Below are 72,089 nucleotides of genomic sequence, written 5' to 3'. Positions count from 1 at the left end.
AGTTTTTCTAGGATTCAACTAACTGAATGCATTTGCCTTGGAATTTACACTGCTGTGAGGGCACTTAAGTCATGGTGGGGGTGAGGAGAGCTCCTGTATCCTGTTAGGCTGCAGGCTAGATACCAAGCTACTGTTAAACTCTTGTTAATCTCCTGTTATGAGCTAAATTCCCTGCCAGGTGTTTTGTGGGCCTTATTAAACTTTTCCTTCACAACTGCAGCTTAGTGAATATTATTCTCCAAATTTTAAAGATAAGAAAGTTAAGGGTCAAAAGGTTAAAATCCCCTGCCCACATTTAACAACTATTAAATAACAGAGTTAAGATAACACTAGCTCCATCTGGTTTCTGTATTCTCTATATCTATGTAAAGTATTATATGCATAAGTTATTTTATTGGTATCTATATGAATATTGATATATAGAAAATCTCAACATGCATGGATATATCTAAGTACACACACACACACACACACACACACACACACACACACACACACACATATTTATATATAGTATTATGATGAACATTTTGACTGTTTTTAAGAAGAGTGGCCATTGTAACTCTGATATTAACTGTCTGTACAATCTTTTTATATCTTTGGCTTTTAGTTTCTTCGTGTTTTCAAAATTGGAACAACTTGTCACCAAATAATGTTTAAAACTATTTGGGATTCTTGGCTTAGAGTAGCTGTCAAGTTACCAAACAAGGCAAGGGCAAGGAAAAACACACTGCAGGAGAGAGAAATGTTTCCAAAAGTTGAGCAAAGGGGTCCAGGAAGTTGTGCCTGGCTCCCCAGGCATTGCAGAACTTTTGATAGCAAGGAAAGGGCACGTGTGATTCATCTGTTTTGCTCTGCACATTAAACATAAACAGTGTCTGGTGACAAAGCTTATTCTCTGTCCTTCCTCCTTTACCAAACTTTACAGGGCACTGACAACTTTGAAAATGGTAAATAAAAATTGGAAGATCTGCTAGAAAATAAATAGCCTAGTTGTTAATTAAGCACAGGAATATTTATAAATATGTTACTTTCTCTGATGCTTTCTAGAGCATTGGTGACAACGGAACATGTAAAGCCCCAAGGCACTGTTTTCCAGAAGCAAGCAGTTCTGACAGCTCTCTATGACCCTTCCCTTGACTCAGATGAAACCCCATTTCAGTGGATTGGGAAAGGGTTGTGCGTAGTTTACTCTAATGCACTCTCCTGTAGGATTCTGTCGCCAGCCGGCACTTTCTCTCTTTGCTCCCTGCCCCCAGTCTCTGGGTAGACAGCCTGTGACTAGAAGGCCACACAGTCTGAGCCAAAAGTATTTTCAATAGAAATGCCAGGAAAACGCTGTTTCTCATGGCATCCAAAAAAGCAAACAGAACAAAAGCCAACTTTATGGGAATCTCAAGTCTAGCCCTCAAAAAGAAAAAAAAATGCTGGTAAATAGCTAAGTACACTAAGAAGAACATTCCTTTTTTCTATGTGTAAGGCTTTTTAGATGATGTCTCGTGTCACATTTCATATTTTTAAGGAAAACACCTCTAGTAGAGCTTATCAGAAACTGCACTGTCTTGAGGAAGTAGTAGGTTGTTTTTGTCATTTTGTTCAAAGTGCAGTTGCTAGTTGTCTACTTATGAATGAAGCGCTGTGGGAGACTGAGCAGCCCATCCCTTGCCTTCCTATCAGTAGAGTTTCCACGTGGTATTGTCATGGCTGTGTTCAGCTGAGATTCTTCCACTTGGGTGGGAGAGACCGTTTTTCATTCATTCTTTCCTGTAACCCAAGACAGATTCCACAGTATATAACACCTCAGATTCCAGAGACTTAGCTATCATGTAGGTGAGTTCAATGTTTGTGCTTCTAAGCAGAGGACTATTAATAGGTATGAAGTATGGAGCCGTGCTATGTAGCTGATGGAGATTTTCACATTGGAGAGATGGTTTCTGATGTGGGAATGGGGGCCTTGGAAGACGTTCCTGAGAGTGATGCTTACCTGGGTATTCAAAGACACAGGTTGATTATGAATATGGGTCTCAGATGTACTCAACAAGAGATGAACTCCTGTTTTACTTCTCTCTTCTCTTTGCTTCCTGACTATAGATACTGTGTGACTTCAGTGATAGACCTTACCCTCAGAGTACAAGCTCGAGTAAATCTTTCCTTCCTTAAGTTGTTTTTGTCAGATATATTTGTCAAAGTAGTGAGAAAAAGTAAATGTTAGACTGAACACACAAGTATGCATGTATGTATATATATATATATATATATATATATATATATATATATATGTACATATTTTAAGGAATTAAGGAATTGATTTGTGTGGTTATCTGGACTAACAATCCAATTAGCTATAGATTAATCTGATAGGTGGAATTTCACATAAGAGTTGCTTTTGCTCATAGGGTATCAAGTCTCTTCTTGGTATCCTGCTGTCCTTCCTCTGAGTGCCCCTCCAGGGGACATGGTCAAATGTGAGGCACCAGAGTACGTGAGAAAGTCATATCCCATTCTCCACTCAACTTGATACCCTATGAGCATATACAGGGGGAGTTAATCCCCCTCAGGAACAGTCATAGCAGAGGGGAATAAGGGGAAAATGGGAGGGAGGGAAGAATGGGAGGATACAAGGGATGGGATAACCATTGAGATGTAACAAGAATAAATTAATTAAAAAAGTTTAAAAAAAAAAGAGTTGCTTTTGCAGCTCTTGAATCTAAAACACTTAGGGCGAGTCAGGAGGCTGGAAACTCAGGCTAAATTTCTCTGTGCAAATTTAAGGCAGAATTCATTTTGAGAGACAACATTAGTTTTTACATTTAAGCCTACAACTGACTGCTGCCCCCATGTTATGGAGGTTAATCTACTTAACTCGAATGATTGTAAGTGATAATCACATCTGAAAAAAGCAATACTAGCAACACCTAGGTTAGTGCTTGACCAAATGGGATAGTCTAGGCATGTCAATGTATAAAAGTAGCTACAACAGAAGCTATTAGATTAATAGAATCAGTTGTCCTAGATGACTGACACTTGACCCTGGAACTTCTGGAAAGGAGAGATAGCCAAATGTCAGCAAGGACCTTGGGATCTGCTCTGACAATTATAGGACTGAAATTGTCAGAGAGATTGCATTCCACAGAGCCCACCTAGCCAGCATTGACTTGCAAGACTGTAAACATAGGTATGGAGACTTCAGAAGTGTGATGTTAGCTGCAGAGAACTGGGTGGCAGAAAGCATCCCAAAGAAACCAGACTTTTATAATAATGACACAATTGATATTGACATTTTATTATATTTATTTATATTTAAAAAGAAAATCTACTGTTCTTCATAGTGCACTGAAAGGTTTACAAGAGACATGTGGTATTCAACTAAACCTTGCTAAAGATCCTAGCAAAAAAATGGTACTTATGAATTTGAATAAAAATATTAAATTTGTAGCTAGATTCCCCATTGGAGACCTTTCCATACACATACACACACACACACACACACACACACACACACACACACACACACAGAGAGAGAGAGAGAGAGAGAGAGAGAGAGAGAGAGAGAGAGAGAGAGAGAGAGGGAAGACACAGTGAATATATGACTATGGGCATAAAGGCAAGTGTGTATGTGTTCATATATGTGTATATCTACCTAAGTATCATCTATCTATCTATCTATCTATCTATCTATCTATCTATCTATCTATCATCTGTCCATTTATTACCTATTAATAAATATATCTTATCTAGGTATACTCATATAGAGAAAGGGAGAACAATATTATCAGAATTAGGTCATATGATCAGGATAGGAGGCCAAGAACTCATACCATCAGTCATTTTTATCACAGGGCACTGCAGTGAGGAAGGGACAGAGTGAAAGTAAAAACAGCAGGTGGCAACTCTGGAAGATCCGAAGATCTTGACTTCTGCTTTAATAAGATGGACATCGAATAGCCCTTTCTCTCTTTCCATTCTTTTTTCCAAACCTATCCACATACCTCTCCCCACTCTTTTTCAAATCCATAGACTCTTTTTTTTTTCAAATTTTTACATTGAGTTTGAAATCTGTCTTTAAAAAGTTATCCTACCAGACTTAAACTATCCAATAAATACACACACAATTAAAACATATGTAGAAGGGTCCCAATAGCAAGTCCCACATCTGTCCCAATCCGCCGCTGAGTGAAGACTCTGAGAGGACATCCATATTGGGCCAGTATGCAATTATGAGTATATACCTTGTTTACCTTTCCAGGTCTGGGTTAACTCACTCAGGATGATCCTTTCTAGTTCCATCCATTTGCCTGAAAATTTCAAGATTCCTTGTTTTTAATAGCTGAGTAGTGTTCTATAGTGTAAATGTACCACAGTTTCTTTATCCATTCTTTGGCTGAAGGACATCTAGGTTGTTTCTAGATTCTGCCTATTACAAATAAGGCTGCGATGAATGTAGTTGCGCACATGTCCTTGTCGTATGGTGGAATATCTTTCAGGCATATTCCAAAGAGTGGAATACCTGGGTCTTGAGGTAGGAGTGGTATGGGACAATGGAGAGGCAGAAGGACACAGAGGGTCCAGGAAGCCTACCAGAAGCCATCAAGGTTGGCAGATTTGGACCCAGGGGGCTTGTAGAAACTACTGTACCAACCAAGGACAATGCATGCAATAAACCTAGACTCCCCTATTCAGATCTAGCCAATGGACAGAGCATTCTCCATAGTTATGTGGAGAGTGGGGACTGACTCTGACATGAACTCTGGTGCCCCATATTTGACCACTTCCCCTTCGTGGGAAGACCTAGTGGCACTCAGAGGAAGGGGAAGTAGGCTATCCAGATGAGACCTGATAGGCTGTGATTATATGGTGAAGGAGGAGGTCCCCTTCTGTCATAGGTCTAGAGGAGGGGAATAGAGTGAAAGGGGGGGGGGACGGGGAGGTACAAGTGAGGGGATAATAATCTGGATGTAATCTGAATAAATTATTTGAAAATATGAAGAAGGAAAAAAGGAAAGATCGGGAAAGAGTAATTAATACAAACGACAGAAGCAATGCTGGATTTAACAGTGCACACGAAAGGAGCAGATAATGAAAACTAAAAGTTTTAGACTTTATTAATAATTAAAGCCAGTTGTATACACTACTTGAACTGACTGGCTAAGTGAAGTTGAGGTAGGTGAATAAAATGAAAACTTTGAAGTTAAAAAGTAAATCCTGAAGGATATGTGAAAGAACTGGGCAAAACAGATATAAAATATGTTCATTGCTAGAAACTACTATTTAATAAAATATCAACAGTTAAGCTTCTGTTCATGACCTAACGTGTATCCCAATTATAAGTGAAACAATTTAACATGAAATGTAATGAAAGATTAATTGAAAAACTTTAACATGTTGTTAATCCACTGCTGACCAAGGAAAACAAATAATTTATTTCAGCTTATTGATTAAACAAGTAGATGAAGGTGTCATAGAAGACTTTTCAGTGCTTATCATAAAACTGGTCCTGTGTATAAAAAAAGTGCATGAACATTTCCCAGCAAACTGAGATATAAGAAAGTAAAAAAATTCCATTGTTCAAGGAGCAATGCACAGATTATGAACTACATCATAAAGAAAAAAATGTAGTAAACTTTGTAGATTAGTGACAGTCAGAACACCCTCTTTTATTACACAGGTAACTTGGGCTATCTTACACAATGCCAATATGATAGTATGGTACTTTAAACTCTATGGAAACAGTTTGGCAATATGTTGAAAGGACTTTAAATGGTTTGAGTTCTTTAGAGTGTTATTTCACTTCTAGGAACCCACTATAAAGAAGTATTCTGATATATGGGCATATATTTTTGCCAAAGTTGTTATCAACATGTTCAACAATTGAGAAGTTATTAAGATATAATATCTATATATGATAACATGTTAGCCTGAAATTAAAAATATTTACAAAATATTTTACTGATATGAGAAAATGATGTAACATAGTCTGAAAAAAATTGGACTAGAGTGATAGCTAGATAGGATGATAAAAGAGAGGAAGGAATGGAAAGTGCATGGGAATGAGAGGGTTGGCAGATGGCATATGAGGTGATGAAGGAGAGAAAGATTTTGAATAAAATCCAGAGAAAATATTTATCATTATACTTTTGATTTCAGTTAATTTTTATGATTATCTGTATTTTATCAACGCTTTTGAAATATTTTTATTTAAAATAAGGAAAATAAAAGTGTTTTCCAAAAACATTTCCCTATAAATATGAAGTATTGGTTTTAAGTTTTTTGTTTGTTTTTACCATTGCTAGTTACACCTTCTCAAATACTTTCAATTTAGGTTAATTGTCCTGTGAAGGGGGAAATAATCACGTTCTCTGCATCAACCTCATGTTAGAGTTTTACTGAGTGGAAGTGTAAATGTAGAATGAACATGTTGGTAACAGTGGTAATTGTCCAAGAGACCTGCCACAGAGAGAGAGAGAGAGAGAGAGAGAGAGAGAGAGAGAGAGAGAGAGAGAGAGAGAGAGAGAGAGAGAGAGAGAGGAGAGAGAGATTGCAGTCATGTTTTTGTCTGGGCCCTTTCTCACAGATGAAATTTTGAGACGAATATGAAATCTTGCAAAAAGATTCTGAAAGTCAGCCATGTATTCCCTGGTGTTCTTAGCCTAGAGAAGACTATACGTAAAGTTCTCTCATCTGTAATTGACTGTGCATCCTGTATTGCCCTATTAGGTTCATTCACATCACTTTTGTAGGAGTTGTTAACAGTGCTTCCTTGCCACCTGAATGGGTTCAGCTCAGGTGCCAAGTCTCAGGGTACTCTCTTGCTGTGGTGTGCAGAGTTTATGTTATTTGATAACTCCACACACAGACTAACTTGATTCCTGTCTCTGCTCCTTCCATCATCACGGGTGATGGAGAAACAGCAAGACGATGGACACAAGCAGAAGGGAGTAATTTTCTGCCTTGTCACCCTTCATTGATCCCGGAGACAAGGTATATGACTGAGTTTGAGGCTGAATTAATGAACAAGTCGTGTGTGCTCCCTGCTGAAAATTGGTGAAATGTTGGAGATGTGGCTTGTCCAGTGAAATGGTTACTGTCCAAGCAAAAGAACTCAACTTCCACTCACCCAAATCCATGGCATTATTGTGCATATGTATAATCTCAGAAATGGAGAGGCAGAGACAGGCAGAGCCCTAGAGCATACTGACTTACTCTAGGCAAATTGGTGAGGTACAGGCCAGTGAGAAATCCTGTCTCAAAACAGAACAAAATTAAACTGAGGCAAACAAAACCCGAGATGGACAATGTCCTGGGGAACTGAAGATGACATCTTATGTTGACTTGTAGCTTCCACATACGTAAGCATGCATCAGCATGCGAATATCCCCACATTCACCACACACACACACACACACACACACACACACACACACACACATACACAAAACACACATGAACACACGTGTACATACAGAGACATATGAACACACATATACAATATGAATTTAATGCAGTATCATCAAAGGGCCAGATAGAAGCTATATTAACAAAAATATATACAGATAGGTTGTATCAAGACCTCAGGAGAGTTGAAAGGATGGAAAGAAGTCAGACTATAAGAAGTTCGTCAAACTGACTGATTGAAGCAGCTGACACTCAAAAGAGAAATGAGGTGATCAATTCCAGAGTTCACAGTGAATATGTGGGTTTGGGACCCAGTCAAGCTACTGAGAATGCAGGGCTGGGACAGTGGTGGTAGGAGACATGCAGTTTACATGACAGGCTTCAGAGGCAGCACACAATTCTCCAAGGAATTCTAATGATGGTAAAAGAAATCAGAGAAGAAAGAAAAAAAAAAAAAGAAAAAAACAGAAAAGAAACCAGGATTTGAATCTGGTCTGCTGGGGAAGCAGGAAGCAGAAATAAAAGCCACCTGGGCCTAAAGAAAGTCTTTATTCCTTGTGGGAAATGAGCTTTTCAGATAGGAGTGTGAGGCAGCGACTCTGCTTGAGACTTAAGGACAAAGCTAGTAACTGGAATTCACTGTCATGGCAACCCATTTGATAAGGAATGTGAGGTTTCAGTGTGCTTAATATGTCTGCAAAACACCAGGGCCCATGGGTACTTCTGAAAGGCTGATCCTAACAAGGGGATGTGGCTGGACAAAAACAAAAGTGGCGAGGTCTAAAGAAAACTGACAACGAAGAAAGAGAAGCCTAGGGAGCGCCAAGATACAGGAACACATCCAACAGAGACCTCCTGCACCTAAAACTAAATGCTCACATGTTCTGATTCCACACAATCAAATTATTCTAATCATGTATTCCATTGCCTACTCAAACAGAACATTCCTTTCCTCGAGTACAAAGGAGAAATCCCAGAGTATTTCCCAGTATTGTCATAATCATTTTTAAGCACAAAATTAGGAGATAGAATAAAATAAACAGTATTTTTCGGAGCAGATGTGTTATACTCCTTTGCCTGGGAACAGCTGATACACGCAAGGATCTAGTCTAAATCCCAGTTCAAAAATAATATTTTCATTGGATCAAAGACTCTGATGATTTACACCTAACATTGCCCTTAACTCTGACGGCAAGCCAAAGTTTAGTAACAAACAGAAAAATCTGGTGTAATTTTCTAGTTCTGAGCAGCATTGTAAAGTCACAGGGAAACAGCGATAAAGGCCAGGAGAGCTTTCCCATCTTGTCATCAGATGTGTGAGTGTTCAAACATGCTAGCTCTGAACTTTCAAATCTGCTCTCAAACTTTCCCATGTTTGTGGCTGATCCTTGTACGATAAGCAGTGGGATTAAAGCGATGAGTCATCTACTTTCCTTGGTAAATGCGTTTGCTGTCATGTCCATAAGCTGAACACAGCTGCATTCTGATTATATCAGAGAGCTAATAGTTTTTCCCATGAGTTCTCCCATTTTGCTTATTTCTTTGACATTCTATGTAACCTTTTAAGATACTTAATTTTGTTTTCTGTGATTTCTATGGAATAATTTTTCCTTGTTTTTCTCTTGGAAATGCTTTTTCTGATGTTAGCAGCTGCACGTTGAGAGGTTCTACAACCAATACAACATATTTTTACATCCAACTCAAATATGTAAACTAACTTACTGATGGATTTTCTTTTTTGGTAGGAGAACACATATTTCTTACTTAGACATGATTACACTTAAGAAGCAAACATTAATTTTAATTACATAAACAAATAGCAAGAAATTAACACACTTACATCCAAAACATAAAGCCAAGCTCAATCTAAATTGTTTTTGGTCTGGTCACTATGTTAGCTATATTAAATCTCATTTTTATGATGGGAATATTTAAGAATTAAATATTTTTGTCATATTTCTGATTTAACATTAAATTAATGAAATATAAAATTATTCTTACTCGTTTTACATTCCTTACTAAGTAATAAGTATCTTAGGAAGTACTTAGAAAATTATTTCTTAGTTGGAAACATATTTCTAATGTGGTGGAATACAGGAATGTATGCCCTTACTTCAGGGACACTCAGAATACAGTATCAGGATAGAGTATGACAAAGCAGTTAAGTCACCTGAGAACGGATAGAGAGGATAGAGGGAGGAACAGAGAAAGAGAGAGAGAGAAGGAAAAACAGAGGAGGAAGGGAGAGACAGAGCCAGACACAGGCACAGAGATAGAGAGAGCTATAGGCAGAGAGAGGACTATAAGGAAGAGTTGGAGGAAGAGGAGAAAGAGTATATAAAGAGGAAATTTAAAGAAACAGAAAAAGTTTAAAATAACATTTTATCATTTCTTTGAGAATCTCATAGAATGCACTTTGATCATATTTACCTCCCAATCTTCCCACATCCATTCCCACCCCCTTACAATTTAGCTGCACATTTGCTATCTTTCTTTATAACCCCACTGAGACCAATTTGTGTTGCCCAACTACTCTTGGCCGTCCCTGTGTGTGGTTGATAGACATTAAGGAAAACTGACTTTCCCTCTCCTGGTGCCATGAAATGGCAATAGCTTCTTACCTATGGCACTCCTGCCTCTGTCCTCTACTCTGTGCTGGACTTTGACTGGATTGTTTTTGTGCAGCCTTGTATGTTTTATGAAAATCAGTATGTGCTCTTTTTTGCAACTGTCCTGTTATAGCCCCACCCCTCTGTCTGTTTCTCTGTCCCTCCCTCCCTTTATCCTCTCCATCTGTTCTCAATTGATTTAATTTCTTCTTCATGTTTCCTTGAAGTCACTCATCACCTCTAATTTTCGTCACCTTTTCACCACCTCTTCCTCAAGCACTCATGAGTCTTAAGGGGAAAGGTCTGATATAGATATCCCATTTACCATGGAACCTTCCACGGTCTCTTGTTCTCTACATGTTGGCCACTTCTGAGTTCTGTGTTAAAGTGCTGCCTATTGTAAGAAGAAGATTCTCTGATGACGACTGAAATATGCAACTATCTATGTATTTAATAATAATCCACTAGGACACGTTGTAACACTATGTCTATTTATTAGATTAGTAATAGCAACTTGTCTCCCAGGGTGTATAACCTGTCTCGCCACCAGTTCTTGGTTTTATTGACACAGATATGTATGGATTCTACCTCATGGAACAGGCCTTAAAACTGAGCAGAAGGTGGTTGTTTACTTTCATACTATTCATGATACTGTTGCACCAGTGAGCTTGTCAGACAGGTCATTGTTGCCGCTTACCGGGTTCTAAACATGAGATCCATGTTTACATTTCTCCTGTGGTAACATACATGGTACCCTTTATAAGCTGATTCGCTTTTTCTAAACCTTGTATACAAAAATAAAAATATTTACCTTAAAGAGTGACACTAAGTATGGTCTAAGAACAGTTTTGATTTTTAATATACAGGATCTCAATTTCAGTCTAATAATAAACTGACAATAAAAATCTCCAATAAGAAGAACAGGAATATAGCATGCTTTCGTGTATTTTTCTTTACTTTGAATCAGCAATAAATAAACATTGCAATCATAATAATACTCCAAATCATTCTGATTATCAAATTAGATTGTTTCTATTTTATATGGAATCTAGAATAGACCTTTGTTTTGGGTGTGGATATATGACTAAGTACTGTTGTTTTCTATCCCTTTTTACTTTTAAAAAACCTTTTTCAGGATTCTATATGTGTTTTAAGTAATTTTTTTCTCTGTCAATTCTAATTAGTTCAAGGAAAATGTACTGTTCCTAATGAGATAGTTGTATGGGATTGTATAAAGTGGGAATCATGATTTGACATGCTGCTACTACCAAGGGTAATGGGGTAGTTCTATCTACTGTGATTAAAAGTAGATATGCTTATTTGAAATGAGTTCTTAGATTGAGGAGGCTGTTACAGGACATTAACAATCACTCAGTGACAAAGGTACAATTAGAGGTGAGCTCAGGGGTGTTATCTGCTTAGTAGCTCTGGGTAAACAATGCTCAACTCAAAATCAGCATCCTGATTCATCACTACACTCCTCCATCATGTCATAAAAATTCACGTGGATATCCTTTTGGGTCTTATGTTTAAACAGAGATGTTGAATTACTTTATTATCTCTGTCATTTTGATTACAATTAACCCTCCTCTTTTTCTACTTTCATAAATGACTCTGTTACATCTTGGATTAATAAACTCACTACCCCCAATACTGAAAAATATTGTGTTCCTTCTAAATGTCTCTTCATTTCATATAATAGTTCCTTCTCTAATTACGCTAGGCCACGATTTTGTAACTTTTGGATTACTACAGTGGAATCCACTTTAAACTCTATGTTTCAAATTGTTCTTACTGGCAGTTTGTCTGGATGTCAGACTGTACTTCCTAAAACAGTTTTCTGCTGGCTTAGTGAAATACACAGCAAAATTACTCTTTAAAAAGTAACTCATCAGTATTTTCTATGCTCTTTCTTACTTAAATCTTTCGTTGAGGTTTCCACAATCTTTTTAGTCCCTTTTATACCCTTACCTTGTGACTTCCATATCACTGTTCATGCCACTTCCTGTCTATGTCCATTCTCTCCGATCCTGAATAAAAGTGTATTTACGTCTTGAGATTAACTCTTAATCAATGCTAACTTCCTTCTGCCTCAGTGAAAAAAATGATTTAATATTTATCTTCCCAGCCATCTGAGTTTTCTTAACATTTTAGCCTATCCTATTTTAGTACTCAAGCATATGTTTCTACAAACTATTAATTTTTATTTAATCTTTGTTAACATTGTTCCTCTTCAATGTGATAATATATCTGTGCTACACAACATAATATATGTAAATACTTTAAGAAGTCCTATTGACTTGCAAAGACTTTTTCTTTTTGCGATGTGAACCATCACAAGACTTTCCCAAACATAATTCTAGACATGTGACTACAACATTTGTGTTGTTTTAAATCGTTTAGAATTCTGCTCCAAAAATACAGCACTCAAGCGGGAAATGACTTCTGATATCTTATATAGCACATGAGTCAAGGGAGGCATAAAGTAATTTTCCACTGCAGGGAACACCAAAGAGAGAATCCACATCTGAGATTTAGTTTAGTCAATGACAGAGAGAAGGAGGGCAGTGAAAGAAAATATCCATCTTTATACCCTGTGTTTTTGTTTCCGGTTACCTGGGTGAGACAGAGCTGTATGCTACATGCATACCCTGGCCAAAGTAACACATCGAAATATTCATTTTATGCTTTGTGCTCTGAGGAATTTCCTTGTGGTTTGTGAACAGAATCAAAATGATAAACTATGTCTGAAAAGATGGCCTTGTCACCATTTTACTGGTTAACATGTGGCTCTAAGCAGAGATCTCCTACTTAAATAGAAAGAAAAATAGGTGAAATGTGGGTTGCTCTGAAAATTACTGCCTAATGGAAACCATCTTTGCTAATGGGATTGCTAAAACCAAGGTAAACCTTTGGTCCCCAGCAATGGCCTTTTTATAATGCCACCTAAATAAAAACCAGAGTATTCTTTTCTTTTGTTAAATCACGTCTATGTTTTAATTACAATTAAGGTTTGGTGATATCATCATCATCAATGATCTGAATTGAAATATTGTGGTAAACACCTTAAAGTTTGTAGATATAAGCTGTCATTAAGAAAATATATCATTATGTAGACAGATTTGTATTGTATTATAAATGACATACTTCTACAAAACTGTGCATTGAACCTAAATTTGTGACTCTGCTATGTGCATGTATGAGTTTGTTAAGATATACATGAGTCAAAAACAGGTAGAGACAGATTTAGGATTTAGTAAAATTAACAGTCTGCTGGGAGTAAGTATACTTAGACCAATTTAGAGTATAAAGTCCGATTACTTCAGCAAGGCTATTCTAATACTCTTGGCATTTTTTGTATCTGCTTCAAGAAGGAAGAATTTCTGTGATCTCTGCTGTAAGGCTGGGGGCTTCCCCATCTACTCATTTTTTTATTTAAAATTTTTATTTAATTAATTTATTCAGATCACAAGTAAATTGTTATCCCATCACTTGTATCTTCCCGCTCCTCCCTCCCTCCTGCTTTCACCCTATTCCCCATATTTGACCACCTCCCCTTGGTTGGGAGGCCTGATGGCTGTCAAAGAAAGAATAAGTGGGCTACCAGATGAGACTGGATAGCCTATATTCCCATCTACTCTTAACCATCAATCAAGTCTAAAAATGTCTCTAAAAGGGAAAGTGTTTCAGCCTTTGGCATCCACATAACCTATCTAGTCTTTCCTGTTATTTTCTGTTTTTGTTTTCTGATTCTGTAAGCTTTGACTCCCATCTGCTTGAAAATGAACACAGTCTCACTGTGATTCTCTACAGCAGTGACGTTTGTGCTTCAGAGTCAGTTTCGATCAGCTTTATCCCCAATCTCCATGGAAAGATGCGTCAACCCCTATTCAACCTCTATACTAAAGTTTTATTTTATTTAATGTATTTACTATATAAAAGAGTTGTATATCAAATGTATTAATTACTTTATATTTATGAAATAAATGCCCACAGCTTTGCTAATTTGAAGTAAAATGAGCCTCCATCATTGTTATTTTTCTATCATTTGTCACAAACCCTTAGATTCCAGGGTCATGATGAATCCACCTTTGTCTTGCCTGTTGGCCTAAGCATCCTTCGGCACTGTTTTCTTTCCTTTTGATGATCCACCGTAAGTATTGCTTATAGAGAAACTATGATACTATTACATTTTTACTCCAGTTCATCTCTGAAACATACTTATTTCCACCTTTAGTTTTGAGACAGATTACATTCTGTTTGGCTGATCCTCGCTGTGCTCCCTAGTCTCGCTTTGAAGTCAGGACAGTCCGTCTGCCTCATCCCCTGGAGTCCTGGAGGTACAGGCATGAGCCACCATGACTAGTGCCACCTTATTTTTAAAGGAAGGCTTTTATGAAATACAGAGTTTTGAGTTGGCGGGGCTTTCCCCATTTTAATGATGACGATTCATTGTCTTCATATTTCCATATTTCTAAGTATAATTACACATTGTGATTCTTACTTGTCTCCCTGATGGCTTACAGATAATGTTTTTCTGTTTAAAATTTTTGGTCAGCTCATGGTATAATGATGATGCCTGGGAGGGTCAGTCTTAACCATCGTCACTTTGACTACACTTTGAGAAATGGTGAGGGGTTTCAACAAAATGTGCTTCCATGTGTATAATGAGGTAATTTCAGAGACAACTGGCATGAGGGGCCTAAGCTGAGGTAGAAAGATTCATCTTAAACATGAGCTTTATATACTAAATTTGGGCCGGGATGTAATAAAGATGGAGAAACGGGGAGTGCTAGCCAGTGTGTACAATCTACATTCTTTCTGAGTGAACCTCCTGCTGCTGCCATCACCATGAACTTCAGACTCCAGCTTCTGCAGCCTGCCCATATGAACTTACTGAGCTATGCTCCAGGGTGACTCAGACCTTCAGCCATGAGCACTGCTGCATCATTGATTCCTCTTGTTCTGAGGTTCCAGCTTGATACACTGAGCAGCTCCCGTGTGCTCTAGATCTCCAGCCCGTAAAGAGTCCCCCATGGACTGAGAAGCCTCCGTTCATTTAGGATATTCTAATAAAATCCCTTTTATAATGATAAGATACATATGCATAGATGACTGATCAAATGTTGACAAATTATTTATTCATTCTTCTATCTTACATAACCTTCATCAATGCAATGACAGATACTGTCAGAGACCTGAGCAAAAAAAAAAAAAAAAGGCAATATATCATATTTCAATTTCTTAGTAGAGAGTGATTTGCCACATCAAATTATTACAGACATGAAGAAAGAGGAAATAAAAATTTTCCTTATTTTTCTAAATCAAATGCAATTTTATCAACAGTTTAAATACTTTTGTTACTCAGAATCTGGAGGAGAGATTCTCTGAGTGGACTACGCTATGGACGTAGACCATTTAATGTTTAGTGTGATGATTTTCTTTATACTCTCTACACAGCACAGCTGGTTTCAAAATGAGTTTATATTGGGTAATATATATTATGATTAGTATTGACTGTCAACCTGAAAAAAAATCTAAAATTGCATCAGAAATGAACCTTTGGGCATGCTTGTGGGAAATTTTCTTGACTGAGTTAATGGACATAGAAAGATGGTCATAATTGTGAGCGTTGTCTGGACTGTGTGTGTGGAGAGGGAGCTGAACACCAGGGTGTGTGCACTTGGTGCCTACTTCTGATTGTGGATGTAATGGGACCAAAGGTTCCAAACCCTCATACCTTCACTGCCCTGCCATGCTGGACTGTAATCCATAATTATGAGCTAAAATCAACTCTTTCTTCCATAGGTTTTTTTTTTGTCAAGATATTTTATTACAGCAAGAGAAGAAAGTAAGTTATCGTATTTCTAGTGAACATATCATTTCTATCAATTTTAATCCAATAACCTCTACAGTAGCTCTGTGTATGCTGACACTGAACAGCAGTAATCTGTTTTTTATCTAGCAAAACCTTAATTGTGCAGTCTAAGGAAGAACAAACTTTGGTGAGTCATTTACTTTGTACGTTTTCCACCCTTTTGAGGCATATGCATGCTACCTCTGTGTGTGGTGTCCTTGTAACTTGTCACCAAGCCTTCTTTATTTCTTTAATTTCTGTCTGTCTGTCTATTAGCTATCTATCAGCCTATTTATCACCTATCTGTCTGTCTATCTGTCTATTATATAACTATCCATCTATTTGATTTTTCAAGACAGGGTTTCTTTGTGTTGCCCTGGTTATCCTGGAGCTCACTCTGTAGAGCAAGCTGTCCTCTACATCGGAGATATGCCTGTCTCTGCCTCCCATGTGCTGGAATTACAGGCATGTACCAACCCCATCTGGCTCATTCGAATTGTATGTAAATTAACACTGTTTCCATTTTTTTATAATTAATGCTAACATCCTATCCATAACAAAATAATTTTTGTTAATTAATTCCATTTTTTTCTCCCCTTTTTTGCATTCCTCTATTCTTTCTGAAGCTGCTCTCTTTTAAATGAGTGGTTTGACTATGATTCTTAGATTTCAACTTTTCCTCCTCCTATGTGGTGTTCATGATTGCCTCTTAATCATTAATGTGCCATCCACAGGTACAAAAGGAACCAAATATAACTCTCCCAGGATCAGTTGCCATTAATTTTTTTAGTTGTCAACCTTTGTTGAGCATGCAGTCAGTGGACTCTACCACAAAGAGAAATTGATACTAAATTTGATAAAGATGTTTGTTTATCTTAGTTTTAGAAGGAAATTAATATGAAGAAACACAAATCTAACCAACAGTGCTAACATATAATTGTTTAAGGTGAGCCTCTTCCCTCCCTCTGAAAATACAGTAAGTTTTTGCTCTTGGCAACATCAAGACTCAATACCACCGGCCAACAATTACTGCTCTGTAATGTGGCCTGCTCACCCTCACTGCCATCTAGATTTACTGTGCCAGTTACCTTTATCTGTTCAACCTCACACAGTATTATAATACAATTTGAATATAAACATTCCCAATAAAATGTTTCTCTTTGAGATAAAGGAAGATAACAAAGTATATTTGACTAGGGCAACAATTCACGCCTAGGGTAGCAGGCTATAAATCTCTCACCAGCAGCCTTCTACAGCTTTTACATCCTTCATTTCTTGAGCACTCTGGGAACTAGATTTTGTCCCACTGATTAACTGATGCTGTTTTCAGAATATCGTAAAAGGAATTGTTATTAGGGTATGATTGGGTATGATTGTCCCTTTTCAAAAGATCCATGTTAAATTCAGCAACTTTCCCTGTCAGATTTTCTGTTTCATCTCATCTAGAAAAACAACCTTGTAACTTAGGTGTTGACTGAAATAGCTCTTGTTTTTCTTTCCTTGATTCAGGTTATATTATTCATGATTTCTCATCTTGATCTTTGTAACATTCCCTCAAGACATGTTTTGAGGTTTTATTCTCCTGTCAATAAATTGTTTCTATTATCAGTAGTTATCTTTGAAATCATGACTGCTGAGCCCTTACCTCATTACATCTTACCTCACTCCTATGTGGTAGAAAATAAAAGTCAGGTTTCTTGGGACAACACTGTCCTTCTGTAATTTGGGCCTGAGCTTACCTTCCAGCTTCAACTATCTTCCTCCCTCTGTATGCATTAGCTTTAAATATCATTTTGCTTTCTGTGCAATGCATTATCAGATTCCACAAGTGTTTTTCATCATTTCTGTTATGAATCCATATCTGTTCTCTGTTTAAAAATACATTTATCTCACCATTCATATAAAATGCTTCCTTCCTATCATGCTGATCTTATTGTAGTTGCTCTAAATCACCTCTCATAAGCTTGTTCATACTTTTCCTGTTTCAATCACTAGGGTATGCAATAGCAATGACTACAGTGTTTGTGTGTCCTTAGTTTTACCACAGTTTCTTGATGCAAATAACTGTGAATAATAGTGATATCCAAGATTCATAAGAAAATTTATGAATGAATGCTGCTGAATTATAACTATAACTATTGCTATAACTATTTCTATGATAAATTTCAAAGATAAATGTTAAAAATAACTATTAAACATTTTGTCTAGTAGGATATTAAATAATGTCTTACTTAACAAGAATAAATTAATAAAAAAATCACTATGGAAAAAGAAAGAAAGAAAGAAAAAAACAGGCACAGCAATGGTATTAACTCTACCCAGAGTCAATAAAGAACAGGTCAGCAGATAATGTCCACTTTATTAATGATAAAGGCATGACTTTGGATTTTTTAGTAGAGGTTTCTTCTTTGCCCTTGGTTAAACAAATCATTTTAGCAAAATAAAATAAGGAATAGAAAATTTTATGCCCTGAAAATTCAACTCCCAATAATAGTAAAATGTCTTTTTTTTCTTTTTTTGTATTTTTTTATTTAATTAATTTATTCAGATTACAACTCAATTGGTATCCTATCACTTGTATACTCCCGTTTCTCCCTCTCTCCCCTTTTCACCTTATTCCCCTCCCCTAGGTCTAAGACTGAGGGGGACTTCCTCCCCCACTATATGGTCATAGGCTATCAAGTCTCATCTTGGTAGCCTGCTTACTCTTTCTTTGAGTGCCACCAGGCCTCCCCACCAAGGAGAAGTGGTCAAGTATGGGGCACCAGAGTTCATGTAACAATCAGTCCCCGCTCTCCACATAACTGTGGAGAATGTCCTGTCCATTGGGTAGATCAGAGTAAGGGTTCAATGTTTACTATTGTATTGTCCTTGGTTAGTGCAATAGTTTGAGCAGACCACCCCCCTGGGCCTTGATCCACCTGTCATGATGTTCTTCTTGTAGGTTTCTAGGACCCTCTGGGTCCTTCTATTCCCCCATCTCCTATATTTCTCTTACCTAGTGTCCTCACATCTGTCCCAGTATCCTGGTAAGGGAAGATGCACCTACCATGGGTGGGGCCATTTCCTGGCTGGGATGCAATGCTATATAAATGGAGAAGGAAACTAAGCAGCAGTGGGCATCACTTTCTGCTTCCTAGTTGTGGATATGACATAGCCAGCTGCTTCAAGTTCCTGCCACTTTGACTTCCCTGCACGATGGACTGTATTCTAGAGTTCTGAGCTAGAATACACCCACTCTACATCAAGTCGCTTTTGTCAAGTGTATTTTACCAAAGACTCACATGATATATACTCACTCATAATTGGGCACTAGCCCAAAAGGCATGTCACACGAAAGTAAAATGTCTTAATTGGTGGAATGTGGAGATTTTCCCCATCAGAATGGGAAAATTTTATTATGCAATCCTTAATATATATATAGGCATATATATATATGCATACACACACACACACACACACACACACACACACACACACACACACACACACAATGCCCTTTTCTGTTTTTCACTTTCTTTGTAATGGAAGTAGGTAAATTCCTTTTCCAGAAAACCACAGGTAAAACACTATATACAAGCACAAAGAAGTCACTTATTTTCCAACCAATATCCTTTGGATGTGGTTCCAGATGGCAAAGCCTGTATGCAACAATGTGTAGCTCTAATCTTGTTAGAGATCACTTCTCCAGTAAGGCCCAGCCTTAGTAGGGCAGCTAATCTGGGGGATGTTTGAAGATTATCTTGTCATTGAACACTGCAGATGGAAAGGCTGGAGGATCTGGGGCCTGGGAACTGCTTGTCGTTCTAAAGCACAGAAACTCGGGGCATTTGCCTGAGAACCTCTGCCAGGGTGAAGTTGTGGTTCCCATGGAGATGGGGTCATTGTTGTTATTCTTCCAGTCTCCAAGACAAAATACATAGTGCAAACAGTCATGTAGGCAGTGCCAAAAACCACCTGGAAAAGACCCACAGTTGTCCCAGAGCCAGGTCAAAGTGTGAATAATTGAAACTGCTGACCACTACAAAACCATGACAATTTTGATCTTTACCTTCAGCTGGATCACAGTTAATTGAAAGAACCAAAGTGAAGGCATTTAGAGGAAGAATTCAACTTGCTACAGAGACATTTATTTTCTTCTGCCTTACTATGACCGTGATGTTATTCTAACTGACCTATTTAGAAACATTTAAGAGCAATATAACAAGCAGTCGGTGAGGACTGGCAATTTCCTTAAGCTAGTTCATGCGTCACTCTGCTCTTGTTTGTCCAGCTGCCAGGATAAATTATGATCTGTTGAAGTGGATCTTGCTTGGTGCTCTTTGATGTTGTCTGGAACATTTGGGCAGTCACATGTATCTTTCTGAGCAAGTGCATCATTTGTTGCACTAATGCAGCTCAGATGATGTGTGGACATTCTGGAAGCACAAAGGAACTGACTCTTGGTGGGAAAATGGAGCAAGGGAAAGACCAAAGGACATTTGGGACTGTCCTGTTCTAAATGTTACTCAGTGTGCTGGGACAGTGTGACGTCACCTCCTCAATGATGTGTCTAGCATCTGGGACTTCACAGATGTTACAACTGAATCTCTTTGTTGTCAATTACTTCAAGTTGCTCTACATATTATTGCCTACACTCTCCTATGAGTTCCAACCCTCACCTTCGCACATCAGAACCTTTTTCAGGTTTGGCACATTTACCATGGAAACAGGTCTGCTCCCCATGTCTACATTAAGAATTGTGTTTATGGAAGCTATAGGAGACTATGTTCCTAATTACAGATAGTCATTTCCTTTTGGTGCCTCACTCTCCATTTCATCACATGTAATTTATACTTTTCAAAACTTCAATTCTATTGCTAATCTTTATGATCATTTCCATAACTGTACAGATTTTTAAATTATAAAATTGTTAAGGATACAATTTTTGTTTTGTAAAAAAAAACCCTGAATATTCTTCATTTCTCCCTACTCCCTTTCTCTGTATATAGTCACTAAATGTTTTCAGTAGCTTACCTCTTCTAATTATCACAATAACCATGTAATGTATATTTCTACTCCTCATTTAAAGAGGAAGAAAGGAGTTGGCTTAATGAAAGCAGATAATTTGCTGATGTAGCTGGATTTGGGATGCCTAGGAGTCAGACTCAATTCATCCTGTGGCTGTATGTTTCCAGGTTACTTACCCTAGTTTCTTCCCAAGACAGAGGGGAATATTATATTAGACACAAGCCTGGTACTGGAGCAAACTGAAGACATCTCATAGCCAAGAACAAAGAAGTAGGAGTTAAAGCAGGTCTTGCAGATCATTTGTCATCATCTTCTGGAAAGGCAAACTTTTTGCTGTAAGTGTTTTCAGTTTTTGAGGACCCACTTATTATTCCTCAGATCCTTGCCATTTGGCCTGAAGATATGGCCTATGGCCAAACACACAACTCTAAAGGAGTTAAAAGATTATACTCTGACATCATATTGCAGCAGGGGCACGTACAAATCAAGTTTTTTTTTTTAAAAAAAAACAGTGCCTAATAAACAACTGAAACTTACAAGAAAAGAGGGTAATATTGGATGACTTTTCCACTACAGTGTTGAGAAATTGTTCTCTTTATTTTGACCAGACATAGATATTTCCCATCTTGGTTTGAGTAGGCCAATTTGATCTCAAATGTTCATGTGACACAGTGATTTGTAGTAAGGCTTGAAGCTGAAGAAGCTCAGTGGTTACTGTTTCCTTCTCTGAGTGAGGGCTGGAGTTTGACGCCCAGCACTATATTATTTAAAGTTTAAGGGTTTTTAATAATCCCTCTATGATAATATATAACTATTCCTTCTTATTAAGAAACATTCTTTTTAACTATTAGTGTCTGGGTGCCTCCTCAACAAAAACTGAGTGTATTTCAGAGATTCTGGCCATGACTGTTGGTTACTCGGTGGGTAGGGGCATCTCTGTGACAATCTGGAGACTTAAGTCAGAATAGGCCTCTGGGAGGGTATTGAGGGGAACTATGGCTGAGACTTAGAGTACCAGGGACCAAGGAGACTAAGCAGGACTCATTCTAACTAGACAGGAATCCTAGCAGAGGGAGGAAAGCATCAACTCATCAATAAAAATTTTAGTTCAAAACTTACCATCTATAAGACACACAGGGAAATAGATAAAACAGACAGAACAGAGGTGGAGGGAGTGTCCAACCAATGGTTGGCCCAATTCAAGACCCACCCCATGGGAGAGAGACAATCCCTGACTATTAATAATACTCTGCTATACTAGCAGACAGGAGCATATCAGAGTTGTCCTCTGAGAGGCTCCACCCGGCAGCAGTTTGAAACAGATGCCGAGACTCACAGCCAAACATTGGGCAAAGCATAGGAAGTCTACTGGAAAAGTGTGATGGTGGGAGGAAGGCTAAAAGGACCTAGAGGTGACAAGAGCTCCATAAGAAGACCAACAGAGCCAACTAACTTGAGCTCAGAGATGCCTGTGGTGTCTGAAGCATCAACCAAGGACCATGCATGGACTGAACCTACATAGATCCTCTACATAGATGGAGCGATGACCAGTTTAGGGTTTATGTGGGTCCACTAGTAAGGAAAGCAGGGAGAGGGAGAGGTAAGGGAGAGTGGGACTGGGAGGAGAAGAGGCGGGGCAATAACCTGGATGAAAAGTGAATAAATAAATTTATGAATAAAAAAGAAAAAGAAAACCTCCGAAGTCACATGGTTTGATATATACTTACTTGAGTCTCCAAATCTTCACAGGTGCCCATGATGACTTGATCTCAGTTTAGTGTGAGAAAGATAGATGCATAAGCAGCTTTTTGGGGATAGGAAATTTGGTAGGCTCGGGCTGTGCTATATTCAAAAGTGAATAGGAAACCAACAATGACACAGATACGGAGAGAAAGTTTTTGAAGAGATACAGAGAGAGTGGACAGCTTTGCCTTGTCCCTGATTTCAGTGGAACTGATTTAAGTTTCTGTCTGTTTAGTTTGATGTTGGCTATAGGCTTTCTGTACAAACTGATCCACCAACCAAGGACACTGCAAGCAGAGAACCTAGACACCATGTTAATCTATGGCCAATGAACAGCTCATTTTTCATGTGGGCATAGGGAGGGAGGGCAGGGACTGCTTCTGATTCAGACTCTAGTGCCCACTATTTGATCACTGCCCCTTGGCAGAGAGGTCCTGTGGGAACGGAACAAGGCAGAAGAACAAGGTAGGGTGGGAGCAGGTAGGTAAGAGTGAGGGGATTACAATCAGGATGTAATGTGAATAATTTATAATGTAATTAAAAATGAAGAGAAAAAAAGAAAGTATTTTGTAAAGCATAGAACAAAGTCATTTTGGACTTATTCTGTTTGAAGTCATTTATTCAAAGACAGTGTGAGATATAAGCTTGTGTATGGATTGAGAGATTCATACTGAAGGAAAAGGCAGAGACTTAAGGCACAGACTAAGCACAAGCTATTAGGAAACAGTATTTCAAAACTGTGGCAACCATAGGACATGGTTGTGGGAACCTGAATGGGAAATGCCCCCCATATGTTCTGGTATTTGAACACCAGGCCCCTGGTTGGGGACGCTATTTTGGAAAGTTGTGAAATGTTCAGCTGGTGGAAGCTTGTTTTTAAAAAAGTATGTGCTACGGATGGGCTTTGGGTATTTATAATCATGTTCCATTTCCTGTTCTTGCTTTCTTTGTGCATTTGCAGATGTGATCTCTCATCTTTTGGTTCCTGACACGATGCCTGCTGCTTGCTCCCATGCTTCCCAGCCTCGATGAATTTGATTCCTGTAAAACCATTACTCCAAAAAAACTTTCCTCTCTACATTGGCCATAGTGTATTATCATAGTAACAGAAGCATAACTAATATAATGTATAAACTTTAAATTATTGAAAACTAAAAAAAAAAATGGTAGAGAAAAAAATCCTGAAAATCTTGAAAGAGGAAGATATATTTGTGGAGATGATCACATCTCCAAGCGTGTCTTCAAGGTGTGCAAGGAGTCAACATTCAAATTTGAAGATGGGCTTTTAAAAGAAAAACAGGTAATACGTCCCAGAATAAGAAGGGAAAAATACTAAGTCTCACTGCCTGCCCTCTCTCTGTTCAAATCCATATGTACATATATACATGTATATGCACATATTGACACACACACATACATTTATGTTCACACACATACTGACACAGAAACACACATAGAGACACAGTTAAATAAAAACAGTTTTGAGATAAGGTAAAGTTTAATCCTTCAATTATTCAGCCCAAGTCGATTATTATACCAAACAGTATGTCCCCTTACTGAGAGATGCACAAGACTTTCCTGACCTTATCACTCAGTACATAAAACAAGCATAAAATTAGTGGCTACAACCATACAAAGCATCGCTTTCTTTTAAGCCAGTTGTTCTCATTCTCCCCAAGCCAATTACATCAGTAACATTTAGGAAAATAATAAAATCAGATCCCAGGTTCCATGCAAATTCAGATAACCCAACCAAACAACCAAACAACCAAACAACCAAACATTCAAAAACAAAACAAAAACTCTCCGGACCAGTAATGTGTTAATGATTCCACTTGGTGGATGATTCTGCAAGAGTTTAAGCTTGACACCTCTGCTTAAATGGAATTATGGGAGAAGCTAAGCTCCAGTGAAAAGTGAGTGAATCTTAGGGGGAAATTATCTCAGCATTTAAGATGTAACTAAACAAAATCATCTTAGGTTGTCAGTTTTATTAGCAAAAAAAAAAAGAGAGATGCATACTTTAGATATCATAAATGCTTCTTAACATTGGTCCCTTGTAGGACTGTTGACTTGAGTAACTGCATTAACAACGGGTAAAGGCGCCTCAATGTACTAGAAAGGGGAGATTAAATAGTGAGCAAAGTCTTGGTGGTTTTTCAAAATGCAGTTAACCTATATCATTGAAACACCAGGCTCACATTATGTCTTTTAAATTAGATCAGTCATATAGAGCTCACTATATTATACTGATGTATTTGTTATGATCTTTAAATGCAAATGAGGTGGGCAGTCACAGCTAGGTAAAGACCACCTCGCTCCTTGTCACATTTGCTCTTAATGGGTCTTCCCTGCTGTTCTTTCTTTTCCTTCCCGATTCTTTTCCCTTGTCAAGAACGGTTTCTGTATAGAATCTCTTCCCTATCATCGTCACTTGAATATCTAGGACACTTTCCAGGATTTTACTAGCACTTCTATTTTAAAGGTCTATATTTACTTATAGTCTTTCAAGAATATGTTTGGAGGTCGGGTATTCTTTGCTGTAATCATAGCCTAGTAGACCTTATGGGATGGCATCTTTGTTTACTTCCAACTATACATACTTTTCTCTAACCACGCATATAGAGCTGGTAGCCACCACTTCAAACTAGTGATTACACAGTTGGGTTTTGACCCTCCTCCCATATTTACTTCAAATTCTTCCTTCCATCTGCTCAGACTTAAATTTCATGCTGATTCCTTCCTTGCTTAGCCTGAGAAGATGTACTAACTTATTCATATTAACTAATTTTCTGGTGTTGATGGATTGTTGGACTGAACTTAACCAACAGTGTATTCTATGTTCTCCCCACATTTGTACAGATGAGAAAAAAAATTCTGACCATTACTCAATTCGCAGAACAATGTTTCTAACTCTCCAATGTGACACTTCCAATTAGAAATCATTTCAGACTCAACACATACAAATTAAGTGCCTTACTTTGATGACATTTAATGCTCATTATCAGCCTTCATGTTAAATTCTTGGCTACACCTAGTCCTGTACGACAGAAGTTTTAGCTTTAATTTTGTTCCTGCTATTTTCCATGTGCTTATATGGAGAGTTCTTGTTTTGAAACCCTAATTAGTTTTGTTTTTTATTAGGTTTGATTTTATTTCCTGAGAATATAATTTCTAATTATTTTAAATATTTGTTGATTTCCTATTATTTTAAAATTACAGATGATTATAGTACTTAATAATAACATATTTAATTGTGTTCACTTTTTATTTTCTATTCCTACAATTGACATATGAACAATTAAAAAGACAACTCTAGGCCTGTGAGATGGCTGAGTAGATAAAGGTCTTTACTCCCAAGATGGATACCTTGAGTTTGATTCCTAGGACCTACACAACACAAGGAGAGAATCAATGTCCTCAGATGTCCTCTGAACCATCAAACATGCACACATACATATACACACACCCTAAGTGAAGACATAAACAAAAGTTTAAAAGAAGATAAAACAATATTTTTAAATGCTGTTGTCATCTTTAGTACTCAAGAAAGGACTGAAAACCAAGCATTCATATATAGTAATTATTAAGTAAATAATGATATTTACCTGGGTAAATAAACCTCACTTTGCTTCAACTTGGTAGGATACTATGAAATTGGGATGTTAGACTTTGTTTCTTGACAAATAGAGCAATGAAGTCCACCTTGAAGTTTTCTACATTTGCAAACCTGAATGCATGCAATCATTTTCTTAAATCTCAAATTTTAAAAACAATACTGTAGGAATATAAAAGGTTATAATATTATATATTGAGATTAACAAATTCTCATTATAGAAAGCCTCAATATGCCACTGGAACTATTATTTCTGTCATTGTTTGTTACTGTTAAGAATACCCAGTAATATGTAAAAATTAAGAGTACTAGTTGTAAAAAGCAGTAGTTTAAAAAATCATGGGCAGTCAAGCCACAAATAATACAGATTCATGAAACACAAAGCATATTATGGTATTGTGCCTAAGGCTCAGTGTTAAAGAAAAGATGGCTCCATTAGCCATGGCTTTAGGGTTCTGTTGGTTAAAGTGGTAAAGGATTTGTATTTACAAGGTTTCTAAGAGAAAAAATTATACAAACTCTGTAGGAGAAATGTAGTTTTTTATACTTCTTCTAGGAAATAAACTTTTCAATCTTGAGACCGCTGTGGAAAGCAGCAAATGATGTCGTTGACCACATCATTAACAATATTTCCAGGATAATTGAGATAGCACCTTTCCCTTTTTGCTTATGGCCTTATGCTCATGTCACAGAAGTAACACATAAGTCACTGACAGCAATGATGGAACAGGCTGAGAGGGTGAAGTCCAGAGGTGAGGCTCTCTGTCATCTGGAGAGACACTTTACATGCCTTAATCACAATCTGATACAAACCTCTATCACATATTTGAAACTGTTCACATCACATTCATGGTTCTTACCAAACCTTACCATTTCTAAGGTTTTGCCTTACGTCTTTTTTTTTTAAGACAAAGGTTTTATTTTGGACATATGCATAGTAAACATAAATTTGGTAAAAAACAGATCTTTTTGTGAATTATTGCCAAAGGCTGAGAGGGTAGCTTAGTGGAGGAGCACTCACCGAGCACTCATGATGGATCCCCAGCCCTGAAAACAAAACTAAACAGTCACTGTCAGCTTACCCACATGAATGTGACAGACACCATTTTTTAATTTTTTTTTATTAATTTATTCTTGTTACATCTCAATGGTTATCCCATCCCTTGTATCCTCCCATTCTTCCCTCCCTCCCATTTTCTCCTTACATCTTGATGGGTAGTCAAAGAAGATTTTGGGAAGAACATAAGTGATACCTTTACCAAAAGAAAGAATAGCATATCTTCACAGGCTAACTTAATCTCTTTCGATTAAACACTCAGTTATCTAGGGTTTCTCTTCCATCTACTTACCTAAGAGAGCTTCATTAGTTAGATTAATGATGGTTTTTCTTGGAACAATAATATAGAAAGGATTTGTGAAGGACTGATTTGGGTGGAAATAATCATCATATTAGCTTATTATTTTCAAGATATTAACTCATTATATGTAATTTTATTTGGTAGACTTGTTTCTTACATGCCAACTACAACAATAGCTTAAAATCAAATATATAGATTGAAATATTTTACCAGTATTTGAATGTTTGTCCATCACTCTACCACAACCATGACATTGCATATCTCTAGTTTCAATATTTGTGGATGCTACCTGGTGGGTTTTGTGATACATACTGCACACCTGAAAGCACCCACACCATGCATGTATCTCTAAGTTTTCACTGGGCAGCTAGTCAGGCTTTCTCACAAAGTTTGTCCAGATATTACTCACAGTGAAATGACTTGAGAGAATTGATGACTCTGGCCAGAGTGCAGATGGCTTTTGGAGAGCCCGAGTTTATTCTGGCTGGGTGCCCAGGTCCTAGATTAGAAAAAAGACTATGTTGACATAATGTTTGTTTACTTATCAAATTTAACAAACATGATTTGGATACCTACTATAGACAAAGTCTGAAATATTCCCACAAGTAAGGATGTAAAAAAATCTGTCAACCTGAACACTATATAGATAGTTGCTCTATTAAGGTCTTTGTGAGAATAAATCCACCTTGTCATGGTCATGCTATTATTCTTTTCTGGAATTGCTTTTATCTTACATTAAGTAGAGTTGAACCTGTCAGAGACAGAATGTTCACTGTCTCTCCTAGGCTATCATGTTTCTAAACATACCTGACATCAGAGTCATTTCTTCTTACATTTTTAAACCAAAGATCATGACCTAACTCCAACGTTTTATTTTTAAAGTATTTATACTTTAACATGTGCTTTGTTAACTGACTATAACTAGTGTAACTCGAAATCTGAATTTACTTGATTTCTTACTATGAGTGTGATTGGGCATATTCCCATAGACGGATGACAATAAATTAAGTCAAACACTATTTCAGGTCTACAGCACACCTACTATATCTACTACTGCTAGTGAAAAACAACAAGGATGGTTAACTGGTTACTTGATTGCTCCTTGTTTGTAGTATTACAAATGTATTAGCTGTTTGAAGAGTCTCTGTGCTTATCTTTCTTCAAAACTGGCACAGTCCATACATCTAGAAAGCTAGTAGTTCTTTAGGACTCTGATTCAATCCTTAGATTTTTTTGGTCTGACTTAAATGAATTTACTTTAATTTTCAGATATTGAGAGTATGTGTCTAGTGGATGTAACACGTGTGTACTCAGTCTAGTGATTGATTAGAAAACTGAAGATTTAAAGGAGAGTTGTTCATTTGGTCCATTGAACTAGAAAATAAAAGTATTTCCAAGAGCATTAGGGCTAGGAAGAGAGACAAGGGTAATTTAAAATATATGAAGTTTATTCTAGAGGTTAGGCTACTGAATTATTAAGGTTAAAGTGTTCGGTCAGGAGACTGGAGAGATGGCTCATTTGCTTACAAGCATTTGGTTCTTTTTTTTTTAAATTAATTTATTCATATTACATCTTGATTGTTAGCCCTTCCCCTGTTTCCTCCCACTCCTCCCTCCCTCCCACTTCCCCCCTTCTCCCCTCCCCTATGTCTGTGATTGAGGGAGACTTCTTCCCCCTATGTATGCTCTAAGATTATCGAGTCTCTTCTTGGTAACTTGCTATCCTTCTTCTGAGTGCCACCAGGCCTCCCCATCCAGGGGACATGGTCAAAAAAGGGGCACCAGAGTTCACGTGAGAATCAGATCTCACTCTCCACTCAACAGTGGAGAATATCGTGTTCGTCGGCTAGGTCTTGGTAGGGGTTCGAAGTTTACTGCCTATTTCTCCTTGGCTGGTGCCTTAGTTTGAGGAGGACCCCAGGACCCAGATCTGCCTGTCATAAAGTTCTTCTTGTAGATTTCCAGGACCCTGTGGGTCCTATTATTTCCCCATTCTTCCATGCTACTCTCGCCTAAAGACTCAATAGGATGTCCTCTCCTCTGACCCACTTTCTTGGTAAGTAAGGTTTTTCATGGGACGTATCCCTTGGACTAGTGTTTTGATATAAGTGAGTATATACCGTTTGTCTCTTTTTGCTTCTGGGTGAACTCACTCATTATGATAATTTCTAGGTCAATCCATTTGTCCACAAATTTCGGGAATAAAAGCATTTGGTTCTTTTGCAGTGGACCTGAGTTCAGTTCCTAGCACCCACACCAGGGGGCTTTTAAACAACTGTAACTTCGTACCAGGTCATCTGATGCCCTTGTTTGGCTTCTACAGATACCTTTACACATGTGTTCATAGACACATGCACACAAACACAGTGCACACACAAATAAGTAAATAAATAAATAAACAAACAAATATTTGAAGGACATTTCAGAGACTTGTAGCATAAGCAAACACCTTGAAAGGCGTTGAGGGAGAGCAAATGTGCCAAAGTCTCATCTCTATCTCAGGGTCTAGCGTCTAATTTCTGTTTAGTGGACACATTTAATCTTGTACTATTTAAAGATTAATCTTTATCCGATTATTTTTTAATATGTTGGAAATGCATGTCATTTAAAGTTAATAGCTCTGTCAAGTTAAAACTAAAAGTTCAGAAACTCAAATCTATTTACTCCCACATACACTACCCCCTCTTCCCAGGAAACTTTCCTTTTAGCAGTTAACACTATATTTCCAGGTGAGATAACTATTTCTTGAGTAACAAACAAAATGATTTTTTTCACTCAAAATTGTAGTAGCAATCTTTTAAAAGAGACTCATTAATCCCCAGTGGCTGATTAGCCTTGGCTAGTCTTCTCTCACCTTGCATAACAGTGGCATGTGGTCAATAGTTGATGTGGAGATGTTACATTGAGGCTATAGAACACACTCCCTCTTCTCTCTTGCCTTCTTCTGCCTCATTACTCTTGAGGAAGACAGCATCAATGCTATTAAGACTGAGCAAGCAGCTCTATGGAGTGGTGCATACATCTATAGTCCTTTTGGTGAAGAAAAAAAACCACATATTGGCTATTTTATAGACAGTCAAACATATGTAGACTATCATATTATCTGCAAGTAGGGATAATTTGACTTCCTCCTTTCCGATTTGAATACCCTTGATCTCCTTTTGTTGTCTTATTGCTCTGGCTAGAACTTCGAGTACTATATTGAAGAGATATGGAGAGAGTGGGCAGCCTTGCCTTGTTCCTGATTTTAGAGGAATTTCCTTGAGTATCTCACCATTTACTTTGATTTTGGCTATTGGCTTCCTATATACAGCCTTTATTATGTTGAGGAAAGTGCCTTGTATTCCCGATCTCTCTAAAACTTTAAACATGAATGGGTGATGGATTTTATCAAATGCTTTCTCTGCATCTAAAGAGATGATCATGTGGTTTTTTTATCTTCAGTTTGTTTATATGGTGGATTACATTGATGGATTTCCATATATTAAGCCATCCCTGCATGCCTGGAATGAAGCCTACTTGGTAATGATGAATGATATCTTTGATGTGTTCTTGTATTCATTTTGCAAGTATTTTATTTAGTATTTTTGCATCGATGTTCATCAGAGAAATTGGTCTGAAATTCTGTTTCTTTGTTGAGTCTTTGTGAGGTTTAGGTATCAATGAGACTATGGCCTCATAGAATGAATTTGGTCATGTTCCATCCCTTTCTATCTTTTGGAGTAGCTTGAAGAGTATCGGTATTAGCTCGCCCTTGAAGGTCTGGTAGAATTCTGCACTGAAACCATCTGGCCCTGGGCTTTTTTTGATTGGGAGACTATCAATGATTGCTTCAATTTCTGTAGGGGAAATGGGACTATTTAGCTTGTTTATCTGTTCTTCACTCAACTTTGGCAAGTGAAATTGATCAAGAAAATCATCCATTTCCTCTAGATTTTCAAATTTTGTGGCATATATGCCTTCAAAGTAGGATCATATGATTCTTTGTATTTCTTCAGTGTCTGTTGTTATGTCTCCCTTTTCATTTCTCATTTTGTTGATTTCAATACTGTCTCTCTGCCTTTTAGTTAGTTTGGCTAAAGGTCTGTCTATCTTGTTGATTTTCTCAAAGAACCAGCTCTTGGTTTTGCTGATTCTTTGGACTGTTTTCTTGGTTTCTAATTTGTTAATTTCATCACTGGGTTTGATTATTTCCAGACGTCTACTCCTTTTGGGTGTTTCTGCTTCTTTTTTTCCTAGGGCTTCCAGTTGTGTCATTAAGGTGCTTATGTGCAATGCTTCCAATTTCTTTTTAAAGGCACTTAGTGCTATGAATTTTCCTCTTAGCACTGCTTTCAATGTATCCCACAAATTTGGGTATGTTGTTCCTTCCTATAATAATAAATATATTATTTAATAACAGTAATAAAGTAAATTGTATATAGATATAGATAGATGGATAGTAGGACCACATAAAGTGATTTTGCTTTTATTGTCTTACAATAGTTTCTAATACAATACTAGCATCTTATAAATGTCATAGAATATGTTAATTGGGCTTTCGTTCCTTGAAAACACTACACTAAAGTCCTTGAATTTCTTCCAATCTAGAGTGAGTGCTCTCTGTGCTACTAAACAACTCCTTCAAGTGTCCATGGCACAGCTCTTCTTTCCCTCTCCGTCACACAATTTTATTCTGTGCTCACATTCAATGTTTGATAAAAAAAAACCTGACATTTATTATTTCATATTATGAATTACTTAGCTTAGACTCAATCAAGCTATGTCTTGAGACTAAAAAGGTTGACTTAGAACCATGTCTCCATGATTTTTTACTGTAAAAATGTTCACGCTCAAGAACATTTAAAACTATTAGTTTCTTTTGCTTTACTAATATCTTAGGGTAGAAAAATAAAAGATATAATACAGACACACATTTATATATGTTTCATAACAGTCAGTAATATATATGATATGCATACTTTTATATATATTTCATTGGCTGAACTACTTTTAAGACATAACATTTTTGTTCTTATTAAATTAAATGTTTATTATATGAATTATAATATATCCTAACTATATAATATGTGTATTGCTTATTATATCTTGCATATTATGGTAAATAATATTGAAACAGAGGACTTAAAATTTGTTAATATGTTCTAAGTATATTTTATATGTGTTTGAATGCAATAAATTTAACACTACAAATAGAAATTGTCTAATGCATTAGATAATCAAAATATTTTGCCATTTGTGCAAAGATTTTGCTTTTCAGCAATTTATTATTCTCTACATACACCATTGATTTATTTGTGAAGATTAATAGATACTTAATGAAAATTATTACTAAGTGACAAGTACACGCTGATGAATATAGATGGTATGAAATTTATAATAAATAATAAAGTAATGTATTAACTAAAGTTAGTTGGGTAATACAATGGCAGGGATCATTTTGTTGACAAAACTTATGTCAGGTACATAGTTATAGATAACAATTACATTATCTGAGTCAAGAAGGCTACCACATACTTAATGCAGAGGCAAACATGGGTCTATTAACTCAGCAAAGTTAACAGAAAAGGGAGAGTGGTTATGTGTCATTGTGGTATAAAATATGGTGAGGTAGAGAAGTATAAAACTATGTCCATAGAAAATTAGGCTTAAAATGTTTTGATTTCCATCCTTGGGGTCTTTGTATTGTAGGTAAAATACTTACATTTTACTCTGCTGATGGATAATGTCAGACCCAATAGTAAGTTACATGTAAATGATTGAACTATTTAGGGTTTGCTTGTTTCAAGACAGGGTTTCTCTGTTACACCGAGCCTGCCTGGCTTGGACTCATTGTATACCAGGCTGGCTTCACAGAGATCTGCCTACCTCAGCTTCCTGATTGCTGGCATGAAAGGCATGTGCTACCACAAAAAAACAATTAATATTCTCTAGAGAGATGAAATACATAAGATATATGGGAGGACGTATCAAGCAACTTACTTATTGAGTTAGAGCCTGAGAAGTCTCTCCAGATCGTCTGCAAGGTGGAGAAAAATAATAGCCCACTTGGCTGAAAACCTGCACAACGCTGAAGCAGATGGTGTAACGCTCAGTCCACAGCTGAAGGTGCAAGGGCACGGAGAAGGAGAAAGTGAATTAGGGCTAAGTACCAGAACACGAAGTCTGGAGAAAGAGTACTGGGACTCTGTATCACAGAAGAATAAGCTGTGAGTGATAGCAGATTGAACGGTGAGCACTTACACTGACGATGGAAGTTCCCCACTCAGCCACCATCTCACATACAAAGATCACAGGAGCATACCATTATAGTCAAAACGCAGGCCTTGTTCCTTCTAATTGTATACGGTCGGCTTGGGATTCCTTTTTAGTTGAAAGGGGTGGGGCTAGTACTGCTAAAACATTGAAAATCATTCATTCATTCATTGAGAATCAATAAATACATTTTTGTTAGCTGGTTATTTCTTAATTCAGTCGATTTGCAGCCCAAATTAACCATCACAGGAGAAAGAGTAAAATGAAGATAAGCAGAGTCAGAAATATCAGCTATAAACTAACTGTACCGATTCAAGAAAAAAGATACTGATTTACATAAGCATGGCATGTAAGAATGTGTTAGTGAGTTGGGCTTATACAGCCATTGCAAAGGCTCTCATCACTACTGATTTCCAATACATTATAGGTAGGCATTTCCTGATTCATCTGATATTTCTTATATAATAGAAGTTGACTTTTGATCAAGCAGATACGCCATCCAGGGCCACCGATTTCAGTGTTAGAGTCTCAACCATTTTCTCACAGGTCCAAGGTGCTTCGGACTATGTATTTCTTTTCAGTGTGTAACTTCATTCCACGTCTGCCTCTGTTGGCAGTCTTCCAAAGGTTTCAAAACACATCACTGGTCCTTTTCAAGAAGAGCTCTGTAAAGAAGCACCTCATTGTTAGTGGTTCATTAAATAGTTCTCTTCCTGACAACTTGGACGGAGGCCTCTTAAGTTTGCAAGTTGTTTTAAAATTAAAATCACTTCCAAAGTATTTCAAATACTTCTGGCAAAATGTCTGCTTGGAAGTGGCACTCTCATCTCTCCTCCCACAGGTCTTTTCTCTTACAATTCTTGTAGACTTGTGGGTTTCCTTAGTAGTCAAAAATTCCACAGTAAAATCCATGTGTGTTGAAAGACATCTGAAATCATTGACATGCCTCAGGGTCTCAGAATGAAGCAATTATCAGCTTTGCTTTGTGTAATTGGGCTCTAAATGGTGATCTTCTATTTAGGTTCACTAAAGAAAAAAACACCCTCTCTTTTCTTCTCCATCATCCTCCAGTTTCTTCTCGGAGGAAATCCATTTATGGTTTGGACACATTTCACAGGGTTCATATTTTCATCTTTCTGGAACTTTCCCAAGCCGAAATCCATGAGGTGAACAATGCTTCTTTGTGTACATGGTAAGGAAGGTAATCTTGAGAGCAATGGTTGAGTTTTATGAGCGTTTAGGAAAGACTCAGCTGTCTTGGAGAAAGAAAGGCTCATATTTGTGTTGCGGGCACTGAAATCCTTTTATCCCCCTATAGCTGGGCTGCTAAATTGAAATATGTAGAAAGCCCTAGAAAAAATTTAGCTAGCATCAGTTTCTCAAAAAGACTGGGGAACAAAGATTAGGGAATCTTTGCTATCACCTACTGGGGATCCAGTCAGGTACCATCAGGACTCTCAGAAAGGTCCTGAGTCTCATTGGATGGCTCCAGATAAAACCTCAAAGTTGTGAGCAAACCAGCCACACGCATTCCTTTCTGTTTGTCCTCTGTTTCCTGTTCCTAGCAGTCACTGACCTTCTGCACTTGATGCACTGTGGACTTTTTAATTTTACTGTGTGTGTGTGAATTCCTTGTTTGAACTTGTCAAACTTGGGTCCTCCTAAGGTGGCATCACTTTAGTTAAGCGTTCTATCCTCACCAAAACCTGACTGCAGATACCTACCCTTGTTACCTCGTCACAACGCACTCAGAGGCATTTCTGACTCAGGTCGTTAACTGACTGCCCTCTGCAGAAACCTACTTAAGTCTGCCTAACCAAAGAGTGCATATGTTTTCCCTATCATTTAAAAATTCACCCACAAAGAGTTAAAGGCATGCACTGGGCCACACAGATTGTAAGTGATCTAACTGGGAACAAATCCTAGGGGACTTGGCTCCTAGTCCAGTATGCCACATGCTCATTGGTTTGAAGGCTGTGAATTTACACGGTGCTCACCCTGCAGAAACAAGTAGATGACGATCCCACTAGCAGGCTGAACAAATCCGTTATGTTTTCCAGAATACCTATCCTGACTGCTTGTATAAATGGTCCAGATTTTGTTAATGAGAAAACGACCCAGAACATTACAGGGAATCTTTTGTTTGCAGATTATCTTCTCAACAAATCTCTTTTGGTGGTGGCGGCGGCTGCTGGTGCTGTGGGATTCTTCATGGTCTCTTATGTAGTGTCTAGTATTCTGACAGGGAAGTTCAGCAGTTCTTTGCTTAAAATTTCAGATATAGGCTGTGAAACATGAAGCAGATGTTATCTTGGCTGCTGTCACTTGCTGGCTGTGAGTTTCAGTTCACATTTTATACAAGGCAGGTAGTATACAGGTAATTTGCTGACTGGAAAGCTTTGGAGAAAGAAAAAAAAAGGAGGGAAGAAGGAATGGGAGGAGAATCAATATATGAATTATAGGAGTAAAACCACTTGGAGGCAGAGAACACAGCCACTGGATCATCTATTATCCTAACATCATATGCTATAGTTTGGCTACTACTGACTTGCCTGGCATCCTCCTGAATCATATTTGTGGCCACCCAGATTAACTATGCGAGTTGCTCTCTTGAGTTAATATCAGCCTGCCTTTTTCAGCTCCTATGTCATTTGCTGCCATTTACAAAGAAAATGTACTGCCTTGTTATTCAGCCAGCTGTGTTTTCAAAAACCCACAGCTTTTTTTTTCATTTTTTCCCCCTTCTTCTTTCTTTGTTTGTCTTTTTTGTATGGGAACCACGAGCTAGAAAAGATTAAGAAAGAAAATTGAACTACTCAGAGAAAAGGTAGAAACTCAGAGAAAGGGGGAGGGGCGTGTGTCTTATGGTTTGTGCTTTGTAAGCTGTGGGTGTGACTCAATTTCCTCACCACCCACATAAAAAGGTTGCCACCCAATCACTGTTTTTTTTTTCTCTCCCAAACCCCTCCCCTTAGATTTTGGCTGAGAGACCCTAGGAGAGCCTGCCCTTTCTGGACTTTGCAAACTGACATATAAAAGCTGCTAGCTGCTTCTGTAGCCAGCAGCGGTCAAAACTTGCAGGCTTTTGCTCTCTGAGAGCTTGTAATAAGACACTCTGCTCTTACAAGAGTTCAGGCTACAACATAACAAAGAACCTTACCTTGTTGGAGGAACAGTATATTCATTTTGGCATTGTGCAGAGGTAAGCTCCTTGGCTCTGCTGGATTCTATTGCATGCATTATTTCAAAGCAGTTCACGGTTCCCCCTCCCCCCTGCAGTGAGACAGGATTACTGCACTACTTTTTGTTTTCTGTCACTTGGTACACAGAATGTCTGAGACATATTATCAGCACAATATCTGTGGCTACCTGTATTTGTCCTCTTCATCCTCAGGGTCAACTTTGGATTGCTAAAGATTCCTGCCTGAAAACAGACATGCAGGAGTGTGTCTGGCAGCTCAGGCATTTGGGGCAAAGGGGCAAAAGTGCAAAGAAGCAAAGGGTTCCTATTCATTTTAAGATGAAAGGTCACATTTTTTTTTGTCTAGCTCTAGAAAGTTTCTCTTAGAGGGTCTGATTCACAGCACAGCAGAATGAATAGAAAATACACTAAGTTCCCTTTCAGGCAACATTTGTTTAGATTTTGGGAGAATGTCAGGCCAAGCAATGCTCCAAAATGATGCTGCTCTAAATGTATCCTCTATGGCTCTTTTTTTTTATTCGTTTGTTTCTTTGTGGTTCGGTTGCTTTTGTAAATGCCCTGACACTATAGGGTTTTTTTTCCCTTTTTCTTTAAAGCAAAGCAAACCTGGTAGATTTCTCCACCCCTCAAAATGATAGCAATCTCTGCATCCAGCCTCGTGATCCTATTGTCCCTTCTCTGTGAAGCACGCACCGTCATCTTACTCAATTCCGCTGACTCATCTACGCCAACCAATAACTTCACTGATATTGAAGCCGCCCTCGGCACACCACTAGAGTCTGCGGATATACCCAAACCCAGACGGAAGCGCTACATTTCGCAGAATGACATGATCGCCATCCTTGATTACCATAATCAAGTTCGGGGCAAAGTGTTCCCACCAGCAGCAAACATGGAATATATGGTAAGAGGAATTCTTTCTTTCTTGAACTCTGAGTGAGAAAGCTTTAATTTGCATGTTAGAAGGATCTAAATGGACCACAGTGTCTGTTTGCCAAGGGATACAATGTGCATGTATGAACAGCTTAACAAAGGGTTTAATGTATCTTATAATATTAAGTTATGTTCTTTAATGAATTAATGCATGTGAGAGAAACAGGGGAGGGGATCTACATAGATTTTGTTCTGTGAGTTCTATAGCCCCGAAGAGCCACATTTTCTATAAAGAGAAAAACAAACAACAAAACAAAACAAAACAACTGCAGGATATGCTGACTGCCCACATTTGGAAAGTCATCTTTTAAAGCAGAATTCATGTGAATTTTTTCTGTGTTTTCTGAATCTAAAAGTCATATTTATCAGCTAAAATATTTGTGGAGAATATTTCTTGAAATTGAAGGTTTCATGTGCATGATTTATTCCTGGGTAGGTGTATCTCCCTTTTCTTGGACAAAGCTCCCACCTACTCTAATCTACTTGTAACCCAGGAGAGCATGCTGACTCTTTCTTCCTTGTGATTTAAGGCTGTGTTGTTCAGATAAAAGTGAAGCCAGTGCACTTACTAGCACAAGGTTCCAAGTTGCCATGAACACATTCCTTGCTCGCTCTTAAAAATAGACTATGTTTAAATCATTTCACTCAGAGAGCAAAAATATTAAGTTGGTATTAAAAGGATCGAGTCCTGCTGAACTTTATTTTTGGTCTTGAAATCATGCAATGTTATGATTTTAAAGTTCTGCATTTCATGAGATCACAGTGTTGAGTCTAATTAATGCAATGAAGACCACCAATATTTCTCAGCTTCTAGAATCATCTACTTTTTCTAATTAGGATTTTTGTGCTTGACTAATTGTAGGTGTTGATGCCACAAGAAAACTAGACTTACCATATTAATCTAAGGGAATCCTAATATCATTTCTAGGTATTATTGTGTCATGATTAAGATTATGCTCACTAGTATATAAATGGGTTCAAATTCTAGTTTTGTCCATTTAAGCAGCAAGAGCCCTTATTGTGTGTGCTCTACTCTTATCACTTCCAAGAGTAGGATGAAGTTAGTGTCTGCTACAAGAGATTGTTGTAAGAAATATATGAGTTAAGGGGCAGAGAAATAAGTCCAGAACCCACAGATGCATAGTTTCTCATTAAGCTTTAGATTCAATGAATGCCTTTGAGTTGTCTCTGAAAGAGACCCAATGAGAACTAAAAACAGAAACAGATTCTCACATGCAGGAGGGATGCAGTTATACACACAGGAGCAAATTATTTCAACAGCTACTGTAGATTGTGAAAGAAGAGAACATTGAGTTATGTCTGTGTGAGCTCAGAAATGTATAACTTCCTAGACTACAAGGTCAGGGAGTGCTTACTGGCTATGACCACACTGACACAAAAACTCAGACTGAGGCCAAACCACTGGGCCAGTTTTGGTAGTAAGCTCATCTTGGTTCAGATCATGCCTGTGCTACTCATTATGGCCTCGCAAAAGTTACTCAGCAGTTCTAAGGTACGGCTCGCCTATCCCTTTCCTTATGATGGGGATAGCAGTGTACACAATAGGCAATCAGTAAATGATGGAATAATGCCAATCACTAAGGTAATGATACTGAGGGCAACGAAGTCGCCAGGAGTGGAACCATAAATGCCTACAACGCAGTAGAAAACAATCCCTTTTTCTCATTACATCTCCCTTTCCTTATCAACGATTAAGTCACATCATATGCATTGATTTAATTGCTTGTCTATGCCAGAGCCCTTGCTAATTGTTTCCACAGATGACCTCATTTGATAGCCCATGTTTTCCATCTGAAGTTGAGATTGTGATCAAAACTTTCCAAATGAAATCACTTAGACCTAGAGATGTTAATGATTAAACTAAAATGGTGTGGCCAAAAATGGTATTGCCCAGATTAATGATGGGAGGGATCTCTTCATTTGTGACATCTTGAGTAAGTCCACTGAAGGAGACTCCTGACAATATCAGGATATGCTGATCACCTCCATGAAATTCCATAAGATATCATAGATTATTCTTCTTCAGTTTATCACTCTTTTATTGTTTTCTTCTCAGGTATCAAAATCCCACATGTGATTTATTTTGTAATAACTCAGCATGTTGCTAATTATATAGTATATATTCAGAAATCTTCCTTAGTTAAATAGAAGTAATAAAAATTCATAGGCAAATCAGTATGCACTATAAAGCAAACCAGAGACTATTTGAAAATCTATTTGAACCATGCGTGATGCTACATGCCTTTAATCCCAGCACTCGGGAGGCAGAGGCAAGTAGATTGTTGTGAATTCGAGGCTAGCCTGGCCTACAAAGTGAGTCCAGGGCAGCCAAGGCTAACACAAGGAGATCCTGTCTTGAAAAACAAAAAAAAAATTTTTTTTTGTTTGAAATGTAGGTATTCATTGTTTACTTAGCAGCTACTGGTATTATTTTAAGTACTTAGCATATATACATGAATAAAAGCAACAAACCTTTTGATACCAGGGTGGTAATCAAACAACAAACCAAGTGAATTAACTAGAATAGACTAGAAAGTGATGAGGTCAAAAAGATAAGTCTTGTTGTGAGGATTAGGCACTCACTGGGGTTGCTGGAGAGTATGTCTTGGGAAGGGGACAGTAGAAGAGAATTTCCAGAAGGAAGGAGCAGGGCAAAGGACCAGCAGAAGAGAAAGCTGACAAGTTTAAGGAGAAATATCCTCACTTTTGTGATCCTATGCTTCAATCCATCAATGCTTTGACTGGCTCCCTTGTGATGACATTCTGTGGCAGGCATGTTAATTAATAAATAATTATTAATTATAAATAACTAATATGATTTATATTATATATAACATAATTAATTATTAAGCTTAGATATTAGTGAAGGTACTCTAAGTGACTCAGCTTTCTCAGCAAAGGATCTCCCACTTATGGATCTCAGTGGGAAACTGTTGCCTTTTCTTTGATTGAAGCAACACTGATTTGAATTGGCATAGGCTGGAAAGCTAGGTCAGTTCCTAACCTGTAGCATGAACCCCCGAAACTCAGGGCATGCTTGTTATAGTACTTAGCAAATTCTAGTGCTCTGAGTCACCAGCTGTATGCTCACGTTATCCTCTGCAGTATGCTGCTACTCCAGAGAACATCATAGAAAAAGTCCTGAGGCTCAGTGCTTTCTCTAATTGCACTAGACTGCTTTGTAGTTCCTTTATGCTACAATGTTCTGAGCCTTTTGCCCAGTTTCTCTCCATGCATGATACTCTCCTTATCTAAGTCACTTATCGTATCCTTTAAGATTTTTGTATTAGAATACCAGTTCATTTAAGGGCTTTTTTATACACTCAGTATTTGCACCTCATCCTTCCTTTGACCTGCTATGCCCTTCACTTCCTCTATGTCTATTGTATTGATCTCATTACAATGGCACTTGACAAATAGTCACCTGTACACTTACTCCTAACTTTTTTGTTTTAGGACTATAGGGATCTAAATGAATGATTATTGATATTTGTCAACATGTTGTGTTTTGAAGGTCTTTGTATACAGATGGTGAGCACCCATTATTTATTGCATTTAGATGAAGTCCCAATGGATTGCCTTATGTTTATAAACAGCATCAATATTGATACCATTATAAATACTTTTAGAATTTCCCTTCATGATACTTTATCCCACACACTTAAAATAAAACAAACATTTTATACATTCTTTAAAGCCTCTTAAAGATAAGTACTTATCTTAGATAATGTACCAACTAAATGAGAGAAAAAATTGAGCACCAAGATTTTTGCATTCATAAAATGGTTACATATTATTTTATATAGTACCTGCAACTTTAATAAAACATACATTATGTGCAGTAGTTTCCTAAAGTGGAGTCTTTTCACATAAATAATAGCCCAGATAGAACACAAACTGTGCAAGCAAAACCTTTGCGATGTTGGCTCTAATTCTTCAATTAGGTTCTTGACTAATTTCCAGGACGCTTGGGACACCAGCTGCTTTTCATTCTTCTGAAGGGCAGACTAAACCATGACTCTAAACCACAAACCACATTAGTTTCTTAGAATAAAAATTATTCCCCAAAGAATGAGTTTGCAAAACTCATACAGAATCCAGTTTGTAGGATGTTCTCTAATTCAGAGCAATTGAAGAAATTGATTTAAACAAATTGAAGACTCCATGTGGAGGGAAGTATCCAAAGATGGATATGTTGTCTTTAAACTATAAACAGTGCAGTAAAAAGAAAACAAACAGGGGTAAAATCAGTCCCCAAATAACTCATTCTATGCTCCGCTGTATGGGACTGATGTAATAAATATGAAACAGGCCAACACTGTGCTGCAAGAGTTGGAGACAGAAGTGACAATCTCCAGCTGGAAAATGATGACAAACTCTGTGGAGGAGGAGTGTGTGACGCTGATACTCTGGAAAAGACGTGATGGCTGTGATAGAATTTAAAGCAATGGATGACCTGAATCATGGGCACAGTGAAAAGCTAATGCACTGTTCTGCAGCTAGGATCTCCAGGGGGTGCAGAGAATGCCTGGTACAAAAGGAATCCAGAAGAGTATGACATTTGATATCAAAGGCAGAAGGTCATCTTAGGAGAGATTGCCTCCGTACATGCCTCTCCACTAGGGTGGGCAGTGCTGAGGAGCAGTACTGGAGGTTTTTTTGGCAAAGGTAAAGAACACCTGCAGTTACTGTGTACTCAGTGAGAAGAGGAAATAACTGAATCACAGTGCACAGGGTAGGAATCTTCAAAGAATGGCAAACATGGCAGAGAGGCAGGTTAAGGAAAACATGATAGCTAGAAATGGGCTGGGAAGGAGGAATAGTTATGATATCTCAGGAAACCCAAATCACCTTATTTATCATATTACTAGTATATTTGTTTGGTGCCAGCAAATATGAGTTGCTGAGCCATCTATAAAAGGTTTCCTGTGTTCTACTGGAAACCGGAACCATACCCATTATCAAGTAGCCATAGGTAATAAAGTAACAGCATGGTTCAGTGAATGAACGAGCCAACTAATCCATCCTCAGGAAAGGCCAACACATTGTTGGCCTGCAATGATAATTTGTGACTTGGGAATAGAGGAAAATGCTAATTTAATTTATCTGGGCTTTATGTGGGGGATGATGTGGAAAATTTAAACTACTGTTTTATTCCTTTCTTTGGCAGTTGACTAAACATTATGGTATCTGTTCTGAGGCGGGAAAATTGATGTGTTCAAGGCTAACCTGGGCTATACAGTGAGATTTAGACCAGCCAGAGACACACACAAAATCCTTTCTCAAAAAGCAAAACAAAACAAAAACAAAAACAAAACAAACACAACAAAACCCAATAGTATCTATCACTGGCCTTCTTTGTTAATGAAGCCATGCTTTATGCCAAATGGCAGATTTCTTTTTGTTTGGGAAGGAAAACAATCGATCTTATTGGAAATTCAGGAAATTGGTTGTGTCTAATCTAACTCTTCAATGTTTGCTTTTATGACTTTTAGAAGGCTGAGTACTGCTGCCAGGAAGTAGTGGCCTGAACATGTTGACTGACAGGAAGCATTTGTCAGCACATTTAGAGATCTGCATTCCTGATGTGCTGCATGGGGACTTGCATGTCTTGGCTTCCAGTGGATACCAGGCAAATTTTGTGGGTGCTTTCTTTGCAGAAATGCTCTAGGGTGGTTTACTTGTACACACACCAAAGAAGGTAGTCTTGCTTAGAAGTTTATATCCTTCCTTTATTTCATTCGAACATTTTCTCATTCGAGATTACAAGACTAGAGATTATAAGAAACACACACACACACACACACACACACACACACACACACACACACACACACACTGTTAAGCTAGGGTTTCACTGTGGCCATGGCTGTCCTGGAATAAACTCTGTAGACCAGGCTCATCTCAAACTCAGAGATCTACCTAGCTCTATCTCCCCAGTGCTGGCATTAAAGGTGTGCACCACCACTGCTGGCAGACACCTGTTAAAATATTAAAGTTACATGATTCAGAATCATATAACTGAGGAACAGAAGGAATATCTATGAGTCTCACCTATGGGCAGCCTAGAGGGAGAGTAGGATTCAGTACTGCAAACTTGGTGGCAAACTATTTTTGGACCGACACTTGGAAGTAAAAAACAATTTTGTGTTTCTGCTAAGTACTTATAGAAACTACTGTCATGTATTGCCCCATACTTAATAGGTAAGAAACTAGAGTCTCTTCTTCCTAAAGTATGTAACTATAATAACATTGTGAGGGAGTCATTTAATATTCAGTCTCTCATTCCACTGTAAGAATTCATTAGCCTGTCACTTTCCTAGAGTGGAGGGCCATGAGGACCAGAGATGGAGAGGGGTTGTATATGAAGGAAGTGGACAAGGCAGTGTGCTGCATGCCAAAGCAAAGGAGCTACAGAGTACTCTAAGAATGCAGGCGGCCGATCCCAGGCATAGGCTGAAGTAGCAGAGTAGTACAAGCTTCCAAAAGTGATGATGTTAAACATTAGACCAAAATATCTTGTACAGGAGAGAGATAAGGAGAGAGGGACTGTGTGGTCAGTACAGAAGGATTCCATAAAATAGAGTGTGGCATAGAAGACGCAGAAACAAATGATTAGATTTACAATGCTTAAAGATTAGAGTATTACAATGTTGAACTTTGGAGACACTAAGAAACTTGATTGGACTTGGTTGTAAGATCAGGAGAAGTATTAATAGTTTTAGGTTGGAGGTTACATAATCATATTTGAATTTTGGAAAGGTCATGCTGGCCACAGCGTGAGGAAGGACGGGAAAGAAACAGGAGTGGGGGACAGGATGCCCAGTCAGAGGCTGTCAAGACAGTCTGCGCAAGAGATAATTGAAACCTGAAGTACATTTGAGGCAACAGGGTAAACTGGTTGCCTCAAAAAAAAAATGCTACAAAATACTTTGGAGGTCAGGTCAGGAGGAGTGACTCATCTGACGTTAGAGAGAAGGGTTTATGGAGTGGGGCAGTCAGGACCCTGTCTCTCTCTTTGAGGGTACAACATGGTTACTCTTAGTCAGAGAACACAAAACACAGGGTAAATTTTAGGAAGCCAGGAAGAAGCAGAAGGTTACTGTCTAGTGAACAAGGCTGTGGAGGTTGAAAAGGGATGTGGGAAAGTGAATTCTTCCACTGAAAAAAAGTTTGGGTTAGGCATATGCTGTGACAGTCAAAACAGAATGTTCTCCAAAAGGCAGGCAGAGCAGTGTCATGGAGACTGGAGGGAAGATTTTGTCTAGAGGAAACTACTCAAGAATGTTTGCAAAATTAAAAATAAAAAAAAAGTCACCCTGAGCCAAGTCTGTCTCAAGGATCTAGATAGTGCCGAGCTATTCTGCTCACTTGGTACAAAACATTTTCAGAAAACAAACTTGAGCTTGATATGTCTGAAAACTTTATAATGAAGAGCCCATGGGCATTTGATGTTCATGAACTTGAGGTACTTGATTGTCTTTGAGGATTTTTGAAGTAACTATTGGAGTAGAAGTGAGGAAGAGAAAAACTAATGTCTTAAATTGAGAAAAATTTCGGCACAAATGCATCTCTTATATTCCACAATAATCAATGCAAACAAAGATATTACTTGAAAGCAAAATATTTTCCACAAAATATTCATATTTCATAATTTAGCTAAACATGAATATTTTTGCTATATCTGTTTCTTTACCTTCTTTGGAAAGGTGAAGAAGTTCTGGGGAGTGTGCAGGGCAAGGTCTGGGGTTTGCATGTGTATCTCAGGATAGCTCCACAATCAAGAAATCCATCTTTAGTATATCATGACAATGAGTCAGTGAAGAGAAGTGACCATTCATGAAAGTGCCGTGACAGCCTAAACGTCACTGTCAGATGACAATTTCTGTGAAACAACCCCACTACTCACCCCAGAAGAAGAGAATCATTAACCATTGCTAGAATCCAATAAAAATTATTCTCAAACTTTTAGATTAAAAGCAGATGTTAAACGATGCTTGAAGGAAGGAAAATACTTTTTAAAGGCTTCTAAAATTATCTAATGTTATCTCCTTCTGTCTAGTGTTACTTTCCTCATGAGCAAGTACCTTGTTTCTACAAAATTCTATTCTGGAGTTTTCAGTGGCTTTAGCATTTATCAGTTTTCTTATCAGACTGCCTGATTAGTAGATACTAATGGTTAATAAATTGATGAAAAGTTATCAAACTAATTCCAATTTCAGGTGTCTCCACATCTCCCTGACATCACTACCATTTAGAAATCCCCAACAACAGTAAGAGGAATTACTTAGTGAATTACAGCCCTCGTAGAACTGTGTTGTCTCTCAGTTTCAGTATCATGCTTGAGATATAAGGGTTGATTTCTTCATTTAGAGATAGAAACCCAAATCTTGGAAAGCATAAATTTTCTATGTCTTCTAACAAGTTGTTCAAAATGCTCTATTTCACAGCAAGCATATGCTTCAAGCAGCAGTGCAATAAACACATTACCCTACACTGCACAGCACTGCACCACACTGCACAGCACTACACCACACTACACTATACTACACTGCACTGCACCACAGTATACTACACATCATTGCACTACACTGCACCATACTACACTACACTACAATGCACTGATCTACACTACACTGCCCTACACCACACTACACTACACTGCAGTGCACTGCACTACACTACACTGGCACCACACCACACCACACCACACCACACCACACCACACTACACTATTGTGCCATATAGTACACACCTCCTTTGTCTGTTCATCTTTCCTGTTCTTGGGCTCATCAGATAGCAAATTCCCTACATGAACTTCACTTGAGAATATCAGTGAACATAAGAAACAATTTTAAACGTAAAATAAAATAAAACTTCTTGCGCTCTCTAAGCTTGGAAAATAATATAGATAGGCTGTCTTATGCTAGTACTAGACATCTTTGGATATCTGCTATGAGAGAATACCTATGACGTTGACCCTGGACTCCCAGTCAGCTCGCTTTTTTAACCATGAGCCATTTAAATGATACGTGGACGCACAACTCTATTCCCCCACTCAACAGTTGCCCACACAGACTCCCAGAGAAGGTTCCTCAAATATATTTGGCTTCTGAAAAAAAAACTTAGAAGACCAAGTATGTAATTCAGGAAATTCAAAATCAAAGTCCACTTGTTTCCAAGGCAGAAGTGTCCACTACAATGGTGTCCTTAGGTCATCTTGAGAACTCGAAGCTATGTAGCTTTGAGGGAAAATGACCCTTCCTACTTGTGCTCATTTAGATTGGGTTTCAGCAGGCGCATGTTCTACTGTAAGTGGGATCCTTGGCAGTGATCTGGCCTGAACAATGAATAATAAAGGCGGTACGTTACTATCCATTATCCTTAGGGTGGCTGGTAGCTTTTATAGGGGCATTTTGCTGACTCACATGTTTATAAACCGATCTGAATCAAGATCAAATGTGTATTTTAAATGCAGGCTTTATGGACAGGGATTGATAAAATTTTTAATTTCTTATCTTTAAGATTTTGGAATTTTGGAAAGATATTTCTCTGAGACGTCACACATGATGTGTTGGATGATAAAACTGTCTATAGTCACCACTACATGTATGCACATTCAGGGTCTCTAATCAGGATACTTGGTTCATAGGTCCTGAATAGGGCTGGGTATCTGACTTCCCAATGATCCCAGTGACATTCTGGAAGTAGTACTCTGGTGAAAACTCCAAAGAATGATTCCATAACAATCAAAATCCATAGGACAGGACGTGAGACACAGTTGATGTTATGGTATCTGCTCCAATATGCGCTCCTTTCTGAAGAGACAATGAAGAGAGATTAAGGGAGAGAATTAGACCAGGTATAATTTCTACATTTACATACAATTATTCCAATGTTTATTTAATTCCTGATTTCAGAAAATACATGGACAGAAACAGGAAGAGATGCCTGCAGCACAGAATGATCTTACTTAGTGTCTTAGTTATAGTTTCTATTGCTGTGATAAACATTATTAACCAAAAAGCTTACACTTACACATTGCTGTTCATCACCAAAAGAAGTCAGGACAGCAACTCGAACAGGGCTGAATTCTGGAGTCAGGAGCTGATGACAGAGGACATGGAGAGGTGTTGCTTAGTAGTTTGTTTCCTATGACATGCTCAGACTGCTTTCTTCTAGAACTAGGGGGCTACCAGCCCAGGAGTGGCAATACCAACCATGGGCTATGCCCTTTGCCAACAATCATTAAGAAAATGCCTGATAGCCAGATTGTATGGAGGCATTTTCTCAGTTAAAGGTCTCTCCTTTCAGATAACTCTAGTTTGTGTGTCAAGTTGACACAAGACTAACCAGCACCCTGACGAATGTGTTTCCCTCACTTTCAAAAGAAGCAAAAAAATCTTAAGATTCCCTTTTTTTGAGGAATGAGGCTTCTTTGTATTATTTAATATCATTTAAAATTTTTCTTGCTTGACATTTGGCTTAAATATTGCTGAGAGTCTTTCTTTATCCACTTCCACCCATGCCTATGAAGAGAAAAGGAAACATATCCATATTAACGTAATAGAAATAATAACACTGCATTTTGCAGATCCCAAATGCTGGCAATAGCCAAGCTCTCAGTCCCTGCCTGAGTATGTCTTGTTGGAGATTAAAGCATCTCCATGAAAGGCCTTGTGTTAGGGCACACTTGTAGTTCAGCTCACAGGAGATGCTGGGAGAAAGATCCTGATGTTCATAATGACATCTTATTTCAAGAAATAAGGCAATCTCCACAAGACAGTGCCTACTAATTCCCATGGTCTTCATGTAATCTGTCCTTACAGTCCTCACTTCCTAAACAGCCTTACATACAAGGTGTGGCAGGGAGTTCTATCCCAATCCAGTTCTTTACCTGCCTCCTTCGACTCTTACAATACAGCATCATTTTACTATTATTTAACTAATATGATCAATAACCTGAATTATCCTTTTGAGGGACTACCCTTTCCTGTGTTCTCACCTGTCCACTCTCCAGCCTAATCAAGGCTCGTTGCTGGACTCCTGGATAGTTTAGCAATAGTTCTTATACGTGTATATCCATTTCTGTTCAATGGCTATTTTACAAACATTCCTATCTAATGAGTAAGTCTACCAATTGTAAAACAGAAATGACTTTGCTAATGCACATGAAGGGTGTTGATGCTTTTGGCTGCCCTCCAGGGAAATCGTTTTGTCATCACTTAGGTTGTTTATGGCTTCTGCAAGTCAGCACTCTTTCCCCTGCCTAACAAAAAGGATCACGTCATCCTAGTTGTTAAAACAAAATAAGACATTTTCTGTGTCAAAAATCTAAATATGTGAGAAGTTCCCACCTAAATATTTAAAAATAAAAATACATGTCTATAAAATATTCCATGCTTATCTCCCATATTGTTCCTATGATTGTAACCACATCAATATCCAATATATAAATCCTCCCATTCCTCCCTCTCTCCCGCTTTCCCCCTACTCCCCTCTCCAATGACTGTGACTGAGGCAGACCTCCTCCCCTTGTATATGTAGAGCATTTTTCTTTCTTTCTTTTTGTTTACTTAACTTCTACAGGTCTGGGATGAAAACCTTGCAAAATCTGCCGAGGCTTGGGCAGCCACCTGCATTTGGGACCACGGACCTTCTTATTTGCTGAGGTTTTTGGGTCAAAATCTATCTGTAAGAACTGGAAGGTAGGAAGCAGTTATCCATATCATTATACATCACTAATTATAGAGCTTACAGAGAAGAATATTAATTTTAAATAGCATCAGAAACTTTTTACTGATTTCTGTGAGTCAGAAAATGATGTTAGGTTTATGAATAAACATACTTTTCAAAAAATTATACTATTAGCTCATAAGGCCTAATAAAGCTAGCTTTTATTTTACCTTTGGAACATGCTACTTTTAGCTGTATTTGTTGTTGTTGACCCCACAGAATCCTAGAAAGGACTGTGTATGTTGTGTCCTCCTCACCAACACCATACATCCGCAAAACTCCACGTTTTAAAGAAGCCTCTAAGTGTGTTTGTGTACAATATTTCTGTTGTTGTGTACACATGCATGTAAACAATGAAGTTAATAAATAGTCAAATTGGTAAGAAAAAAGCCTGCATTTACATATGTGTGCACACAGACACATATGAGTAAATAACTACGAGAAAGCTGTTCTCACTGACAGGATATTATTTTCTACTGTAGGATATCATGACTAACATTATTTAACTCAGTCTTAATGGATTCTTTCATTAGAGTTAATGTATTTTAACTACTTCAATGTGTGCAATTAGATCATTTATAAAATTCCAGAAGAGACAATTTTCTCTGTAAATTAAATAAGATTTGGATGATTCCCAAAATTATTTGTGTTTTACTGTTTTTGCAGTGGCTTGTCATGTACTTAGACAAATGAAGGCTCACTGGGTTATTCACGCTTTGCTCTTTCCAGAGAAATCAAGGGCTCTACCAGACTGTGATCATAATTGTCATGGGTAGACATGAGCTTGAGTTTAATGAATAATCTTATTACAGCTATTTGTGATGTATAAATAGTCTGCTAAGTGGCTCCCTGCTGTACTGAGTTCTTTTTTGCTCTTTCTCTTGACATCTAGATATCGCTCCATTCTCCAGTTGGTCAAGCCATGGTATGATGAAGTGAAAGATTATGCCTTTCCTTATCCCCAGGACTGCAACCCTCGGTGTCCTATGCGATGCTTTGGTCCCATGTGCACTCATTATACACAGGTCATTTCAACTGCTGTGTTCATTTTATATTCATATCTTTAAGGGTGCATTTCTTATTTGATTATTATTGGTGTTTTAAAGCGATATTGGAAGATACTGTTTTATTTTTCAGATGGTTTGGGCCACTTCTAATCGAATAGGATGTGCAATTCATACTTGCCAAAACATGAATGTCTGGGGATCTGTATGGCGACGGGCGGTGTACTTGGTCTGCAACTATGCCCCTAAGTAAGTACCACGTTGAGTTTCCATTTCTTGGGTTTTTGAATGAAGTTAGAGACTGGCAGTCAGATGGGCATTTTTGATAGTTGTAGAAGTCAAAGCACTCACCTGCTCTTCCCCTCCAGCCTCATCAACATCCCCACAGCCCTGAAAAATAACAGAGTAAAAAGTTTCTTTTCATAGGAACCAGGACTCTGGGCTACAATTGTAAGAAACACACATTGAGATACCTGAATTAAGTTCTTACCATCACTGCTCTCTCATGACATGAGTAAGCAGTGTTTCATAAGCATTACCACCTTTATCAGAGACACCAAAAGCGTCCTCAAGCATTTCTACCTGCATCAAAGCCATTAGAAAGAATCTTCTGGGGGAATTAGGAACACCACACCATTCTGAATTATCAGTATTAGGATGTTTTCCTACTTTTCACACTAGGAAAATATACCGGAAAGGAATCTTTTCTTCCTTCTCTCATTTTTTACATTAAAATATATTAAGTGTCATCATCCTATAGATTACACGAACATACCAAATTTACCAAAGATTAAAAAAATATAGTCATATGTTTAAATATTCTTTATAAATATCAATAAACATTTTCTGGCACTTGATAAAATGCCTTCTTGATAACAGAATGATAAAGTGCCCCAATATTTACACAGAGTTCTCTTCCCATTTGGAATAAGTACCAAATGTGCAAAGGATTTATGATACTTGTCGTGTCTTCCAAAGTGAGTTGCAAAAAAGATTTGTCTCCAGATTTTTAAGCACAAAGGGGAGGCAGGCAATGTGTCATAAGTGACAATGTGGTCATGACTCATTGATATGATGGTGGGCCTGAGCCCATTCTGAGAAGTTAGAAAATATGTGCTTTTCCTTCAGAATTATTGTAATGAGAAGTCTGAAAAAAAATCTCAAAGGGCATATAAACCATGAATTTGTTTGATAATTTTTATTTTCATACATTATATTCTTATCAAGCACTTTACCCTCACCACATCATAAATCAGTTGGTTTGTAACAAGATGACCAAAGATAAATTTTTAAATATTCATTTGGCTATGGTTTTCCCTAAACAATAGAATTTCTTAATAATATTGATTGACTTATAGGCCCCAAATTGGCTGGTGGAGCATTTTAGTTTTCCAATTTTGTTATGAAGTTTTCTGAAGGCTAATGCATTCCATGGGAAAGGGAGTAAGATATAAAAATGAAGAGAGAACAAGAGGGGATATGTAAATAAATGTATTGGAACAAAAAATTAGCAATTTATGAATTGACTGAGTTACTGTTTAATATTGTCATCACCTATTTAATAATAAGTATGCCTTTGAAAAAGTTTGAGACATATAATAATATTATATATGATAAACATTTGTTCACAAAATATGAGCCTGATAGTTTAAAAACGAAGTTAAAAATATGTAATTATATAATATTGGCTGATCCCATATACTGTTCTCATATAGCTTTGAATACATACATAGTGGGAGATGAGATTTTTTATTACTGAGTGGGAGGAGTCAAGAGAACATGAGAACACATGAATCACATGATCAGTGGATAGGGTTGTAGTGTTTCTAGATCAGCGTGTGATTTCACCACAATGACCCTCTAGGAATCTTATCCTCTGGCAGACAGTAGAATCCACTAAGGGGAAGATGAAAGTCCTAAAACTCTATTTTAGCTTGTAATATGACTAGTCATTAAGTTTTTAATGTGTATAGTTTCATATGTTAAAAATGGTTGAATTTCTTTTTTTTCTCCTTTATTAATTTATTCTTGTTACATCTCAATGGTTATCCCATCCCTTGTATCCTCCCATTCTTCCCTCCCTCCCATTTTCCCCTTATTCCCCTCCCCTATGACTGTTCCTGAGGGGGATTACCTCCCACTGTATATGTTCATAGGGTATCAAGTCTCTTCTTGGTAACCTGCTGTCCTTCCTCTGAGTGCCACCAGGTCTCCCGCTCCAGGAGACATGGTCAAAGGTGAGGCACCAAGGGGCATGTCCCATGAAAGCCTTCACTTACCAGGGAACTGAGACAGATGGGAGGACATTCTATTGGGACTCTAGATGAGAGAAGCATGGGAGAATGGCAAAGTAGAAGGATCCAGAAGGTCCTAGAAACCTACAAGTAGAACATTATGATAGGCAGATTTGGGTACAGGGGTCCCGCTCAAAAATGGTTGAATTTCTAATGGACTGGTTTGCTAGATAATTTAATATCTTTTATATGTGCTTCACGACCTCCTTTGGGTCTTATTTAGGTTAAATTCACATTAGGATCTGCTGGGGTCTTTTGCTCAACTCTAGTTTTTAACATTCTTAGCTGATTTTATGTCTTCATTTATTTTCATATATATGCATATATATACTAATAATGAAAATACATTTATTGACACTTTTTATCACAATTTAAAGAGCAAAATTCCTAAAGCACTATAAACTCATCCAGCTATTCTAAGTATAAATTTGCTTCAGTATTATGATCATGGTGTTATCACCATAAGAGGAAGGACAAATCAAGTAGTTGCATGACTCATGACTATGAAAAATCAAATAGCATCAGTGAAAAATTGAATAGATTTGACTTACAATGTGGAAAAATATTTGAGAAACACTTTATCCCCTATGAGCCATTACTCTTTTACTATAAGAAGAGTGTCCCTGGCTTCTTATCTTATAAATATTACAATCTTGAATTTTTCATGACTTCAAGAATACATTTTATGGGCATCTGAAACCAAATTTTTTATTTATAGTGATTTCTTACTCATTGCATACACTCCCACAAACTATTTATATTTTTCATTAATGTACATTATCATATATGATTTGTTGCAGTACTGCATTTTATACATGTATATTTTTTTATCACATCACTCCCAGTGCCCTCTTTTGACCTTCCCCTGTTATGATGACCCCTTTTTTCTCCCCAACATTCTCCTTTGTCCTTTTTGGTGATGATGACTTAATGAGTTTAGTTAGTATTACTTACAAGATCATGGGCACTTGACCCTCCTTCAGGCACCAATTAGCTTCTCAGGGAGAGAAATTAATCCTCTGGTGCCCCTCCCTGGCTATGGTGGCATGTGAGTGGATCCAGGCACATGTAGATCTTCTGCAAGTAGTTATACCTTCTAGGAATTAAAATCCTAGGTGTTTTTTAAAAGCTCTTAGGAGTTTACACAAGTTGAGAAGCATTATGTGTATGGAACTGTGACCTGCCTGTGTGCCCTAGAGTGTCGCTGGAGCAGAAGACCAATGCCCTAGAATGAGCCTGGTTTCCATAATACCACCAGACACTGTAGACAGAACTTCATTACTTCCCTGTCAAGATAGATAGATAGATAGATAGATAGATAGATAGATAGATAGATAAAGACACACAGAGAAAGACAGACAGAGACAGAGAGATGGAGAGACAGATCAGAGAGAAACAGAGAGAGAGACTGAGAGACAGAAAGAGAGTCAGACAGAGAGAGAGAGAGAGAGAGAGAGAGAGAGAGAGAGAGAGAGAGAGAGAGAAACACACATAGCAAGAGGATTTTAAAAGCAAAATATATGGGATAAGCTTCTTTGGAAAGAAAAGAATATAATTTTCAGTGTCTTATAATATATGTTCCTCAAAAAATAGCATCATATGTCAACGATGTGTAAAAACGCATGTGAAAGGTTTAGGGGTAAATGAGCAGCACCAATGCCATCTTCCTTTTTTGTCCTAGGGGTAACTGGATTGGAGAAGCACCATACAAAGTAGGAGTGCCATGTTCATCGTGTCCTCCGAGTTATGGGGGAGCCTGCACTGACAATCTGTGCTTTCCAGGAGTAACGTCAAACTATCTGTACTGGTTTAAATAAGCTTATATTTTTATCCCATCTGGCAGTTACATTGTTTTCTGGACTAATAAGCATATATATAGTGAAGTTTGAACATATCATACATATTTTATTATAATCCTGTTTTCATTTTAATAAATTGTCTCATATATTTCTAGGGTTTTAAGTCTTAGATACAAGCAAAATATCAATTTCTATTTTTTACCTTAAATTTAAATTAAAATATTGTATATGTTGTGATGACATAGTTGTTGCATCCAAAACTTGCATTTCAGAGACATTATGTCATTATGTCCCTAAGGAATGAAATGTATGTTCAAGCTGTAATATATGTGTATTCATATGTATACATATGTATATATATGCATGCATATATGACATGTGATGAGATGCATAAGTAACAATATGATAGTAGTTAAAGAAAGAAAATTAAAAATATATTTGAGGTTATGTGATAATTTTAGTACCATTTCTACTATACCCATGAAAAGATAGTATGCAACTCAGTGATATGTGGAATAATTTAATTAAGCAATTATACAATTCATTCTGGAGATATTTTATTTTAATTGGGTCTACAAAGTATTATGCTGAATTTATGTAAGATTACATAAGACACCTTCTGTTTAGTTTCATTTTTTTTTTAATGAGTGAACCTGTTGAGTTTTTACTTTTTTTTTTTTTACTTTACTGGTTATGTTCTGTTAATGGGAAGAAAATTACATGTGATTCCTGCCTTTGAGAAGCTATCAGAGATATCCCCAAAATAACATAGCCTAGTAATTTTGTTATAAAATTATTTTCAATAGAGCATTTTTTTCATGTATTTTGAGGGAACAAATAGAGTAACCCTAAAAGGTAGAATGGATGATGAGCTCTGCCATTTCACATGTAAGATACGTGCTTCCCAGGAAATGCCAACTTTAATATCAAAATGAGATACAAAATGTATCTTAGTTGTATTGCTGTGAAGAGACACCATGGCCAAGGCAGCTATTAAAAAGAACACATTTAATTGGGGACTTGATTACAGTTTCAGAGGGTTAGTTTATGATCATCATGGAAGAGAAGATGGAGGCATTCAGGCAGGAGGCAAGGCACTGGAGCAGCAGTTGAGAGCTTATAACCTTATCTTTAGGCAAAATGCAGGCATAGGAGACAGTGGGCCTGTCCTGGGATTTTCGAACATCAAAGTCAACCCACAGTAACACACTTCCTCCAACAAGGCCATATCTCCCAATCCTTCCTAAACAGTCCACCAATCATGACCCAACACTCAAATATAGGAACCTACATTAACATTCAAACCACCAACCAGGTAAGAATCAAGACTCTCTGAGCACAGGCAGTTCTGGGGCAGAAATAGGCTAGGCTAAAAACAAGATCTTCTGGAAACTAGTGAAGTCCAGGAGAAGTAAAAGGTATGAATAATCACAGGAATAGAATCCTGGCACAAAACAAGCAATGAGAAGGCAACAGAAAACCACATTCAAAGAGTCCAGTACACCTTGGGACTCTTTAACAAGAGCTGAAGGATTTCAGAAAGGAATGCAAGAGGTTGAGGGCACACCCATCTGATCATCTTCCTGTCATTCGTTGGAAGAGTTCCATCTACCTACTGTCTCAAGCTTTTAAGTACCATAGTCAAGATCTTCCATAAATACCCCATACAGTCAGTTTTGTTAATATAGCCCTTGATGGGTGTTTTTCAAAGAACTAATTATGAATGTTTATTTTTATGTTTTTATTTTTTTGTAGAAGAGTAATTTTCAGTTCCTCCTTAACTTTGTTTGTGAGGATCAAGTAGATAATTACAAAACCTTCTCTCATGAGATTAGGAAATACATGTCTTAATTAAAAAAAAAAAGTCTCTTTCAGAGGGAACAATACAATATCTGGGGCAAGACACCCAAAAAATTATATTTCAAATGTGTGTGTGTGCATGCAGGCGTGAGCATGAGCATAGACTTACAGAGCAAGTAAATATGGCCCTTCCAGTAGGCAAACAGCAGAAGAAAGCTACTTTTTTTTTTTACATCCCATAAACAGCTGCAGTTTCTTAGGTGGATGCATGGAAAGATGACAGAACACTGATTAGATCCATTCAGTGGGAGAGTCCACCATCTGGATGCTTGGGTCTACTTGATGACAAACAAATGGTCTAATTACTTTTAAACACTGAATATTGGAACCAAATGCTTTGTTACTAAGTGACCTTGCCTTTGTGGAAATATATATGGACCTTATTGAAATAAGCATTACAGGAATACAATAGAGAACAGAAATATTGTATTATATAGAGCGGATCCAGTTTTCTTTTCTTTCATTTTATTTCCTTGAGGCAGTCTCACAGGCCACAGGTATGTAAACTCATGATGTAGCCAAGGATGTCACAACTCCTGATCCTCTCAGCTCTAACTCTCACATACAGGGTTTAGGGAAGGAATTCCATTTTGATGATACCAGCTTGACTCACCTAAGAGAGTTTTCATCCTTAATGTTATGCATGTTAAAACTATATAACAGAAGCTTACCACTCTCATTTCCAGGTTTCTTGTTACTTTGCATGAGTAGATGGGTTTCTCAGTTCAAAGGAATATTAAGGGTAGTTCACAGACTTGACCAGGAAGGTTAATTCAGCATTTTAACAGAAATGTACGCATATTAAAATGATCACTGAGAGCTTCTCCTTGGCATGAACTCTGTGTAATTACCTGCATTTATCGCAGCATGTTATACAGAGGCTGGAGTGTAATAAATGTTTACTTCAGTGGATTTTTCAGAATTAGTTTGAAAGTCTAACATTGTAAAGTTGAAATAATCTGACCCTTTGTGATTTTTAAAGATGATAAATTCTCTAAAACATAAATGGTTGACTGCAACAAAACTCCAAACAAGGAATCCATGGTGTAGAATTGAACCCAGCATCTCCAAACATACATATAAAACCTCTTTCAAAACTACAACTAGAACCAGTAGTTTATTTATAACTTAAAAACGAAGCCAAAACCACAACGGGTATATTTGTTATTCTGTCTGTACTTTTTAACATTGTTATTATATAAAATGGCTGTGTGAAATATTCTCTTTCCTAGGCCGTTGCAAATGATAGTTTGCTTGTATCAATGTAGTCTCTTACATTTCCACAGGGGTGCTAGATTTTTGGGTTTGTACTGTAATTCTCAGAGACTAAATAGGCCTGGCTATAAACTGTTTCATACAGGCAGCTTTAGATTGTCAGGTTTAAAGTTTTATTTTGAATTTTTATTAACAAATAATATGACTGGCAGCATTGATATATCCCAATACTATTTTTTAGTGAAAAAGTAACATTTTACACACACACACACACACACACACACACACACACACACACACACACACTTCACATAGCAAAAGCAACAAAAATACTAAAATAAGTCCATGATTTTCACTATGAAATTGACCTAGGAATGTGTGTAAACTGCATAGGTGTGGTCTTGGCATTCTTGTAATGATGAGTAAGCTTGGTTTAATAGCATAGAAACTGATTAAAACTGTTTTTGCTTTTGGCATCATCAAAACTTCCCTAGAAAATTTGTCTGGCTCTGTTGTCACCTGCACTTGTGATGTTCATGACAATTTTATTTCTAATTTCTATGCAGTCCTAGCACAGAACAGACCAGGATGGAGGGCTATTCCAACCAATACAATGTACTCTGAATATTTTAATCTAAACAATATATTTCCAATATTTTTGTATTAAAAAACACTTAAAGTCCACACTAGTAAATCTAGGTGTATTTATACCACTTTACATGTTCCAGGTTCATATCTTGCTTGGTAAATACTGTAAAAAATAACTGCATGAATTGAATGTTTTCCTGAAAGAAAAGTGATGCTGAGATCCTAGGCTGTCTTTCCCCTTAGATTTAACACTATCACAGAATCTTAACTGAGACGGAAAGCTTTACCTATTGATGTGTTAAGGGGGAACAAAGTTAAATTTCTATTAATATTTTCTTTGTTTTGTTTTTATAAGGAGTTTGCATTGTTATATGTGTGGGTGAAGATATTTAAATCTATGAAAATGCCTTTTAAAAAATTATGTCATGGCTCAATTCGGAATTGTAAAGTGTTGATTAAAATTGAGAAAGTTAAACAAGAAAATGGTTAATGGTGCTGAAAAATTACAATTACCATGTTATTACAATTTAGATGGTTTTTTGAAACTATAGTTGTTACTATTAAGTGTGAACTACCAATATTTATCTATTCTGGTGCTATATATATGGTGCTAAAGGAATTGCTAATGTCAACAGTTTTAAAACTACTCCTTTTATTCACTCAATTCTTGATTCAGAAGTAATAGCAAAAATTCTATGTAATCTTCACCAGGGTATGACAGTTGAATCTGTTTTCTCTTTATTTAACGATACATTTATTGCATATAAATATATTTCTTTTGATGTGATAATTTTCTTCAAATGGGTGTATTTTCTTTTCATGTTTGTATGACAGAGAATGAGAGAGAGAGAGAGAGAGAGAGAGAGAGAGAGAGAGAGAGAGAGAGCGCCTGAGCGCTGAAACAGCATTACCCCTGTGTTAACCATGCTGCAGGCCCTGGCGCCCTCTGGTGTTTCTAAAAGCAAATTTGTAGTAATTCACAACCCTTTGGTAAAAGACATTTGTACTTAGCACTGTCCTGGAGTTTTTCTCCTTGAATCTCCCAGCATTAGAACCACAATACAACAAGCGTAAGTCTGTTGACATGCCTACTGAAAAGGTGAAGAATCTAGTATGTCTTCCACTCACCTTTTAAAAAACACGTTGTCTACTTTAAGGTGTTTAGGTTTAGGTTTTGCTTTTTTTTTAGTAAATGGTTTATCATTGTGTCTCATTTTTAGGAGTTGTTGTTTTGCTTAATTGAGGGTAGATCATAATAGGAGGTCATAAAAAATAGTAACCAGGCACATACATAACAGAGTGATCCATGCTGATTGCTGAGTTATCGTTTCTTATGCATTCATACTATTGAAGTTACAATGATATTTTATTATCCTATTAAAAATAAAAATTATGGCACTCATGTTTTAATACATTTCATAAATTAGCTTAAAGTATTAAATAACTAAAAGAACATTTTCCAGTATCTAAATGACACACAAACCTCCAAAATACAAGAAAGACAATATGAAGCCACTCTTTCCAGATCTAGTGTCCAGAAACTTTCTTCTCTGGGCCATAGGATTCCATTAAACTAAACAACACTCAGCTACATTGGTCAGTTTCCCGGATTCACTCTGAAGCAATTAGCTAATGAAAGAACAAAATCTGAAAATATTTCTAGAGTCCTTTCAGATATCTGCTTTCACTCTGAATGCACTGGCAATCCATTAGTTCTAAAGGCTGTCAAACACTGGGCTCAGCTCGTCCCTGGCTGCTTATTACAGCACTCATGGTTTGCTAATTTTTAAGCTGGACTTTGAGTTAAAGATGACGCATCTATGAAGAGTACGTTTTTTAAAAATATGTTCATCTTTCAAGTATTTATGTATTGCTAAAATTTAATGTATCACTTCAGAAAATTTAAACATAAATTTGGATGGGTATAACGCATGATGTAGAGCTGTCTTGGGAAATAGGTGCCCCTTTGTGTTGTGAAATTTTGTGAATGTATGCATTTTTACCCTCTGTTCTTGGGGAACATAGCAAATGTAGCTTTTTAGCCTTACTGTGGTATTTTTTCCCTTCTAATAAAATAGTATTATTCATTATTTTGACTTTGACATCTATTGGATTGTTTTCTTTTCTGAACATTGTTAAAAGCAGATGGTAAAACTTTGAGAAGGAAGTGTCCCCGCTTTTGAATGAATGTAACATTAGCACACCACTGAAATACATGAACTCCTCTCCTTAGTCCTTTTCCTTTATTTTCTTTCACCATGTATCCTTTCCCCCTTCTTTTCTCACTAAGCTCCATGGAATAAAACATACAGAGAAAAAAAACTGTTTTTAGAACAGTGCATCAAGATTTTCCGTGTGTAGAAAATTACAGCAGATGGCCATGAAATATTTATGCCTAGCTTTACAGAGGTCCAACACATTGCTTCAGACCATCCTGGGGACAGAAACCTTCTGGGTAGTGTCTTGTTTTGGGTTCCCAGGGTGTCAATCCCTCTGAGGAGTCGGTGGATCTCACAGGTAAATCCCGTTGAGACATAAAATAATCCAGAAATTAGCTAAATTTATTCACGATGTTTTACCATATGCAAAAAGACTCACTAATTTAAGCCATTTCACAGAGGGCCTCCACTTCCAGCTCTTTCTTAACTCTCTTCCTCTTGGTAGGCATCCTTTGTCTTATCTCTGCCTCTTATTTCAAGTCTAGAGTCTCCACCCCAAGGCTACAGGAGTATCTTAATTGATTTGTTGATTAATTGATTAATTGGTGTGTTTGCAGATTTTATCTTCACAGACTAGGCTAATTAATGCCAATTAATTCTGTTATTTCTAGTTTTGTAGATGAAGAAAGTTTATGCAGGTTAAGGCTTGGGGGATATAGAGGAGGTGAGGAGTGCTTTGAATGTCTCTACCCAGTGAGAGCCTTGCTACATGTCCTCAAAGGAAACAAACACTCCTCCAGGAAGCACAAATCAGATTTATTGGATATAGAAGAAAATGTAATCTTCCTGTGCCCACCTCCTTCTGACCTAGTGCTTGTTGTGACAGTAGCATTGCCGTCATGGTGCCAGGGAACACAATTTCCTCCTGAGTGTGGTTAAACAATTCAGGAGTGTCTGGTAGAATCTTAAGAAACTCAATAGGTAAGAAGGATTGGACTTCAATCTCTTTGGTTCCCTTTTTTTCCCCAAAGAAAAGGTGAGTTCTGGAATGTTTCTTTCTGGACAGTCAATTCAGTTGAAGGAATACGGTGGTTCAAATGACAAGGGCCCATATATGCTCATATATTGAAATGCTTTGTCTTCAGAGGCTGGAACTGTTTAGGAAAACTTAGGAGGTGTAGTTTGTTGTACGATGGGTAGCCTTTTGTGTCTTTGGGGTGGGATTTGAGTTTAACCATCTCATTAAATGCTGAAAAAGCCCATGACAAATTTCAACACCCCTTCATGTTTAAAATCTTGGAGAGATCAGAGATACAAGGTACATATCTAAACATAATAAAGGCAATATATATTAAGCCTAAATAAACAGCATCAATTTAAATGGGGAGAAAATTAAAGCAATTCTAATAAAACAGGGACAAGACAAGCTTCCCAATTTCTCTGTATCTATTCAACATTGTTTTTGAAGTTCAAGCTAGAACAATGAGAGAACCAATGGGGATCAAAGGGATACAACCTAGAAAGGAAGAAGTCAATGTGTAACTATTCACAGATGATATGATATATACAGGTGACCCCAAAGATTACACCAGAGAACTCATACAGCTAATAAACAACTTCAACAAAGTGGCTGGATATAACGCCAACTTAAAAAAAAATCAGTAACCCTTCTTTATACAAGTGATAAATGGGCCCAGAAAGAAATTAGGGAAACAATACCCTTTACAATAACCACAAATTGTTGGAGGTTGATCTGGTCTGGTCTACATGCAGACCCATGTACTCCAAAATGTGTGAAACTTTTCCTAACACCTTGTTACTGTTTGACTAATAAAAAGCCAACACACCTGGGCAGGGCAAATGGGATAGGAGTGGTTAAGGTATGAAGGCTTTTGAGAGAGAGAACTGAGGAAATGGGAGGAGAGACCAGAGGAGGAAGAGAGAAGGGATACCAACGCCATGGATTAGGTGGAGGAAGAAGCACATGGCTGATGTGGATGAAGATTTGGCCCAGATGATGATAATTAACAAGTATGTGGGATTATGGATAGGAGATAGCTTGATAGAAATTATTAGAAACAGATTGCATGGGATTGGGGAAGGGTATGGGATACCTGCCCCAATAAAAGAGGTTGTTTAGGGTTTAATATCTGCCCTGCCCCAGGTTAACTATGGATATATTAAAATATAACAGATGTCTGTGTTTCATTGCTAGCTAGCAGGTTAGAAAATACCACCATAATAGTAATTATAGGGCTAATAACAAACATTATTAGGCCCTACTTTTAAACAAAAATCATATAAAATATTGGTATAACTCTAAACAAACAAAGGAAAGACTTGTGGGTCAGGAACTTTGAGTCTTTGAAGAAAGAAATCAAAGAAGATTTTAGAAAATGGAAGAGGGTCATGATTTGTAGGATTAACATAGTGAAAATGAGCATCTTGGGGCTGAAGAGATGGCTCAGAGGTTAAGAGCATTTCCTGCATTTCCAAAGGTCTTGAGTTCAATTCCCAGCAACCACATGTTGGCTCACAACCATCTATAATGAGATCAAATGTCCTTTTCTGGTGTGCAGGCATGCACATAGGCAGGGTGCTGTATACATAATAAACAAATAAATCTTTTAAAAATGGCCATCTTACCAAAAACAATCTAAAGAGTCAAAGCAATGGTCCATTTCTTAGTGATGGGTCAAGGACTGAGGAGTCAAAGGAAAAAGCACCCTCAACAGGACGACAAGATCTCCTGGAAGGACATACATGACTTGATGGTCACTGCACAGACCATGCGCTCCCCAAGGGTCTTGCTCTCCTCTGTTCTTTTAGCTGTCTTTGTTATTTTCCATTCTATCTCTGTCCAGCCCCTCCCTAATCTCCCCAATACTGGAGATATTTTTGGTAGAAAAACTTATTATGTACACAACACAAAGTTATAGGAACAAGGGATTCCCCTCCAAAAGGGTTCCAGGGGCCTTTAAAAATCCCAACATATCCAGACTCTGGGTCTTGATGGCCCCTTCACCTGCTTCCCATATCAACAAGCAAACAGAGATAAATTCTGTCTCCAAGACATTAACACCTAACGGAGCCTACTGCTATTGGAATTGCAGAATAGAAATGGCAGGACCCTATATATCCAAAGCAACAACCAAGCCCCCAAATATATATACTCAAGACCCTTGGAATGAACAGTGGGGGATTGAAATAATTTGCATGCTTTACTTCCATCAGTTTGCTTAATATCCTGCTACAGACTTTCACATTTCTCCTCAACTTGTTCTGGCTCCATGACCAGTCCTAGTCTACCGGCACATGGAGGACAAGGAAATCGAAGTCACCAAGGAGGTCCAAGCTACCCTTTCCTAGTTTAAATACATCTGACTTCCCCCCTCTAACATCTCATCCCTATTCCTTCCAGTGAGTTTTCTGCACCTCCTTTTCCTGGACATTGTTGGCAGCTGTTCCTATTAGCATCCCACATGATGTATCACATGGGCCCTCACCCACACTAAAGCTTCAAAATGTCCTTATTTTTAATCTGTCCTTCCCATTTGCCTTGTAGGGACCTCCTCCAGAGGGGAAGGAGACATTAAAAGGAGGAAAGTTTTGTAACTTTTGTGTGGATAAGAGCTGCAGTTATGCAGGATCATGGCATCAGTGGATGTTCATAGGGACATTCACACTGTTAAGATTATGAAATTGATAATTGTTTCTGTTGTAATAGTTAAACTACTTTTTAGCTTAAAGAGAAAGAACTAAGATGTCAAATCTCAAATGCTTCTTGTCAACTGTGTGTGTGTCCATGAACGTCTATGTGTCGCATGCCACAAACTATTTATGGGCTAGTTTCATCTTTTCTGAAGATCTTTAATCCCTATTTACAGCCATGGTCTTTGGATCACATCTCTGTTGCTACCCTTAGCTTCTTCCCTCATTTCTACAAAGACTTATTGTTTTCATTATTTTTACCTTATGTGCATTATGCCACATGTGTGTGGGTGACGTTGAAGCCCAATGAGGATATTAGATTCTTTGGGGCTGAAGATAGAGGTGGCTATTAGTTGCCTGATGTGGATTCTGAAAAGCAAACATGGGTCCACTGGAAGTTAGCAAGTGAGCCTAACTTCTGCTTTATCTCTCCAAATCCTCTACAAATATTTTAATATAATAAAAGATAATTCTGTTTCTCTATCATAGAGAATTAGTATTAGCACAGATCAGTGACTGGTTATTTACAGAGGTAATACTTTGTGGCTGACTTTGTCTAATCAATAAATTACATGTTCCATGGTCACATAACTGCAGGTACAAGTGACTGTCAGATGCCACTGTTGTCACTATCTATAATGGCATATTTGTATTAAAAATTATGTAGTGTTATCATTCGAATAGTAATATACCTTTGATACTAAGATATTAACCTATGCACATAAAACAAAATATATGCAGGTGATATATATTTTTCAATCTTTGGTAATATAATATAATTTACTCTTCAAGGAGGCAGGGAAATTGTCTTACACAAGGTTTCTATTTCTGTGAAAAATCACTATGTCCAAAAACATGTTGAGGAATAAAGGGATTATTTCATAGTACAGTTTCAGATCCATAATTCAAGAAATCATGGCAGGAATTCCATGTGGGAAGTTGGAGTCATAAATGGCTGCAGAGGCCATGGAGGAGCACTGCTTACTGGACTGCTCCTCATGGCTTTCTCAGTCGGCTGCCCAGGACCATCTGACCAGGCTTGATGCCACCCACAGTGAGCGAGGTCCTCCCACATTAATCATTAATCAAGAAAATGCTCTACTGGCTTGCCCTCTAGCTAATCTGGTAGAAACATTTTCTCTCTTTCCAAATAGTCAGCTTGTTTTACGTTGAAAAAGTAAAATCAGAAAAGGAATACATGCATGTCGTGAAAAAAATTGAATACGAAGTTGAACAGAAATATTAGATAATAATTTGTGTGATGATGCAATGCATAGCTGTAAACTTCCAAAAATAGTTGTGTGCTTTATTGTATATTTTATTCAAATAACATTTGGATATTGAATCTCACTATGTAGTTACTTGGCCTAAAAATTGCTATGTAGACCAGACTTGAGGTCAACTTACTTCTACCCCCAGGATGCAATGACTTAAGATGTGCAAGACCGACCAAGAGAAAAAAATTTTCAAAATTGAATCAACTGGAGGCAGTTTATCCTTACAATAAATTAAGAAACAGTTTACAATGCAACAGTTGCTATTTTTGTTAAGTAGGAAATTTGGAGGATTATTCTATTATAATTTAAATGTTTGAGTTTTTGTTTACTTGTATTATTCTGTAGAAGTAGCCAGTTAATTATTTTTCTTTTCGTGTATCTTATAGTTTTAATTTAATTTTTCATAATTTCATACATGAGCATCGTATCTATATCACTCCTGCACCTCCCATCCCTAACTCCTCCTGGGTTCCTCCAAATCATTATCTCTTTAAAAAATATTATTCTCTCTCTCTCTCTCTCTCTCTCTCTCTCTCTCTCTCTCTCTCTCTCTCTCTCTCTCTCTGTGTGTGTGTGTGTGTGTGTGTGTGTGTGTGTGTACCCACAGTTGACCACTTGAGACAGAACAATCTATGTAGCATGTTGTCTATAGAGGAAACTGATTCCCCCTCCCTCAGTAGCCGATGACCACCTGAACCTCTTCATCTTGAAGTAAAGAAACATAAGGCACATATGTGTGTCAACTATTGTTACAATTATGCTGGTCTTGTTCAGGCCACGACATTGTTGAGTGTAACTGGACTTTTTAATACTTTGTGAGTTTTTTTTCTCTCTTCCACACTTCTCCACCTTTACTAAACCCCTAACACTAGCTAGGAGAGAAAAAAGGATAGAGAGGAAAGGGGGCAACATTGTTAGACTACTTCCTGATGGTTAGGGACATTGAGTACCTTGGGGGAAGTTCGGTCTTTACCATAAGGATATCTAATTTCTTCACATTTTTTAGTACCCAGCTACTTGACACACTGCAACCAACAGCATCTAACCACCAACTGGCCACCAACAGCAATAGCCTCTCAGGGTCTGAACATTTATATATCCTCTAAAATGTTCCCAGAATTCCAAATGTTACGTACTCACAGAAATTATCTGCAGCTGTCAAAACATCCCCTCCAGAGCATGAGGCAAATTATAGTCATCTGTTGTGAGGCAGCCCCATATTCCCACATGTAGGATTAAAACAAAAACATTTCCATAACGTTTCTGTTTTTTTTTTAAGAAAGCAAAATGACAAAACTCTCGCTACACTTAAGATGGCATGGATATATTTTCCCATTTCTAGGGAACACTATCCGGTAGTAGGTGTCTTGGTTGTTTGGGACGTGTGATCTGACCCCTCTTCCATAATTTTCCCCTTAATGTTAGGTGCAGAGTTTGTATAGCAGATATATTAATTAGAATTTGGGACCATGGGGTCACTTATTCTCTGTATTTTTATCTCTGCCTCTTTCTCTTGTAAAAAGAAGATTCTTTGATGAGGACTGAGAGTTACATTTATATTTGGGTGTAAGGATAAGTATTTAGAATACAGCTGTAAATTCAACTGGCTTAGAAACTGGCAATATCAGGATCTTATGAAGTGTCTATAGCCTCTCTAGACATAAGTACTTGGCGAAGTTTACTGTATTAGGTTAGGCATGAATTTCCTCCCACTGAATGCACCTTAAGACCAAGTAGATAGCTGTATGCTATTCCCAAGGAAAATGCACTACTAAATAACTCTCAGTGCATTCTAGGTAGCAAATGCTTTTCAGGATATTTGAAAAGACCCATTCAATTTCCTAATTAAAAAAACAAATATAATATATTAAGAAATTTGAATAAAAAATAAGTAATAATAATACTCAGCACAAAATGCATTTTTATTAATTTATATTTTTCATATTAAATAAAAATTCCTACATTATTTATATTCATTGTGTCCACTGATAGATAGTATAACCACTTACAATCTAGCATGAAATGTACTTTAAGGCATTATTCCACCTTAAGGAAGACTTTTGTGTCGGGGCATAATGACAGGATACGGGACTTTCCTTCTGCGTTATCTCCATTCTCCATGGTCCATTTTTAGTTCTAGTTAAAGTTTTTTGTCTATTCAGATATTTAATTTTATTTCTTCTCAAGTCTTCAAGAGATTGAAGATCAGATAGTTTAGTTTTACAATTAAATTTAGTTGTTTAGGGGTTAAGATATCTTTAGGTCTAGATAGATGTTTTAAGTTGATAAGATGAGATGTGACAGATATTGATTAACATTCAGAATTTTAGATGCACCAAGATATGAAAGATGTTCTCTTCAAGGATGCCAAATACAAGTGGCCAAAATAGTAAGAATGTAATATTTATATAATTCCTGACTATTTACTGGTTCTTCTTGCTGTTGGTAGTTTATCGTATATATGTGTAATAATATACATGTATAGGTAAAAAAGAAAAATAATAAAAAAGAAAAGAGTTGTCAGGAATTGCTTCAAATTGCTCCAAATTCATAAAGATATCTGCCCACTGATTTAAGAAACTCAGCAATGTTAGTTAGATAGAAACAAACCTGCCCCTGATACATCATGGATGATGTGTGAAAGACAAGGGATGGTGCTAGTTGCTGAAGTTGCACTAGAAAGCTAGGTGTGCTCTGGATTCGAACCCTGCACAGAAGTGACAGATGAGGGAAAATATAAGGCTGAACAGAGATTTAGGACATCCATGGCTAGAGTGCAACATCCTGCCTCAAAGTTTAAAACTAACACACACACACACACACACACACACACACACATACACACACAAACACACACAAAATTGTATGATAGAATTTGAATAATAACATTCATAAAGCATGAAAAGCAAAAAAAATTACAGTTTACAATTCCAAAACTGTAGGGATTATGCTACAGACATTAACATTAAAGAAACATACTTTCAAATTAAAGGCATAAATTGTAAGGACGATTAGTTGCGTGAAATAATGGGAATTTTCAGACACAAAGAAGGTAAATCCAGAAAGAGAAAAAAAAGATCACATAAGGTAAATATGGAATGATTTTCAATAAATTATGTTTTAGCAATAATAAAGTTTATAATGTTCATACAATTATATAAATGTGTGCGTTTGTATATGTGCACATGCATATGTGTATGTGTCTGTATGTGTGTAAAATTGAAAGAAAAAAGTAAAATTAAGCTTCTGTGGCATCCTTTCTTCCAGTGAGATGACTCGGTGGGTAATAGTGATTGATGTCCAGCTTGAGAACCTGAGTTTGAGTCTTAGGTCTCAGGGTGTAAGGGGAGAATCAACTCCCAAAAGTTGTCCTCTGACACCCTCAAAGATGCTATGGTGTGTGCACATCACAACGCATATGCATATCACACATATACACACAATTTTTTACTATTAAAAAAAGATCTTGGCATTGGTTAGGAAACTACCCATGTATATTTAAATAATTTAAGAAATTGTACACTCTGTTAAACAATCTTTGAATGAATACTCAAGAAAAATGTGAAGATAAGAAACAGAAAAGACAAGTGAAAGACTTGATTAATTGAAAGGCATCAGGAATGGAGGAATCCAGAAAAAAGAAGCAAATACAAATGGCTATAAAGCATGCCAAAATCCATCTATGTCAACAATTACAGCCAAGGGACAATTTATATTAAATGTATAGGAAGACATATAACTTTTAAAGATTTATTCACCGAAATAACCCAGCTTCAACGTCAAAGACTGAAATAAAGAAATGACAGACAACTAAGCTTTATTCTGAAGGGTTTAAGCCTTCTTAGTAACTAATAGCACCAGCATGCACAGCACAAAAGTCAGAGAGCTACAGAAGCTCTGGTTAACTACTGCCATGTATCTGGTACACATAAAAGATTTCTGCAATTGTCATGGAATAATGTTTGAATATGTGTCAACTGACCACACACTAAGTTGGATATATAACGGGAGGTAACACACACACACACACACACACACACACACACACACACACACACAAAAGACTGAATCCATTCATAATATATTCTTTGAAAACAATGTGAATTTTTTTCTTTTTTTTCTCCTTTATTAATTTATTCTTGTTACATCTCAATGGTTATCCCATCCCTTGTATCCTCCCATTCTTCCCTCCCTCCCATTTCCCCCTTATTCCCCTCCCCTATGACTGTTCCTGAGGGGGATTACCTCCCCCTGTATATGTTCATAGGGTATCAAGTCAATGTGAATTTTTTAAAAATGCAAGAATAAGTGGGATGATTATACATTTTTAGAAATTTACTAAAACAACAATAGATCAAAGAAAAGATCCTAGGAGATTATAAATTATTTTAAAGAGACAATGAAAATATCAGTGACACAGGTGACAGAAGTGAAACAATATTCAACTATGCATTTATAGCTTTAAATTACTATATTGGGGTTCAAATGTTAAAAATCAATCATTTAAGGTTACATTACAAGAAAGTATGAAAAAATAATAAAGTAAAGGTGAGACTCAAAAGTTTTAAAGGGAAAAATAGTAAAGATATATCTAGAAATCCATCAAAGAAATCAAGCATATGAAAGAAAATATTGATTAATCAGACAGTGGTTTGTTTCTCTGAAGAGATTGTTAAAAATGGTATACTCTTATCAAGATATACTAATGGTAAAAACTGAGAATCCACTACAGATTTTGCAGATATTTAAAGGCTAATATATGATACACATATATGTAAATATTTTAAAATTGTAATAAAGTAGACAAAGAGCTTGAAATTAAATAGAAATAAATGAGCAAAGGAAGAAAATGTAAGAAGTATCATGTTTGTTGGATGAACTGAATATATAATTAAAAACATTCCTTCATGGAATTCTCCAGAACTAGACAGTTTCCAGTTGAATTATTCAAAACACTTGAGAAAGAAATGATGTTAAAATTCCAGAGTATTCCAAAAGAAAAGTAAAATGAGAGACACTTTCCGAGTTTTACATAGGGACAGAGTGACTTTGATACCTCAGTGTGGCAAGGATTTATTTATTTATTTATTTTCATTTATTTTCTTATCTATCTATTCTTTTTTTTTTTTTTGCTTATCTATCTATCATCTGTCTGACTATCTATTCAAGGTTTTTGTTTTGTTTTGTTTTCTACTCAGTTTTTTTTTTACATAGGTTTTTTTCTGTGTATCCATGGTTGTCCTGGAACTCTCTGTAGACCAGGCTGGCCTCCAACTCAGAGATTGATCTGCCATTGCCTTTTGAGTGCTGGGATTAAAGGGATATGCCACCATGATCCAGTGTGACAGGGATATTGTAAGAAAGAAAATTTAGCAATCAATTACATCCCAAGAAATAAGAAATTAAAATAGCACATAAAATATTGAAATGAAATCAAATAATTTATGACAAAGGCCATTCATTATGTATGATATGACCAAGAGATATTTTATTATAAGTCAAAAATGATTCGGTATTCTGAAACTAGTTAATATAATTCTCATTATTATAATAAATGATAAAATTCTTATGTCATTTATGTAGAACCAGAATATTCATTTGAGAATGTTCAACACAAAACAACAAATACAAAATCTGTTTTCTTTTTAAGGTTTGAGACATTCCCAGACTTGCCGATGCTGCCCCTGACCAGCAGGAAAGACACCAACACTGGGAACTCTTCTTGCAGCAATTTTATTCAGGATCCTTGACTACTGGAGTGACCCCGGGAAAAGCTCCCACAGAACCTTTATAGTGTGCCTGGTCCTATCAGAAACTGCCACGTCGTCACTCCTGGTTGGTGCATTCGGATCACGCCACCTCATGTCATGCCTTCAGGCATGCTCATAATGGGCTTGCTCACTGCACATGCGCATAAGGTTTGCTCACTGCGCATGTGCAAAAGGGGGCGCATTGCACCGGGGAAGCAGCAGGGGGCGCTGCTATCTGTGGCTCTCCACACAGACTCTGATAAGAAGCTTTGACAATATCTTACTGGTACCTTAAGAGTTAAACTGTTAAGAGATAGAACATTTTTCACAGTGCTCAAGGATAAGACCAGAATGATATATGTTATAATTACTTTATTTAATGTGCTTTAGTGAAGAAAAAAATCTTTCTCTTATAGAAGCAAAGAGTAGAAAAATGATTACAGAGGCTAGGAAGGCATACAGAGGAAGGAAAATTAATAGGTACAGGAGTCGATTTGATGAGAGCACTGATTTCTAATGTTCACCTGCATAAGGTTTAGAATGGTTAACTCTTCATGCCAAAACAACAATTAGGAAACACTGATAAGTGACACATGCCTGAGGTGATGGATAAGTCCACTTACTTTGACCTAAACTAACACTCTGTACCTAATGCATACACACAATTGCATATATTACTTGTAAATTTAAAAATCACTTT

At 37.3% G+C, this 72,089-nt stretch overlaps 1 protein-coding gene across 1 annotated transcript; it reads left to right on the top strand.

Annotated features, from left to right (window-relative positions):
- The first annotated feature begins 36,866 nt into the window (after positions 1-36,866).
- On the top strand, positions 36,867-60,596 carry PI15 (peptidase inhibitor 15). The gene is made up of 6 exons (XM_084765562.1): positions 36,867-37,042; positions 37,639-37,946; positions 49,586-49,704; positions 50,625-50,757; positions 50,870-50,985; positions 54,712-60,596. Exons 2-6 carry the CDS (start codon positions 37,674-37,676, stop codon positions 54,845-54,847), a joined length of 777 nt encoding a protein of 258 aa, XP_084621688.1. The 5' UTR covers positions 36,867-37,042; positions 37,639-37,673; the 3' UTR covers positions 54,848-60,596.
- The last annotated feature ends 11,493 nt before the right edge of the window (positions 60,597-72,089 follow it).

This window comes from Acomys minous (genome assembly GCF_964271855.1).
Source record: "Acomys minous genome assembly, chromosome: 1".
Lineage (NCBI taxonomy): Eukaryota > Metazoa > Chordata > Mammalia > Rodentia > Muridae > Acomys > Acomys minous.
The sequence above is the reverse complement of the archived record's forward strand: the minus strand, read 5'-3'. Positions and strand labels throughout refer to the sequence as shown.

What these genes read in the sequence shown, in the direction of transcription:
- PI15 (XM_084765562.1), top strand. Translation starts at nt 37,674, where the DNA reads ATGATAGCAATCTCTGCATCCAGCCTCGTGATCCTATTGTCCCTTCTC. An exon ending in TGTGCACTCATTATACACAG is followed by an intron (nt 50,758 to 50,869) that starts GTCATTTCAACT and finishes TTTATTTTTCAG; the next exon opens with ATGGTTTGGGCCACTTCTAA. An exon ending in GTCTGCAACTATGCCCCTAA is followed by an intron (nt 50,986 to 54,711) that starts GTAAGTACCACG and finishes TTTTTGTCCTAG; the next exon opens with GGGTAACTGGATTGGAGAAG.